Raw genomic sequence first — 60,948 nt, 5'->3', positions numbered from 1 at the left:
GTCCTGTGTCTTATAGAACAAAGGGGAGGAAACAACTCTGTAGCGCCTACCCCTTCAGAGCCAGAACGGATACAGAACAACAAAGGAGACATCCTATCTAATTGGCTTCTTTGTATGTACCCTTTTGGTATTTCACGAATCCCATTTTGTTTTTACTGGCATCTTATCTGCTCTGTTTATGTGCCCCATAGCTAGTGATTTTTTTTTTTTTAGCATTCTCACTAACTCTGTTTCTTTTCCTCAAAGCCCTTAAGTAACTGCCATGTCTTCTTTCCACTGTTATCCCCTACAGATGATTCGTTAGTTTATTTCCTCTTCTGATCAAAACGCCTTTGCCTGGGTGACTCCGAATTAGTCACATCTAATCTTGATGATTCCCTGAATGACAGTTCCACGCGGTTATCAGCAGGCAGTGCTCTGTTTGGTTTAAAACATTAAAATGTGAAGCTTGTTTTGACAGCAAGATTCTTCCCTGGGCAGTGCTAAGAAGTGTCTAAGTCTGACTGATGAATCGTGATGAGAATCACAGGACTTAACAATAGTAATAAAACCTTGTGATAAAGCACCTTGTTTTTCCACCATTTGAATATCATTGTGAGTCAAATCATCTCCCTCAAGAGCAGAGTGTAATATCGTGACCGTATCTCTTGAATGTGGTTCACACACTTGTGGGTCCTTATTTTCCAGCAGATACTTGAGTGCTTTCTTTCTTTCTTTCTTTCTTTTTTTTTTTTTTGTGGTACGCGGTCCTCTCACTGTTGTGGCCTCTGCCATTGCGGAGCACAGGCTCCGGATGCGCAGGCTCAGCGGCCATGGTTCACGGGCCCAGCTGCTCCGCGGCATGTGGGATCTTCCCGGACCGGGGCACGAACCCACGTCCCCTGCATCGGCAGGCGGACTCTCAGCCACTGCGCCACCAGGGAAGCCCTGAATGCTTTCTTGATGTGTAGCATTCCAATGTCATGAGTGGGTCCTTCTTTTTTAAATTGTATTTTTTTATTGAAGTATAGTTGATTTCTGGTGTTGTGTTAGTTTCAGGTATATAGCAAAATGATTCAGCTATACATATATACACGTATATATATATACACACAAAAAGAATATATATATGTGTGTTCTTTTGCAGATTCTTTTCCCTTATAGGTTATCACAAGATATTAACCTATAAGGTAATAGTTATAGTTCCCTGTGCTATGCAGTAGTTCCTTATTGGTTATCTATTCTGTACATAGTAGTGTGTATATGTTAACATGAGTGGGTTCTTCTGTTTTTTTAATCTATGAAACATTTTCTTTTCATGACTCAGAGAACACGTTTGGCTCATCCTCATAGCAATTTTAAAAGGTAAGATCTTCGGGCTTCCCTGGTGGCGCAGTGGTTGAGAGTCCGCCTACCGATGCAGGGGACGCGGGTTCGTCCCCCGGTCCGGGAAGATCTCACTATGCCGCGGAGCGGCTGGGCCCGTGAGCCATGGCCGCTGAGCCTGCGCGTCCTGCTCCGCAGCGGGAGAGGCTGCAGCAGTGAGGCCCGTGTATTGCAAAAAAAAAAAAAAAAAAAAAAAGGTAAGATCTTCAATAACGAAGGAAAACGTGGGAACCCACTGTTCATTCCAGAAACACATATGCAGCCCCGGTGTCTAATCCAGCGGCAAGTAGGGATGTGGATGAATCAGTTCCCGACTTCGCAGTCTGCGTCTTAGAGAAGGGGCGGGGAGAGAGAGAAGAGATGAACTAACATTTACTGAGCGACGTGCAAGACCCCGCACAGATGTCCTCTTTTAATCGTGACAACAGTACTGCAATATACCTGGTGTTACCTCTATTTTATATGGAGGAGACTGGGTCTCAGAGTGGTTGAGTAACATCCCCAGGGTCTCGGGGCCAGAGTGAGTAGAAGCAGTGATTTCAACTCAGGTCCGTCTTTCCAGCCCATGCTCTGTCTGTCCCCTGCATGGGCCACTCACAGGCAGAAGGAAAAAAAGCACGAGGGCAGTGAATGATTATGGGAGTTCGTGGTCATGTGTCTTTGTGGGCGAGGAAGTCATTACAAAAAGAGTACTCGGAAAACTAAAGGTGAAAATGATAATGTATCAAAATGGAGATCAAACATTCTCCTCGAGATGGTGAAATAGACTGAAAAAAGTGGAAAAACATTCGTGCTTGATTAGAACATCTCAGACTCTGCTGGATTTCTATTTCTCCACAGCTCACCTCTTCCAATGTGCTCCATCTAATGTCAACAGCTCTTCAGATGCGAGGACACAGAATTACATGGAAATTCCCCGTGCAGTACAGCTACGTTTTAGATTTTTACGGCGAAGATTCTTTCCCGCGGTCCTTTTTACAGGCATGACTTTTAGGAGAATACCAATCATGAAATAGAAGCTACATTTTAAAATGAAAATGCATCTGATGCCTCCTGTGGAATCTCATCCTAGGGTGAGGTGGCACTCTAAAACAGGCGTCAAAACACACAAAATACATAAAAATTCATCTACCCCCAGTTTGCTTGTCTTTCGCCTTCTGCTTCCATTATTAATCTGAGAAAACCGTGTGTGTGTGTCTGCCTGAGTTTGTGTGTTGAATTCTTCGCTATCTGAGAAAAAGTTATTATCCTTGAGAGTATTTTAAGTTTGATATTGTAGAACAGTGGTCCCCAACCTTTTTGGCACCAGGGACTGGTTTTGTGGAAGACAGTTTCTCCGCGGACCGGGGGGAGGTTTGTGTGGGGTGGGTAGTTCAGGCGGTAACGCGAGCGATAGGGAGCAATGGGGAGCGGCAGATGAAGCTTCGCTCACTCGCTGGCCGCTCGCCTCTTGCTGTGCAGCCCGGTTCCTAACAGGCTGTGGACCGGTACCGGTCTGTGGCCCAGGGGTTGGGGACCCCTATTGTAGAAGATGTACCAGTTATATGGAAAAAAAAAAGGCACTGGTTCCCGGAGGTTGGAGCTGGTGTCAGCTGGGCTTAGGCTCCTACGTGAAGTTTTGACCCCTTGGACACTTGAGCAGCTGATGATTCCGGGCTCCGCCATCTGAGAGGCGTTTCCATCGGGCAAACCCAAGATCCTGTTCTGACACAGGGGCTGGCCTGTTTTTATAAGTAGAGTTTTCCTGGGACACGGCCTCACTCATTTGTTGACATACTGTCCCTGGCCGCTCTTATGCTACAGTGGAGATCGTGACTCTGTGGTCCGGAAAGTAAAAAAATGTTTACTGCCTGACCTTCAAGAAAAAGTTTCCTGGCCCCAGTTGGGAGCATCCAGCCTTCATCTATATTTACCTGGACGCAATCCTAAAATACGTTGTATTGCACTAGAGCTTTGCAAAACCAATATTGCATTAATGACACTTTAGTCATATTTTGAAATAAGTCAAAGTCCTTTGAATATAGAAGACTAAGAATGGAGTAGTCATACTCTCTGGACTTTCTGTTGCCCCGAATTTGCATCCATTGGCTTCCAAATTGCATTTTCTTTCACAGAAACTCAATTGGTCTCAGTTTTTAAATCTGAAATCTTCAAAGAGGATGAGGTACGCACAAAAAGGTGATACCTGGCAACGTGGAATGGGATCAAAATTTAGTCTGTGGTTTTTAAATTAATACTCTGTGGACTCTTCATGTTTCTTTCCTTCTTGTTTCATTGTGTAGCCTTCAGGTGTGCGTCATTCACTGTAACTCATCATATTACATTTCAGTTTGCCAATTTCCTGACGTTAACACTCCCATCACCATTATTTGCAAGCTGTGACAAATAACAACCCTGTTGTGAAAATGGTTGAGAATTTCAATGAGCTCAAGTGTTGACTTCTTGGCACTAGAATACCAGCTGTTTCCTAGGGTAATGTAAAAGAAAAGGAGCACCACCAATTCCTTTAGATTTCTAGGTAACAGAAGCCCACAGAAAATCAACAGATTTGTTGTATATGAACAGAGGAAACTTTGGCAAAATCATTTTTAAATTCCCATTGTCTTTAAGTTTTCTTAAAGCCATTTCATGATACAGTTGCTCAAAAGACATTTTACAAAGCTGGATAAGTTTTTTTGTCTAGTGATATCAGTATTAATATGATAGGAACAGCATAGAGAGGTCTGGAGTCTGTTTTAAGATGAACATTCATATGCCAGCAGGAAAGAAGCCACCAACAATCTGGAGAATTTAATGAGAACAACCTCCCAGTTTTAATTACAGCATTACAAATGTGCAGATACAATAATTGCATTACCTTGATGTATATTTCCACAAGGACTCCATAAAATAAATTCAAAGGCCAGCAGATGGCTCTCACTAATAGTATCATTTCTCCCTGGGAACAATACAGGTGCTGCATATATTTTTGTAAAAAACAGGTGACTGACACCATCCCAAGCCACAATATAACATTAAAATATTTTCTTCATGTCTTGTTTAAAAGACTTTTCCTTATGGTTTTTCGTCAAAGGGTTAGAGAAAAGTAAGCCTATCAAGATACTAGATTAGCTTGTTTAATTTCAGTATCTCCAGCCTTCTCTAGATGGCAGTCAAGGCACGGGGTTTTTTAGGCCGCTCTTGTGGAAAGCGAGAGGAAGAACACAGCAGGGTTTTTTGTTTCTCACAGTCCTCAAATTAACGGTGATGAGCGTGTTAAAGTCAGGAAGTTGACATGACTGACATATGAGAGTACGAAGACAGCAAAAGATGCTCGTCTTACGGCTGCACATTGAAACAAGAAAGAAAGATGCTCAAGGGGAATAAGACCCCTGGACTCATTTGATCCAGTTATCACACATTTTTGTGTGTGCATAGCATCCTCTTTGAAGATCTCAGATTTAAAAACTGAGGCCAGCTGAGCTTCTGTGGGAGAGAATGAACATCTGGCAGCCCGTGAATGCAAATTTAGAGCAAGAGAAAAATCCAGAAAGCATGAGTATTCCATACCTCGTCTCCAACATCCAAAGAACTTGGACTTACTATAAAATTTGATTAAAGCCAAGTGTCGTTAATGCAACATTGGTTATGGAAAGCTCTAGTGAAAGACGACATAGTTTTTGCATTGAGTCCGGGTGAACTTAGATGAAGTCTGTACTTGGTGCTCGTTAATAGCGAAAGTAATCAGTGTTTTAGGACAAGAATCTTTAACTTGCGCATTTTAAATGACTGTTTGATTGTGTTCCCGAGGAAAATTGATCGTGTGACATGCATTCAACATGCAACAAATATTTTTTGACTGTTTATTCTGCATCAAACACTCTGCTTAGTGCCAGGTATTCAGATGGGCGTGAGCCCCTATCCCAATGGCCCCGTGAATCTGTCCACTCTACTAGGACAGATAAAGCCGGAGTGAAATGGGGACCCTTGTTTTTTGTCTCATGCTTCCAGTATAGGATGGAGAAGAGTTAAGAAGACACAGATTTTCCATCAAGGTCTTTCTCCAGGACTGGGATTTAATAAAATAATAATGAAAATATCAACAAAACCACATTCATTTATTGTATATCTAAATAGCCTACTTGTTTTAAATACTTTATCTATGTGCATTACCTGAACCCAGCAAGGTGGGTATTAGTACCTTTATTTATAGATAATGAAACTTAGAGAAGGAAGATGTCTTTCCCAGGGGCCACAGCAGAGCCCGATTCCAGCTGGAGTTCCTGTGTCTCCAAGGCTTAGGCTCTTCCCACCACACCCAGCTGCCCACATTCTGAGCTGCCCTGTGTGTGCATTTCTTCCATCTGAGTTGGACTCTTCCACACAGAGGTGCAGGGGACAGTGTACATGGCCTTTCCCAGGTCCATCTGTGTTGGGAAGAGTCTGGGGAGCTCGGTGCTGATCCTTCAGGGCTTACTGTCTGATGATATGCTGTCGGGAACGGTAAGGGAGATGTTTCAGCATCAAGAATATTTTTCTTATCCCTTAACAGGCGCTATGGTGACTCCTCTTCCTCTGGTCCTGATGCAGCATGAAACGTGGCACAAAGGAACGAGGAAACGTGGCCTTTTGCGCTCGGTGTCTGAAAGTGAGTGTGCAGCTATGGGGACGGTGGCTGAGGAGGTAGGGTAGGATTCCTGCCATCTCTGTGACCATCAAACAGGATTAGCTGCTCAGCAGCAGCCCTTTAGTAAGGCTCCGCATCACAGCCAGGGCTCCGTGTGAGCGAGGTGCTGGGAACAGACATTTTCCTGAGGGCGTGTGTGTTAGTTTCCCAGGGCTACTGTAACAAAGCACCACAAACTGGGGGGCTTCAAACCCCAGAAACTTATTGTCTCCGGGTGCTGGAGGCTGGAAGTCTGAAATCAAAGTGCTGGCAGGACCACGCTCCCCCGAAAGCTGCATGAGAGCCCTTCCTTGCCTCTTCCCAGCTCTGGAGGACCTTGCCAGAGTCCTGTCAGCAGTCCCCGGCACTGGCTTGCACCTGCCTAACTGCAGTCCCTGCCCCCGTCTTCACGTGGTTCTCTCCCCGTGTCTTTGTCTTTTCCGGAGGACCAGTTACATTGAGTTAGCGGCCACCCTAGTCCAGGATGACCTCAACGAAGTACACTTGTGATCACCCAGTTTCCAAACAAGGTCATATTCTGAGGTACTGGGGGCTTGGAACTTCAGCATGACCCTTTTTAGGGAAAGACAATTTCACCCCATAACAGCACAACGTAAGGCAAAGAGCAGATTCTAGTACTAACTCTGTCACTAATTAGCTATGTAACTAGCATCTGCATCTCCCTGGACCCTGGTTTCCTCATCTATAAAGGGTAGGAGTTGGAAAAGTTGACCTCTAAGGTCTTATTCTATTAGCCTGAGAGTAGGAGGTCCTTGGCCTCTGGTCCCTGGACATTTCTGTCAGGACAGGGTATGTGGCTCAACCAGGCTGGACACCATGCAGCTCGCTTCCTGCCCCCGACCCTGGTTTCCTTCCTTAGTCTGTTGTTAAGCTTTGAGAATCCTCAGAATCTGAGATTTTATTTATTTTACTTCTGTGCTGAGCTGTCTGCTGTGATGCAACAAAGAAAAAGGTATAAGGGAGGAACCAGAGATAGATAAACCAGATACCATAGAACTAAAGGGAAAAACAGAGAAAATGACCAGAGCTCCAGTAGGTTAACCGTGATAGGCTGCAAGTCTACTGCTGGCTGAAGGGGCCAAGCAAAATTATTGTCTTGGTACTAATCGCAGACTTGTCACGCGACCACACTTTTCCAGTGGATTATTTCATTATATTGAAACAGGTGTGTTTATGATCTATCATCCAAAAGGAGGTTCAGAGGTAACGAAGTCATAGATAAAGTTGCTGGTGGCCTTAATTGCATGTAGACCATTTCCTTTAGAAATGCCATCATTCTGTGCATCCCAGCTGCCCATCGTGACCATCCCGCCACTCCGCCCACCTGTGACGGTTACTGTGATGAGATGCTGGGCCTCTCTCCTCTCTCTAAATAACTGCAGTGTTATGCCTGTGAGCTCAAGAGTGGTAGCATGTGAGGTCTCACAAAACCATCAACACCGTCACTCAACATACAGATGGCCAATAGGCACATGACAAGATGCTCAACATGGCTAATTATTAGAGAAAATCAAATCAAAACTACAATGAGGTACCACCACAAATGAGTCAGAATGGCCATCATCAAAAAGTCTAGAAATAATAAGTGCTGGAGAGGGTGTGGAGAAAAAGGAACCCTCCTACACTGTTGGTGGGAATGTAAATTGGTACAACCACTATGCAGAACAGTATGGAGGTTCTTTAGAAAACTAAAAATAGAATTAACGTTATGATCCCACAATCCCACTCCTGGGCACATATCTGGAGAAAACTCTAATTCAAAAAATACATGCACCCCAGTATTCATAGCAGCACTATTTACAATAGCCAAGACATGGAAGCAACCTAAATGTCCATCAACAGATGAATGGATGAAGCAGATGTGGTCCATATATATATACAATGGAATACTACTCAGCCATAAAAAAGATAAGGCCATTTGCAGCAACATGGATGGACCTAGAGATGATCATACTAAGTGAAGCAAGTCAGAGAAAGATAAATATCGTAGGATATTACTCATATATAGAATCTGAAAAAAAATAATACAAAGGAACTTGTTTATAAAACAGAAGTAGACTCGCAGAAATAGAAAACAGACTTATGGTTATCAAAGGGGAAAGGGGGAGAGGAATAAATTAGGAGCATGGGATTAACAGATACAAACAACTATGCATAAAATAGGCGAGCAGCAAAGATAGCACAGGGAACTATATTCAATATCTTGTAATAACCTATAATGGAAAATAATCTGAAAAAAGTATATAACTGAATCACTTTGCTCTACACTTGAAACTAACACAATATTGTAAATCAACTCTACCTCAATAAAAAAATACGATTTTACAAACAAATTTTAAAGAACATTTTATAAAAGCAGCTATCCATCATCTTTGTAAAAAACAGCTTTACTGAGATCTATTTCATGTACCATAAACATCACCCATTTAAAGTGTGTAATCCAGTGGTTTTTAGTGCGCTCACAGTAGGGCATATTAGTATTCCCAGTATATATCACAGTATATTCACACTGGGCAACTATCACACAGTCTGATTTCAGAGCATTTTATTAACTCTCAAACTAGCAGTCACTCCTGATTTCTCCCCCTGTCCCCGCCTCCCACCCTTGACAACCACGGGTCTACTTTCTGTCTCTACAGATTTTCATATTCTGGACATTACATGAAAATGAAAGCATACAATATGTGGTCTGTCACTGGCTTCCTTCATTTATCAGAATGGTTTAAAGGCTTATCATGTTGTAGCATGTACCAGGTATTTAATATTATTTTGTTGCTGAATAATATTGCGTGGAGTGGATGCATCCTATTTTATTTATCCATTCACCCGTTGATGAACACGTGGGTAGTTTTCACTTTTTAGCTATTACGAACGGTGCTGTTGTGAACATTAGGAGTAATTTTTTTGTGTGGACGAATGTTTTAATTTCTCTTGGGTTTCTATGCAGGAGTGGAATTCTGCGTCTACGGAAGCTCTATGTTTAACAGGCGGAGAAACTGTCCAACTATTTTCCAAAGTGGCCGTGCCATTTTACAAATCTGCCCGCAATGTATGAAGGCTCCAGTATCTCCTAATCCTTGTGTATGCTTGTTATTTTTTGTCCTTTTGGTGTAGCCATTCTAGTGGGTGTGAGGTAGCATCTCACTGTGGTTTTCGTTGGCGTTTCCCTTATGATTAGTGAGGTTGAGCACTTTTTTTCACCTGCTTATTGACCATTTGGAAGAGGATCTATTCAGATCCTTTACCCATTTTTAAATTGGGTTGTTTGTCTTTTTGTTATTGACGTGTAAGTATTCTTTATATTTTCTGAACATAAATCCCTGATCAGATACCTGTTTTGCAAATATTTTCTGCCATTCTGTGGGCTGTCTTTTCACTTTCTCGATGGTACTGTTTGCAGCACAAAAGTTTTCGATTTTGATGAAGTCTGATTTATCTATTTTTCTCTTGTCACTTGTGCTTTGCCCGAGAAACCAAGAAACCATTGTCTAAGTCCAGGTCACAATGATTTGCTCCTATGTTTTCTTCCAAGAGTTTTATAGATCTGGCTCTTACATTGTTACCTAGGGTCCATTTTGAGTTAATTTTTGTGTCTGATGAGAGGTAGGAATCCATTTTCAATCCTTTACATGCGCATGCCCAGTTGTCTCACTACAATTTGTTGCAAAGGGTGCTCTTTCCCCATTGAACTGTTTCAGCACCCTTGTCAAAATTCAACTGACACGGTTGTTTTTTAATTTTTGTATATTACCTTGAAATTCTTTTTTTATATTTAAACTGTTTCAGTAATTATGCATATATATTTTGCATTATGTTTTTTAATTTAACACAACATAAACATTTTCCAGAATTCTCTAGAGGACTTCAATGTTTACACTCCTTCATGTTGAAGTATGGTATTTTACCAAACCATTTCAATATATTTGGACACTTCCATTGCCACAATAACTTGGAAAGAAAATAAATGGAATTTTTCCTGAGTTTGGAATAAAGATTTTGAATATCAGCACCTTTTGACTTAAACATACAGGGAATAATATTTTCTTTCACCAAGGGAATTGCAGAAATGGAGGAGTTTCTGAAGAACCTGGCAAAAGAAAGAATGACATGTAAAAACCTGCCAGATCCAGAGAGCATGAAGCAAACATTCAACAATACCAGTCAGGTAAGGACTCTTTCTCTTCCTCTCCTCAAAATAACTGGAAGGTGCCGATGCCAAAGTCAGTAGGCTAAGGTAAAAATTGGTGGGAAACCCATTTTGATTGCTACATAGAATTAGAAAATCCGGTTTAAAATAGAAGCATGATTGGAGTTTTAATTGGTAGGATGGTACTTAAGGTTGATCCCAAAGTCAGGAGAATTCCTAAGTTTTCATTCCAGGTAAATGAGAGGAGAGGAAATTATATGAATTCACTTTAACCAGGTTGAGACTTACACAGTTAACGTTTCCTTTTGTCTCAAGGGATGGGAAGGGAAAGCATCATATGAAATTATAGAGAAGTAATAGGATCTAAACTTAAACAGGTAAAATTATCAGGATTTTTGTCGTTTTATGTCGAGCAAGTTACCTGGACCAATCTTTAGCAAAAATAAAATGAGAACTAATCGATTAGGCAGTGAAGCATCTACAGGTTATTCAGGAAACAACTTCATCTGTAAGTCCTTTGGGAACAAAACCATTTTACCATGGCTATGAACTAATAAGGTAATGAGGTACCAAAGGGAAAGATGGGCAGAGAACAAGGCTGAGCAGAACATACAAGGAATTTGCATGGAGAGCTGGAAAGAAAGCAGGCAGGATGGAAAGTCAAGAAAATGAAGTAAGACCAAAGGTCATTTGCATTGAAAATGCCGAGTTCTGATTTTTTTTTTTTTTTTTTTTTTTTTTTGCGGTACGTGGGCCTCTCATTGTTGTGGCCTCTCCCGTCGCGGAGCACAGGCTCCGGACGCGCAGGCTCAGCGGCCATGGCTCACTGGCCCAGCCGCTCCGCAGGATGTGGGATCTTCCCGGACCGGAGCACGAACCCACATCCCTTGCATCGGCAGGCGGACTCTCAACCACTGCGCCACCAGGGAAGCCCCCTGAGTTCTGATTTTTTAAAATGTTTTTCTTTTGGCAAGTTTTTTTTTTTTTTTTTTAAACGATAAGGAGTTGTTAAGAGCTTCATTGGTAAGCAACACAAAGGGCAGAAACTGTATAGGAGCACAAAAGTTTTGTCTTAGAATTACGTTTCAGTGTATAATTTTATAGACTGTCCAGAAGTTCTGAGTGATGTGCGACCTTCTTAAGTCTCTTTAAACGTGTGTTATGTTTATCTCTTGCTCTAAAACAAGTTATCCGTGAATTCCATGATTTAGAACCACTATTTCATTTTTTTTAAATTTATTTATGGCTGTGTTGGGTCTTCCTTGCTGCGTGCAGGCTTTCTCTAGTTGTGGAGAGCAGGGGCTACTCTTCGTTGCCACGGCATGTGGGATCTTCCCAGACCAGGGCTCGAACCCACGTCCCCTGCATTGGCAGGCGGATTCTTAACCACCACGCCATCAGGAAAGTCCCAAGAACCACTATTTCATTTTGTCCTTGATTTCGTGGGTCAGGAATTCTGGAAGGGCCAGGCTGGGTGATTCATCTCTGATCAACATGGCAGCAGCTGGGGCTTTAGGGTACACTCAGAGATGGTTTCTCCATGCATGTCTGGGTCTTGGGGCTTCCTGGCCTCTCTCTCTCTACAGCATCTCATCCTCTCAGGACTTCTGCATGTGGCCTGAGCATCTCATGGACAGTGGTCTCAGGGCTCCAGAACCCCCGTGCTGAAGCTGCTTGTCTAGGCTGAGCTGGGAGCTAGAGGCCCATCGTCCTTAGTGTCCCAGTGGTGAAAGCAGCCCTCGTTCAGTTTAGATTCAAGGGGAGGGGAGCTAGGACCCACTTCCCCATGGATAGAGGATCAAAGGCTTTGCAGCTTTCTTTAATCCTCCACACCGTGGTTCTTAGCTGTTTTAGTTTCTGGGGTCTTCTGAGAATCCGATGAAGGTTATAGAAAATGTACTCTCACCTCATTTTATATGCAGTTTTGGTGGAATCACTTACCCTGAAGACTTGTCTACAGTAAAGCTGCTTGATGAATGGAGCTGGAGAAATAGTGTGACAGTCATTCCCTTGATGTCAGAGCCACTGGTCTGCTCACTGAATCCGCATCTCCTTAGCCTCCCCTACCCTTAACCTTCTCCTGTGTCCCCTAGAGGTCTGCCTTTGGAAGGATCTTGGTTGTAGTTCAGAGGTTATAATTTCACAAGGTTCATTTCTCTCAGGGTAGCAATAAACCTGTGAAGTATGACTGGGTCAGTATTTCTCCAAATGAGTTCTTCTGTCCATAATTTATACCCAGCAGCAGATTCTGTGTGACCGGAAAGACAGGAAGGAAATAATCTCCTGGGACAGTATTTTAATAGCCAGATGTCATTGCCACTAACGAACTTTTAGGCTGGACACAAGGATAACCTTGACAACTGACTTCCTACTCCTGCCTGAACTGTCCACCTGGAGTTTGTTTTTTATCAGCCATCGTCAATACAAAGGTTGTTTCTCAATTTCGTTCTGTAAACATACAACCGCTGCGTCCCACAGGAACTGAAAGTAGGTGTCCCCAGCTTGGAACTTTTTTCGGAAACAATAAAAAGGTCCTTCAGCTTTGTCTTTTTTTTTTTTTTTACATCTTTATTGGAGTATAATTGCTTTACAATGGTGTGTTAGTTTCTGCTTTATAACAAAGTGAATCAGTTATACATATACATATGTTCCCATATCTCTTCCCTCTTGCGTCTCCCGCCCTCCCACCCTCCCTATCCCACCCCCTAGGTGGTCACAAAGCACCATGCTGATCTCCCTGTGCTATGCGGCTGCTTCCCACTAGCTATCTATTTTACATTTGGTAGTGTATATATGTCCATGCCACGCTCTCACTTTGTCCCAGTTTACCCTTCCCCCTCCCCGTGTCCTCAAGTCCATTCTCTAGTAGATCTGTGTCTTTATTCCTGTCTTATTCCTGGCTGCCATCTTCTCTGTATCACACAACATCTTTCTTATTCTGCCTTTGTGAAAGTCAATACCCACAGAATCCTAGGTGGTAGAGTTGGACTTGATCTCAAGTCACTAGTGAAATCAATCTTCCTTTCTATAAAAGGAGGAAGCAGCAGACACAGAGATTAAGTGATTGCCCAGGGCACACTCTGCTTAGTGACAAAGCTGAGATCTGAACCCAGGTCTTTGCACTAAGTCGATCTTGAATATTAAGTCAGAATATTTGACATGAGTGTTCCAGGTGCTATAGACTGAATGCTTGTGTTTCCCTAATTTTCCTATGTTGAAACCTAACCCACAGTGTGCTGCTAATTAGGAGGTGGGGCCTTGGGAAGGTGATGTCACCCTTGTAATAGAGACCCCAGCCAGCTCTCGCCCCTCTGCCCAGAGAGAAGATGGCCGTCTACAAACCAGGAAGCGGGTTCTCGCCAGACACTGAATCTGCCTGTGCCTTGATCCTGGACTTCCAGCCTCCAGAACAGTGAGGAGTAAATGTCTGTTGTTTAAGCGCCCCCATCTGTGGTAGATTGTTATAGCAGCCCAAGCAGACTAAGGCGCTAGGTATTTTTTTTTTTATGGTTTTATTGAGATATATTTTATATACCATAAAATACACCCATTTAAAGGGTACGGTTATGTGCTTTTTAACATATTCAGAGTGCGATCATCACCACACTTTAGAACATTTTAGCACTACAGAACGAAAATCTGTCCCCATTAGCAGTTGCTACCCAATCCCCCCCAGCTGGCCCCAGCCGTCCCCCTAAGCAACAGCCAATCCATTTTCTGTCTTCATGAATGTGCCTGTCCTGGGTAAGTGGGATCACTATAATACGTGGTCCTTTGTGACTGACTTCTTTCACGTGGGATAATGGTTCAAGGTTGGTCCATGTTATAACAGGTGCCTGTACTTCATAATTTTTTATTGCAGAATAATATTCTATTGTCTGGCCATCCCACATTTGTTTATCTGTTCATTAGCTGATGGCATTTAGGGGTTCCCAGTTTTGGGGTATTTTGAATGATGTGACTGTGAACATTGTGGGCAAGTTTTGCATGCATGTGTATTTTTATTTCTCATGGGTATATACCTAGCAGTGGAATTGTTGGGTCGTTTGGTAACTCTATGTTTAATTTTTTGAGGAACTGCCAAACTGTTTGCCACTAGCTGGTTTTTATGTTTTTAATTTATTTTCTTCTGAGTTTTTAAAAATTGAAGTTTAGCTGACTTACAACGTTGTGTTAGTTTCAGGTGTACAGCAAAGTGATTCAGTTATACATACATATATATCTATTCTTTCAGATTTTTTTCCCTTACAGGTTATTAGAAAATACTGAGTTCAGTTCCCAGTGCCATACAGCAGGTCCTTGTTGGTTATCTGTTTTATATACAGTACTGTGTATATGTTGATCCTAAACTCCTAATATATCCCTCCCCCCAACTAGTTTTTTATAACAACATCAAAATGTTATGTTAACAACTACCATGATCCAGGGCAACTTTTAGTCAATTAAAAATACATGTATAACTACGTATGCACAAGTCTGTATATATTAATACACGGTTAAATTGTGGAAAGGAATCAAGACATTTCTCATAGCTAAAAATTAGACTGTGTAAGACAAAAACCTTTCTTTTCACATCACGAATAATTTGCACGGGCTACATTTAAACCAGCTAACAGAGAAGAGGCTTCCGATCCACAGTTAGACAGAGGTGGCCTAGTTAATGTTGTCAGAGGGGTCCTGCATGGGGCATTTCTAGACATGGACAATGGCAATACGGTTTTGATAAAGGTGTTAGGATATTAAAGAAAAGAAAAGAAGAGAATCAGCAAGAGAGAAGAAGGGCGCCAATGAAGGGCAGTGTTGGTTTTCATACTGAGGGTCTCTGAGCAGCAGCTCGGTAGGACTTGGCATCAGGAAGGCACCTCTGTGTTCCTTTTTATGGCTGAGTCAGTAGGCAGCATGGGTCTGGAGCAGCCCTTGTAGACCTAGGTGTGAGCAAACCAGATGAAGCTGTTCGATTTCCCATTTGCATTTCTAGCAAGGCATTTTGCCAGCCTTTTCCCCTAACCTTTCACCATGTGTAATGGCAGGAATACCAAGACCCCTGTCCTGTTCCAGGGTCCACACGATCCCTGGGACCTCGCTCTCTATCTTGGGCCCCGCCTTCACCTGTAGAATAGGAGTAATTACCCCCCTACCCACTTCCAGGATCAGGTTTCCGGAAGGACGATGAGAGAGTAGGTGGCCCAGTACTCTGAGCTGTCAAGCTCTAAGGGAAAGGCATTAACACAGGCCAGTAGAACCGTGTTCTCGTGGTAGATGGTCTAAGGGATACTTAACACGCTCAGAGTACTGATAGACAGTTTTGTTTGCACACCTACCTGTGATTGATGGCCAGTGCTATGGAAAGCACTTACAAACACATTTCCAAGCTAATAGGCACAAATAAAAAGATAAAATTGGGAAGAACTGACAAATTTCCTTAGTACATCAAACTCGAGAAAGATTTCCTTGGCATATATTAGAAAAGGCGTAGAGCACAGAAATTACAGAAAAAATGCACTCACAGTTTGCATGATTTCAGGCTGCAGACTGGTTAGTTCTTTTCTTTCATCTCCCCCACACACTTGAAGTTCACCACATGCCTAACTCTGCCTCTGGGGGCTCTCCTTGTAGTTTTGTTCACAAAAGCAGACCTGAAGGCATCTGAGGCAGCCCGACTGTGTGATTATTTTACTATATTTTATTTTTTATTGAAGTAGAATCGATTTACAATGTTGTGTTAGTTTCAGGTGTACAGCCAAGTGATTCAGTCATATACATATATATATATATATATATATATATATATATATATATATATATGCTTTTTTAGACTCTTTTCCCTTATAGGTTATTACAAAATATTGAGTAGAGTTCCCTGTACTATACAGTAGGTCCTTGTTGGTTATCTATTTTACATATAGTAGTGTGTATGTGTTAAACCCAAACTCCCAGTTTATCCCTCTTCCTCACCTTTCCGCTTTGGTAACCATAAGTTTGTTTTCTATGTCTGTGGGTCTATTTCTGTTTTGTAAATAAGGTCATTTGTATCATATTTTTAGATTCCACATATAAGTGCTATCATATGATATTTGTCTTTCTCTGGCTTACTTCACTTAGTAGGATAATCTCTAGGTCCATCCATGTTGCTGCACATGGCATTATTTCATTCTTTTTAATGGCTGAGTAGTATTCCATTGTATATATGGACCACATCTTCTTTATCCATTCCTCTCTTGATGGACATTTAGGTTGCTTCCACATCCTGGCTATTGTAAATAGTGCTGCAATGAACATTGGGGTGCATGTATCTTTTCAAAGTATGGTTTTCTCCGGATACCTGCCCAGGAGTGGGATTGCTGGATCATATGGTAGCTCTATTTTTAGTTTTTTGAGGAACCTCCCTGCTGTTCTCCATAGTGGCTGCACCAATTTACTTTCCCACCAACAGGGCAGGAGGGTTCCCTTTTCTCCACACCCTCTCCAGCATTTATTGTTTGTAGACTTTTGATGATGATTATTTTAAATAAGATATATGTAATTCATTTCCTCTGCTAACCTCTTGTGGCCCAATACCAAAACAGCTTTTACAAGTTTCATTTATAAAAAGGGAATTGGAGATAGCTACCATGAAACAGTGTCAAGGAGCAAAGTCAAAGCAGTGCTGTGCATACAGCCCCACAGTGCCATTTCTTTTCTGCTTCTACTCACTTATCAATATCATTACAGTTTCATTAGCATTTGGCATTAAAAGTCTTCTTAAACATTTACCCTAAAAACATCACATTAAAAACTTAGAAAGATGGCTATATACTTTTCCTTGATGGAAGACTGCAGACAGAACATAAGGCCAATTAATCGGAAATTTTAGTAAGGATAGAGTGACAGAAAAAAATAATTAGCATCTTATTGAGAACACTACATTCTACTCCTGCCTAATTTTATGAATAGCAGTCACTGTGCCAATTAATATCCAAGCATCCATATCTTATGATGACACAGAGCTTGGTTTTTGTTGTTTTTTCCCCACCACCCAAGAAAAAAAGACAAGGAGTTCGGCAAGGGGCTATTTCTGGAGAAAAATGACTTGCATTACGAACATCTTCAATCATTTGTCTCGATTCATATAACGTCCTCTTTCCTCCCTCCAAGTTCTCATTATTCAAAAATCATTTACCACTAAATTACAGAAAACCAGTTTCTCCTACAGCAGAAGTGAAGTGAAGCTGGGCATGAGTCTATAAACAGTTATGAGGCTCTCAAATCATACGAAAGATGCCACCTGAGACATATGACCTGTCCTGGTCTCCAGACGCCCGGTGCCCATTGATGGGGAGCCTAGAGGGGTCATATTTTCTCTTCTCTGGAACTGAAGGTCCCTGTCATCTCAACTAAGAGAGAGTTTTTCTTTGGAAGAGCAAAAACACATTAGTGTTTGGAGGACGTACTGATGATACACACAGGCATCTTTCCCCGTGATACACACTGGCATCTTTTCCCAAGAAGCAGTCTGAAGCTCTAATCATATTTTGGCAAACAGAGCCTCACTTCACTGGTGCTCTGGCCACAGGGACCGGCCGTTGTTATCCTCGTGGCGTGGCTGTATCAGGATGGCATGGTTGGGAGTGAGGCTTTGGGGCCAGCTGGGCCTCCGTACAGAGTTGCCTCCCTACGAGCAGGGTGACTTGGGCAGATCATTGGATTTCTTGAAGCCTCAGTCTCTTCATTTATGAACTATAAGGATAGGATAGAACTACTAGGGTTTTCTTTTTTTTTTTTTTGCGGTACGCGGGTCTCTCACCGTTGTGGCCTCTCCCGTTGCGGAGCACAGGCTCCGGACGCGCAGGCTCAGCGGCCATGGCTCACGGGCCCAGCCGCTCCGCGGCATGTGGGATCCTCCCGGACCCGCGCACGAACCCATGTCCCCTACATCGGCAGGCGGACTCTCAACCATTGCGCCACCAGGGAAGCCCTAGGGTTTTCTTTCAAAGATTTAAAAAGTATGGATACAATACCTAGCACACGTTACGTGGCAGACACTGCAGGGTTTCCTTACCCTTTCCTTGACAAAGGAACCCGGCAGCCATCTGAGTGCCGGTGTGGCCGGGCCAGGGGCCGAGGCCCGATGGTTTCAGTGCCATCGTGGCAACCTCACTGTCCATCACCCCGCTTGACTGATTTGGGAGCATGAAGTCCGGGTTGGCCAGTGGTACGTAATGGGCAGCCTTCTGGGGCTCCCGGGAGAGACCGTCCACCCTGAAAGGACAGAGTGGGGAGAGGAAATGTTCTCTCCGGTGTAGGAATTTGTTACGTGCTGACCGTCTGGGGCAGAGCTGAGGTGCACAACCAAGGCTGAGGATGCAAGCTCTGGAGGGGAGCCCTCCACCGCCCGTCATCGTGGACCAACCACGGCTGCCTCGTCCAGTCTCTCTGAATGAACAGCGAGTAGCCTGTGTTTGAGCCACTCTGGGTCAGATTTTCTATTACTGTAGTGCAAAGTATCCAACTCAAGGAGAAGACTGTTACTTATATGTATTAATCAGAAAATTTGAAAGGGGGTAAATTGATATTTAATAAACTGTTTTCATTGAAAAGTAATAGAAAATAATTCCCAGCTTAATTCCAACTAATTCTTAATTCTATCATTCTTTTTTTTAAATTGAGAAACCTTAAAAAATTTAAAATAATTTTTCTTTCAGGGCAGATCTAATAATAAAATTTAGCTGATGGTAATCAGTTATATTTTATTTAAAAACAAAGTAGGAAGCCATATAATCATACACTGGAAGGGAATTTAGTAATTACTTTTGGGTCTAGAGTTTAGATCATTTTCCTGCCTGTAATTTTAGAGGGCACATTAAAACCATCTCAAGGGATAGGATTGGGGTTTTAGAATTTAGAAAAAATTCTAAAAGTTTTTTAGAAGAAGAACTATAAAATAGCAAAATTTCTAGATAATTCTAGGTTAGGTTCATGTATACATTAAGTGGTAGGGTTAATAATTATGGACATAGGAGGAGAGATTCATCCTGGATCACCCATGGAAAGAACTGATGTTTTATTTTCACAATTCACAGGAAGGAAGGTATTTCTTGTTCCCCCTTTAATTACAGAAGTTAGGATTCACCACCAGAGAAGCCTAATTTCTGTGGTATTTTCATTTCTCTACTGGAGATCTGTCCCTTTCCTTTGTTCTGGGTATACCGGACAGACCACAAAGCTGAGAGCAATATAAAATTTCTGAACCTACTGATCCTAGAAATCCAAAATCTTTCTGGATTTTATTAGACCCTGTGGTGTCGACTGGGGATGTGAATCTTCTTTTACCTTTGTCCTGAACGCAGCAGACAGAGGCCTTCTGTCAAGTTCTGTAAAAAAAATTGGTGAGAAATGGAACACAGGTCAGGAAATTATATATATATATATATATATATATATATATACACACACACACACACACACACACACACGTGTATATATATAATTTATATATAATTATATGTAACTTAGTAATAAGATATATATATAATTCATATATAATTATATATGTTAGGTCATCAGACATTTATATATTTTATATATAATTATATATAGATTAGGTAATCAGATATATATATATATATATATATATATATATATATATATATACACACACATTCTTTTTTTAAGAACCAGCAACTCTAATGGTAGGATATATTGTACAACATGGGAAGCATAGCCAATATTTTATATGATAACTATAAATGGAGTATAACCTTTAAAATTGTGACTCACTATGTTGTACACTTGTAACTTACATAATATTGCCCAGCAACTATACTTCAGTTAAAAAGTCCTCTTCAGTGCCTTCTCGTCTCACTGAGACTCCCATCCCTCCAAGCACGCCCTGTCACCTGCCCTGGCAGCTCTCCTGCTACTACTTTCCCAAACTCACTCTACTCCAGCCATCCTGGTTCACTTGTTACACCTTCTCTCCAAAGCCTAGAACAGGGACCGGCACACAGGGGGTGCTCAATACATTTTGGATAAATAAATGGTAACCCAGATATGTTCTGGGCTCAGACTGTCTTCTGAAACCCAAAGAAAAATTGGCTTCAACCTTCCACTTTGTGTTTAGCTCCTAACATCTCGGCTGAGTTCTGGGACACTTACATTTCTTTTTAGTTTCCCCTGGCTCTGAATCGCTGTTTCCTCTGAATTCTCCACTTCCATTCCGCGTCTGCTTTCCCCATGTGCTGTCCTTTCTTGGCATTCTACTGCCCTGGGGGGCACCGTTCACATCCTTTGCTCCCCAGGGTCCTGTGTGTAGCTGTCTTTGTTACAGATTTGGAATAGTGGAGCAGGTGACAACACCTAAAATGAAATTACAGGGCAACCCCTAAATTTAGATTTTAGGTGTCTGCTTTCTTAAAAGTAATTCATTTCTGCACTGGGAACTTAGGGTGGTTTCATCTACTCGAGCTCCAGCCCCTCCCCCCCATTTCCCTGGTCCTGCTGTTTTCTCTTTGCCAAGGTGGCACATTCTATTTTCGGACATCGGATTTTCAGTGCCTTCTTTCAATTTTGAGTCAAAATCCATCTCATACAATTTTACCCATTTGTGGATAAAATTAGTTTTCCTAATCTGTGATTTCCATTTAGAACAAACAGCATCCCTTTTCCAGGGTCACTCTCGAGATCTAGGGCTTTATGAAAGTGCACAGATGTGGATGTACTTGACGAAACATAGTTTTCTTAAAGAGAAAAACATTCCTCCATGGGAAGTTGTATTTATTTTGGAAAAAGTGTATTGATTAGGCTTCAAATATAAGCTCTTGGCCACCTTACTAAGTTTCTGATACACACCACTTTTTAAAAACACTCCCATAATTGATCTCTTGATATAGTAAAAACTTCAAATAGTTTATAATAGTCCAAGATGTATTTTGTGAAATATAAAAATATTTTATATGATATTTGAATTTACACTTTACTGCTAAAACTTAGCAAAGGTGCAAATAAACTATATGAAATACCATATTTATGTCGGGAGAAACTTTTGTGAGGCTAAATGTGCAGTTTATTCAGAGCCTACGCAAGACTGGCCTCCCCTTGTAGGACCAGCTATTCACTGATGTGCCTTTTGTAGAGAAACGTAGGTAAGAGGATGCAGGCAGCTTCCCTCTCGTTCTGGGCGTTGAGGAGTGCTGATGATGAATGGCCCATAGTGGTAACCAGCTCTTGGCTACAGATGCCTCGGACCTTGGAGGAGTGAGACAGTCATGAATGGCGATTTCACAGCAGCTCACCCGGGGCTTCCTCTCCCGGGGATTAGGTGTACCAGGATGAGCCTGGTTACATAATATTGCAGACGGTGTTTTTAGCCTCCCTTGCGTGGCAGTCATATATATTTTTTTTAACTAAAAAAACTCCTAGAGTTAGGAAGTGTGCCAAAGAGAGAACATTATGAAACAAATGCTACCCAAAACATTTGAAACCAACCCGTTAGTCAACCAAAGAGAAATAGTTTCCTATTTTCTAAGCAAGTGACATTTCCTAATGTTCTCCCACTATGAATGGGCTGTAATGTTACCTTCTGTTGGACTCTAGCCTTATCGAGGTCTGTACTTCTGAGAAAACCAGTGAGTTACCCGTCCCTCCCCCCTCCAAAAGAAAAAAAAGAAAACCTGTGAGAGTGAAGTCCTCGGTCCTCCAAAGAAGTACCAAACCAAGAATCTCTCGTGGTCCAGGACCACGTTACAGATAGATTAAATACCTGGTATCGGAAGCATGCCTTTTCCTTATTAACTTTTGCCAGCTCTGCACTTGGATTTGTCCCCTTCAGATGTTAAGGCACTTGCACATTCAGATCTGTCAGTCTTAAAATGTGCCAGCATCTGACCACATCACGGCCACCCACCTGCTTTTGCTTCAAGGATGAGTTTCCCACAAGTCCCTGCTCCTCTGGCTTCCCAGAGTTCAGACCTGTGTTGTGTGGGATGTGGCGGTAACCCGAGAGCATCGCTGTACACAGACCGGTGAGATGGAGCTTTGGATGCTTGGCATTTAGATGGATTTTGGAAAGCAGGATGTAGTCCAGCGTAGCATGACGTGTGTGCATGCATGACGTGTGGGCATGCACGCAGTGCAGTGGAGTCCACATGTTAAGCTGCATCAGATTGTAGGGTCTTGGATGCCACTCAAAGGAGCGTGGCAAAACTTCTCCGTTAAGGTTCTCTGGCAGGGTAGTGAGACAGGACCATATCTTCACGTGGTTTAGGAAGACAGCTCTCGTGTCAGGCAGAAGACTTAAGGGACAGGGAGGAGATGGGAAGAGGCTCTGAGCGTTTCCATTAGTTGGACGCCACGATCACGGGAACTTAAACTAGGGAAAGGGCAGTGAGATGGAAGAGAAGATGAACTGAAGAGCTATTTCTGGTAGAACAGGCAGGGCTTGGCACGTGATGGAGCTAAGAGAGAAAACGTGAGGAGCTGGAGGAAGCCGGGTGTCCTAGTCTGTGGGACCAGGGGCGATGGCTCTGCTTGGTGAGGTGCGCGGTGCTGGAGGGCATGGGCTTTGTTAGCGGGGTGGTGGAGGCGGGATGCATTGAGCTGGAAGGACTAGCGAGTCACTTTCCTGTCAATTAATGCCGATTTAGCCTGTAGGATTTAGGGTGTGGCCAGGGATGAAAGGCAGAGGAGCCCGTCATCTCCTCACCAGGAAATGTTTTCTCCAACGCTTGCAAACGCTCTCTCCTCGGAAGGCGGGTCCACGTTTCGCTCATGGGCGTGGCCTCCCCCTCCCCGCCCCCGCATCGTGATTGGCGTGGGCATCGCGTCGAACACGTGTTGAGTGAAGTGTTCTGTCATTTGACCATCCCCCCCGCCCTTATTTCTTCATCTTGGTTCTCTACCAACTACTTCAAAGAAAAGAAACACAAACTTAAAATTTTTCATTAGTATCTTCCCTCCTTAATTTGGAAGATAAATTTGCATGCTGGAGGGAGGGGAGATTGGATCACGTTTCTAACACAAAGGTAATGAATTCCAGATCTCCAGTTTTCAGGGTTTCTAAAGCTAGCCTTTGTTTTTCTTCATACTATGATTAACCAGGTCTGCAGAGGCTCAGAGCTTATCACAGGTCCTTCAACTAAAAGTAGTTTTATTGTTTTGTTGAATGCCATAGCAACAGACCGAAAAAGAGAGAAGTGTTCAGTTACAAAATATAGGAAAAAGAGTGTTTTTCAACAAAACATGTAGCCCTTCTGATATAGAGAACATTGTTAAGATAGTAAACTTGAGGTTACAAACAGAAGCAGTTCTTTGTTGGTAGCATAGTTAAAGAAACGTTTTTGGATTTAAAATTTTCTTTTCGTAATTAAAATGATGTGTTGGAAAAGTGTGGCTCCACCATGGTATTTAGTCTAATCCTTCCGTAGCCCTCGTTGACCTTCTGAAGGTTTGCGGAGGCGATGAGAAGGGTGTAGGGAAGTTCTGAGAACTTCCCTTGCTTCTTGATTCCCTTTCGTTATCCGTATATTACCTTTTTGTGTGTTTAGAAATTCCCCAATGACTTTTCTTTTTCCGAGAAGGAATTTTTACCTCTAAAATTAGCTTTTAAGAGATTTGACTGAAAAAAAAAAAAAAAACTTTGGAAATGGTATCTGATATGATACTGAAAAATTATGATAGTAATTGACAGTAATCACCAACCACTTGTAAATTCCTTGAAGAATAGAGCTGAGTCTTTGTATGTGTGTGTGTGTATGTGTCTGCATGTGGTACAGTGTTTTTTGCCCAACAGGGGATTACGTAGGTAATACACACACCGAATGCGATGAGAAAATGTGTGGTCATTGAACAGTGATTATATACAGCATATTTTCAGAGACGGACTACATTAAGCTGGTGTCAGGATATCTTTTTATTCCTTAATATAGCTCTTGAACCAGTGACTTTCAAACCTGTTCAGAAGGACAGGACACCGTTGGTAAAGCCCGTATCCTACCTGTTCATTCTGAGACTAAAGTGGTGGACCCAAACTGGCAGACGAGATGCAGAGAACACCAGCTGATGGTTCCTTCTTGTCTCTAGCGGGTGAATCAAACATTCAGAAGACTCACACTGTCTTCTCTCTCTGCATCTGCTTTTCTATTCCAAGCCATCATCGCATGTGCAGTAGGGAACAGGGGCAGTCTCCCTTGTTGACCATAAGCCTCACTCAGTGCTTTTTTTTTGAATACTGGTGACGGCTGTCGCATTCTGGGGCTGTGACCCCCTTAGAATATGTCCCCATGTGACCAAGAAGAAGGGGTGCATCCCTGCTCTCTGGCTGCATATCCAGTGAGGCCCGGGGTCCTGCATTCCACACGCTTCAGTTGCCTGGGAGCTGTGTCCCCGTGTCTTTCTCATTCTTCAGCACCTCACCCCATGGCCACCTTGGAGAAAAGCAGGAAACCTTCCAGCCTGTGTCTAATCGTGCCCTCCCTCCCTCCAGCTGATGGTCAGTTTGTGATTTAAGAAGGAGGATTGATGTCCTGGTCCCAGCACGGATGCTGCTTTCACGCTGGTCACTTCTAGAGCTGTGTCTCCATGGGAACAGACCTCAGACTTCGACTGTTTTCTGAGGCCCCATCTGGGGAGTTTTTCTTTCTTCTCCAGGCCTTAGGGTCAGCACCAAGGTTACCTACTGGACCTCTTAAAAGGGAAATGTCCTCTTTTGAAAAGAGTGAACTCTGTTCCCCGTCTCGTTTCCCCCCTTCCCGTTATTCTGGGACTTGCTTCCCTGCCGCCTCCCTGGCCCCACTGTGTACTGGGCCCGCCTGCACCCTCTGCCTAGCTCAGGCATCACAAGGCCAGCGTGCCCTCCAGCGCGGACTGCTCGCTTGTTTCTGGTGGAAACAGATTCCTTTCAGGTGCCGAACCCCTGAGTTGTGCGTCAGTCACCTAGCTGAAGCGCACTCCCCGTGGGTCCCTAAGGAGGGAGAGCCTCGGGGTCATCCTGGTAAGCTTGTGAGCCCAGAGCTGGCAGGGTTCCTCCTGCACCACTAAGAGCCTCCACTCCTAAGAGCCGGTGTGGCGCTGTCCTGTCGCCCTGCAGATGGGAAAGGGCAGGGACAGATGAACCCAGGAGTGGTCCAGCAGGTGTTAGAGCATCTCCGCTGGGCCCCCGGCACCTGCCACGCAGGGACCAGCTCCCAGCAGAAGTCAGCCGACAGGGTGCAGAAGAGCCAGGGCCCGGAAGATGACTCAACCCAGAACTTCCTCTTTATTTTCCCTGCATTCCAAGCTAGTCCACCTCCTTTCCCAGTGCCCTAGTGGTGTCCTTGCAGCCCTTTCCACCTTGACTGCCGTTTAGAGTTTCTCTTCCTCCTTGCAGGTGGATGAGGTGGACAGGGAAAGACAAATAAAAGCCCCGCCCGCTCCCAGGAGTGGGTCATGCAGTCAGGAGGGCGTCTGTCCATGCTCCACATCTTGACAGCCTGGCCACCTTTTTCACTGCAGTCCCCTGACCTCAGCTGATGGGGCCTCAGGCCTCTCCCCAGGCTCTTGGTTCCTGGGGTGGAGGGTATGCATTTCAGCTGAGGTGCCCCTGGGCCTGGTGCCTGCCTGCTCCATTCTGGCCTCAGATGTGGTCCTGCTGGAAGCCAGGTGGGAACACTGGGTCTCCATGGGCAGGAGACCGGCTGGGACCAAAGCTTCGTTTTCGCTCCCGTAGCCTGACGTCTCTGCGGTAATTCACAGCACAGCTAACTTATTCTTGCCTCTGACCTTTCACTCAAACTGCTGCTCTTGCCGGGAGTCCCTTCCCTTAGGACTTTCAAATCCAACTCTTCGTTAAAGGCTTTTGTCGTCTTAACTCCAAAGAACTTACTTCTCTTCTGCAAGTTTAGAGATTTACTTCATACTTGTGTTCGTTGAGACACATGGTGTCCTTACACTAATTCCACCTGACCCTATTTTTCTTTTTTTTTCTCACACTGGTCCAAGTTATTTTGAGTTATTTGCAGGCTCCTAATTAATACACCTGTCCAACACTTCCCATCTGTTCTCCCTGTAATCTCAACGTCCCTGGGGGCCCAGCTACTTCTTAGCGATCTGGTTAAAATCAATCAAAGCATCCTTCCCAGTCAGTGACAGTCCAGGGCTCTCATTACAACTACTGCATGACTGGGGTCTCTTCCTCACTCTCCAGGCAAATGCTCCTTTGTTTCTTTTGCCCCTTCCTGAGTCTAGAGCAACAGTTCGCAAACTATGACCCTGACCCGCAGGCTGGCCTCGTGCTGGGAATGGTGTTACGCTTTTATGTGGTTGAAAAGTGTTAAAAGAAGAACAATATTTTGTGAAACATGAGAAGTATACGAAATTGAAACGTTGGTGTCCAAAGTAAAGTTTTATTAGAACAGTCGTGGGCCACACCCCTCATTCATATGCTGGGCGGCTTGATGCACAAGGGCAGGGTGGAGTAGCTTCCACCCGCAGAGCCTGAAAGGTTTGCTCTTTGGCCCTTTTGGAAGGACTTTCGCTGGTCTCTGGTCTAGAGGCAGAGACCAGCCTCTCAGTGTTCAGTTCCCTCCTGCCCAGGCTTGAATAATTGCAGCCATCACTGAAATGACTCGTGCAGAGGTCACACTGCAGTCCTGCTTTTCACACAGCCCGGTTTTTTCTCTTCCTCTCTCTACCTGACCCTCTCCCTGTCTGCAGAACCCAGCAGATTTCTCTCTCATCTACCACAGCTCAGCTTCACCCAAAACTCAGGGCAACCCCAATGAGGAGATGTGGCTCTAGCTGTTAAGAGAATTGCATTTCCCATTTTACTCTACATTTTTAAAATGACATTTAAGCAAAAAGCAGTGTTTCATTGGTGCTATATCAGCTGCTTTACTCTAATTTTTAAGGTTTATTAAAATATTTGCAAAACAGTGTATCCTATAACTAGAGCCCCAAATGAAGTCTGTATATTAAGGTTTCGGAGATCCACGGAGCACAGCATGGGGTGGGACATGGGGGCATCTATTTTTTTTTAATAAATTTATTTATTTTATTTATTTATTTTTGGCTGTGTTTGGTCTTCGTTGCTGGGCGCGGGCTTTCTCTAGTTGCGGCGAGCGGGGGCTACTCTCCGTTGCGGTGCACGGGCTTCTCATTGCAGTGGCTTCTCTTGTTGCGGAGCACGGGCTCTAGGGCATGTGGGCTCCATAGTTGTGGCACGCGGGCTCAGTAGTTGTGGCTCGCGGGCTCTAGAGCGCAGGCTCAGTAGTTGTGGCGCACAGGCTTAGTTGCTCCGCGGCATGTGGGATCTTCCCAGACCAGGGCTCGAACCCATGTCCCCTGCATCGGCAGGCGGATTCTTAACCACCGCGCCACCGGGGAAGCTCGGGACATCTATTTTTGTATCAGAATAAGACACAGGATCATTCTAAATTTTAAGTAGTTGTGCCAATGGCTTTTTAAGGATAAAAAGATGACAGTTCATTAAAATCCTGATGTATCTTCATAATAGCAGTGATAGAATTCATGAATATTCGTTGCCATTGTTGAAATAAAGACATCTTCACCGATACCCAAGAAAAGTGTACACAGACCTGGCCTGAAAGGTCATATAATGAATGTCCATTCATGTTTACTAAATGATTACCCTCTGTTTTTTGTGGGGTTTTTTGTTTTGTTTTTTGCGGTACGTGGGCCTCTCACTGCTGTGGCCTCTCCCGTTACGGAGCACAGGCTCCGGACGCGCAGGCTCAGCGGCCATGGCTCACGGGCGCAGCCGCTCCACGGCATGTGGGATCTTCCCGGACCGGGGCATGAACCTGTGTCCCCTGCACTGGCAGGCGGACTCTCAACCACTGCGCCACCAGGGAAGCCCCCCTCTGTTTTATAAACTGTAAAAATCATGATTCTCAGATCATTATATCAGAGGAACCAGAATGTTTCTGAAAAAACCAAAAAAACCAAAACAAAAAGATGAGGTGATTGAGGCCCCGAGAGGAAATTCATCACTTAAGGTCCCATGAGAGGTGAGTAGTGGTTGTTATTCACCTGAGACCAGGACTCAAGTTTCCTGACCCCCATTGTACCACACCACCTCCCCAAATTTCTTTTAACTTTTCTTCTAGTAATGAATAATAAAAGCAAGTAAACAAATACATAAACAATCTCTCAGTTGCACATATTTAACCTGGTGGAGCAAAATTATCCAAAATAATAATCTCGATACGGTGCTAGAGTGCTGTAAGTGTAGAAAGTTATTCAGGAGAGATTCACCACTGAAAGGAACGGCTTGCGATGGCAGTGGTGCTCCAGGGATGCAGAGAGACAGGCAAAGGGTCCCTTCCAAGCTTCTTTTGTTAAATATAAATAGCACAGGCCCAAAGGCAGTCAGCTGCACTGGACTGCAAAAACAATAATTATTTTATCTCCTAGACTATTCCACTTTTCCCATTGTCCCACCTCAACACTAATTTAAGACAACTTGATGGCGTTTAAGTAGGAGAAAAGAATTTGTATGTAAATGAGGGAAAGGACAAAAATTGGCTCTTAAAGTCCATTGGATTCAAGAAAGCTTCAAGTTTGGTTAGGAAACCGCGACTCTGCAAAAGTGTTTAAGAATATCTGGAGAATTTTTTTTTCTATTAAATTATTTTATTTTGAGACGTATAATGTGGTTTTTATTCTAGAGTAAAACGCTTTCTGCAGCAGGTTTGTAATAAAAAGCAACAAGGTAAAAAGTAGCCAAAACCTTTGCCTGCCTGAGCTATAATAGCATTACAACCATTTATATCGGAAATAGAAACATTTCTGCTAATCTGTTCTTTTTTTTTTTTTTTTTTTTTGCGGTACGCGGGCCTCTCACTGTTGTGGCCTCTCCCGTTGCGGAGCACGGGCTCCGGACGCGCAGGCTCAGCGGCCATAGCTCACGGGCCCAGCCGCTCCGCGGCATGTGGGATCTTCTCGGACCGGGGCACAAACCCGTGTCCCCTGCATCGGCAGGCGGACTCTCAACCACTGTACCACCAGGGAAGCCCTAATCTGTTCTTTTTTTTAAAAAAAAAAAAACCACCTGACTTTTTGACATGGTGTGTATGTATATGATGTGTGTGTATATAAGTCCATATATGATAATAAAAATATTATTATTATAAAAGAGAAAACTATGATCTAGTTCACATAAATAAACTATTTTAGAGCTTTAAAATCATGTAAACAAATTACATGGTTAAAATACTTCATGTTAATGGTTATTATTTGAAGGTAGTCACCGCTAATCTCTAAGAGGATGTGAGGTACCTTGCAGATGTAAATGCATTGTAGAGTCAGGTATTTACGAAAGAATACAACAGAGGCCGTGGGCTCCAGGTTGAAGAAATAAGAGCTATTTCCCCGCCATCATGTCAGGCTCTGGGAAGCCCACGGACCCCAGTCTCTTTTCGTAGGTGGGAACAAGAGAGCAGTGCAGCAGAAGGGACTGAACTGTATCTCGAACTGATCAGTTACAAACACTTGATACTGTACTTTCACATTTTGTTTTAGGTTTTTAAACATCTAAGAATGTCGCGTAAATTGATCAGTACTTCTCTGGCAAAGAGAGAGAGGGAGAGTGTGGTGTGAGTGCCAGGAAATGACCATTGCATACATTTTCCAGCATCGCATGGCAAGTTGAGAGACATTTCATAAGATTAAAAAGAAATAGAAGTTAACTCTGGCGACTGCTTTCCGTAGTGCTGCCCTTGCCAGTGGGCTTTGACCTCGATTTAAGGACAAATTGTCTAGGGAAAAAAAGACTTCTGAATTTGTGCACTGGGGCTTTGACGTTGATATCTCAGCGGGATGTAAGATGCATATGCTCTTTGAAATCATTTTTCTTTATTCAATACATTGTACCAATTTTGTATAAATTCTAGACTTTTTTGACTTCTTAGATCTTGTGTATATTCTCATGTTCCATTGAGTTCTTATGATTCCGGTGTTGCCCTATTCTCTAGAAGGTGACTGTGAATCTCAAGAGTAATGATTAGGTAAACTATATTTTTAACACAGTTGAAGAGCATGGCGCATTATTTTTTGTTGTGGAGGGTGTTACTGATATGTCTGCAATATCAGAAAGGGTGGTAGGAAAACGAAGAGGGGTTCTTAACTTGCGTGCATGCGTGTGTGTGTTTTATGGACACTGTAAGAGGCAGAACAGTGGCCCCCCACAGATACCCATGTCTTAATCCCTGGGACCTGAGAAAAATGTTACCTTATGTGGCAAAGGGGACTCTGCAGCTTCAGTTAACATTACCCTGGGTTATCTGGGTGAGCCCGGTAGGATCGCAAGTTTCCTTGTAAGTGAGAGACGGGGGCTGGATGGTGAGAGAAGATAGAATGATGGAAGCAGATACTGGAGTGATGTGGTCGCTGACGTGAGCCGAGAAACGTGGTCATCTCTAGAGCTGGAAACAGATTCTCCCCTGCAGGAAGGGGCGGCGCCCTGCTGACACCTTGATTTTAGCTTCATGATACCCATTTTTTGGGCTTCTGATCTCCCGATCTGTAAAATAATAAGCCTGTGTTGTTGTAAGCCTCTAAATTTGTGGTAATTTCAACAGCAGCAGTAGGGAACTAACACAGACACCTCTGAGCAATCTGGTGAAACCTATGAGTCTCTTAATGGGTTTTTGATAGAGTGATGTGCGTGCCTCTGTATTCATGTGTTAATTGACAGGACAAACCACTTAAAATAGAGACAAGTCAAAATTCAATGTCATCTTTTCCATGTTTATCAGTGCGAAAGCTCACTGCTTATGGACTGTGAACTATTCACGTTTCACAAGTTGTACTGTCCTACAGAGGATTAAGAATGGAAATTTGAACTGTCCAGATGTGTGAAACTTTTAAGTTTTCATCCTTTTCTGACTTTGGTCAACAAACTATTGTAGATGGGGAACACTGGAGAACAAAGTCATTTTCTGAGCATCAATTTGCATGTATGTGATTTCACTATTAACTGCATAACTATGGGATGGGGGGTGATCCAATAGCGGGCGAACAGGAGAATTAGATGCAGTCTGGAAGTGGGTTTAATAACTACCAAGATTTCAAATTAGGCACGGGCATAAATAATATTTGAGATACGTGTGACGACTGTAGCGTGATGTGAACATGCCTGTGCTATTTGTGACAAAATGACACGGACACCACTAACACTTCTTTTCTACATTGACAATTGAATGCGATACTCAATTCACCGAAAGGCATTTAAAATGATAAAGAGGCGTTTCTTTCCAGTCCAAGTTCGTGGACTCTCTTCCCAGGTTACGGACCACCAGAGCAGAAGCAGAACAGTGAGTGGTTTTATAGATTGTAGCTAGTCGTCTTCCTCGTTTTCACTCTGATTTTTAGGGGAAGGACTGTCTTGTGTATGGAGATAAATGACATTAAAATACACAAAACAAATGGAGCACAGATGGGTCGGTCAGTCCGCTGATGTCCTGCGGCCCTGAGGGTGGAACTTTGAGTGGATGTGGTTAAGGCGTCCGAGTTCTCTTCCTCTTTATTTGCCTTCTTTTCCTTCCTTAATCACAGTGCTTCTTTCCTTAGGGAGGCAGGTAATTCTTTGTTTATTCTTCGATAACGAGAAAATTATGTTCCATGTCGTAAGAAAGAAGTCAGCTGGCAGACAGAGTATGGAGGTGAGGCAGGAGGTTAGATCAGATCATTTGCGCGTTGATATCTGTTAATATGTCACGTGGAAGGTAAGGGGAAAATGATAGTCAGGTGCCTATATTGTCATTTCCTCAGGGGAAGTCATAGATCATAGAATCTATTTTAGCATGAATGTCCCGATGCCTCAAACCAATGCAACATCTGTTACTTAAAGAAATCTGCTGCAGTCAGGGATTGGGTCATGTGGTCCAGGAGACCTTCTACAACTTTAGTGGTTCAGCCTGCCGCGGAGAGTACACCGGGTGCTCTCCAAACACCCACATGGGTGCCCACTGATTTACAGAGCGCAGTGCCCAGGCTCCAAAATTCAGAGAAACAAAATGGACTCGTTTCCCACAACCCTTTGTAGATTTAACGTTGCTCATTTTTCATTAAAAAAACCCCCTCTTCTCCGTATAAAAATAGTGCTCTTATTTAACGCGCTGTCGTGAAGACAAATTGAGCCAGTCGACAGGGTAGTAAAGCAGACCACTGTTCAAACGTAGTCCGTAAAAAGTCCAGCTACGTTGGCATTTTGCAGGGTTTGCATGAAAGCAAGAGAAATGACAACTTGCTGAAGCGCACACCAGGCAAAACAGACATCCAAGTTCAAGAGGAAGTTGAATCTGGAAGCAAGGTCTGAGCTTTTTCAAGATGACAAGTAAAATTGCCCCTGGATTCTGCTGTGACTGCAGTGGAGTCGATCCTATTACTCAGCCACGTGGGCCCAAGGTGAGTCTGGTGGGGTTTTAGGAAGGCCCCAAGGTGCACTACGTCACAGTTAGATGCTGCTGGTTACAGTGGAAGTCGCTGGTCATAGCACAGACTTCGGATTAATTTTAAGCGTAAGAAACGCATCAGAAATAGCTAACTGAAACTTTTAGAAAACCAAGGTGAAGAATGTCTTATGTGATTTAAGACTGAAAGGCAGAAGGAATATTCACCATCCAGGGAATATTCCATTTCAAATAACTGATTTTGGGCCTGTAATCTTAGATTTAATAGATTTTCGTATTTCTCTCCTCCCTCACTCACCAGACACTCTCGTTTGTAGCTGTGTGTGTGCGCTTGTGTGTTGGAGCTCAAGGAAAGAAGACGTGGATTCATGAACATGAATTTCAGATTAACCGGGGCTCCTAGGTATACGGAGGACCTACCTCCATATTAGTCGGCTGGAGGGCTTTGCAGTTAGTTATCTGCCAGAGCTCTTGGTGGAGGCCACGGAGCCAGGCCAGAGCTCTGTATGCCTCAGGCTGAGTCCTCGAGGAATCATTCGGAACTCAAAGCCCAGACATTCCTTGACTTTCACACACACACACACACACACACACACACACACACACACACACACACACACACACACACACACACACACACACACACACACACACACACACACACACACACACACACACACACACACACACACACACACACTACTGATGGCTGTTCATAGCGGCTTCAGCCGTGACAGGGATTTGGGAATTCATAGTCACGGACACGTGCCCTGGCTGTGCAGATGCACAGCGTGAGCTGCCCTGCGGGTCTCAGACACGAGGCCAGCACCGAGCACAGGGTGGGGAGGGCAGAGGTCGGGAAGTGACGGATCTGTGATCAGCCTCCAGCAAAAAGAAGAGAAAGAGGCGGGAGATTTCTTGGTTAAAAAAGAAGAAAGCCGTGATTTCATTTTGATGTGGCTCTTTGACTAGGCAGTGTCAACACGAGTGCCTCGACCTGGTTATGTTAAAATGTTCAGCTTTGTCCCTTTTGCTGCTTTTTTGACTTTCCAGTCATTTTTTGGGTCTTTTGGCTGAGGAATTGAATCTTTAATGCTATCTTTTAAAATCTTGTTGAAGCACTTAATATTCGGCAGATAAATCGTGAACATGTACCATGGGTATGAACAGCGTGATGAATATGTTTCCTGCCCGTAAGGAGCCTGAGTTGAAGCTGGAGCTGTAACTAGACCATCTGATCCTACTTCACCCCCATGAGACTCTGGAGGCCTCATTTTTAAAGGAGAAGGGAACTAACATTTACTGAATTCTGATTCACTGTGTAATACTTAATCCTTGAATGAATCAGATTTTTCGACAGATGCAAGGGTTGAAGACTTCACTGCTTTCTAGATGCATGTCAGTCAAAATACTTAACTTCCCTGAATACCAGTCTCCCCTGTCTAATAGATTAGTGGAGTTAATAATGTCTACTGCATAGGGTGAACATGAAATAAAGTGATTTAAAATATTGAGCATTCTGTCAGAATTCAGTACATGTTTCCTCTCTTACATTCTCCCCATTTTACATCAACATTAAGGCCCTTGTCCATCCTTCCCACAAGGCTTTCAGGGACAGAGCTCCCATGACGCAGCTATCGTTGGCAACACTGCAAAGAATCGAGTGGGAATAAAAGTTCATCATCGGTGGCCAGGTCTTTCCTTCCCCCCATCAGTGCTCCGGGACACACAGCTCCTGCTGTATCAGGCGTGAGATGATTTAACTGTTAGTTCTGGGCTACTCTCCGCAGGGGTGTTTAATGGTGTGATGTGGGTGGGACATCACTCTGTGGGAACAGGGAGCTCCTTCTCATCTCCTTTCGGAAATAAAAGTTAAATTTCCTTCCTCTCCTCCCTTTAGACAGCCAAGAATGCTGATTTCACCAACAAAATAGCTAATAATCAGAGCTCAAAAGCAGACATGTCAAAGCTTCCAGACTTAGCAGGAAAAGAAGAACCTAGAATGTTCAGAGGGCACTTCTGCCTGCCTGGAACCAGCCCTGTAGACCCCGAGGGAGGAAGATTTCACGGCAGCCACACTCAGTGTTAGAATTTATTGCCTATCTTTGTGCTCAGTAAAATTTATTTCAAAAAGCATATTTAAACACTCTTCTAAAAGAATCCATGTCTGTGATTAAAAACTCATGCTGTAGACTTAAGCTTCCTTAACCCTGTTGCTATTCCTGACAACACACACTTCTGCTCACGGCTTTCAGATCTTTGCGATGACCTTTGTCTCTTTAAATAATAGGCATTTGGGGCTTCCCTGGTGGCGCAGTGGTTGAGAGTCCGCCTGCCGATGCAGGGGACACGGGTTCGTGCCCCGGTCTGGGAAGATCCCACATGCCGCGGAGCGGCTGGGCCCGTGAGCCATGGCCACTGAGCCTGCACATCTGGAGCCTGTGCTCTGCAACGGGAGAGGCCACAACAGTGAGAGGCCCGCGTACCGCCAAAAAAAAAAAGGCATTTGCTTTTATTTGTTGTTTCAACACCCCTAATGGCATCTTTAATACCCGTCTCATAAATGGGAGTGTTTCTGTTGTTATCCTGATTCTTGCCTCTTCTTTTCCTCTTCTGCCTTTTTCATCCGTGCTTTTGCTTTTCGATTGCTCAGGTCGACGGCAGGTGGAAAAGGGCAGTGGAGGAGGAGGCCTTCAGGTAAGGCGGTCACACAGGTTTCTAAACGCAGCATCCTTTCTCTCGCATTTCCGTCTTTGAGTGTCTTGTCTCACGGCTCTCACACTTTGCTGTGTGTGCACAGAATTACCTGCAGTGGTTCTTCAAGCTGCAGTTTCTAGCATTCAGACCCTAGAAAATTCTGGTGTGTGTCTTTGGGCTAAGCCTGGAAATCTGCATATTGACCAGACACCGCAGATGGTTCTGGAGCAGGTGGCCCGCCCAGTGCACTGCACAGAACAGCGAATCTTCTTCCCGTGGGTGATGAATAGTAACGCTCCTCTCGGCCCAATAGCAGGAGATGCCATTCCATCTGTGAGCCACAGGCCTCCTGAATCTAGTGGATCCCGAATCTGGTGGAATGGTCGGCTTCCAGGCTAGAGACTGCACACACGCACACAACTCTGGAGTTGCTAGAAATAACTGGAACCCCATAGATGGAATCTCGGAAATACATTTGTAATGATGAATAACTTCACCCCTCGTGCACAAGCTTATGCCTTGGGTTAACAGAAAGCACCAAGCTGTCGTGCACCTCGAAGGAGATCTTTCAGCGAGAACCAACTGCTTTAGGGAGCGGTTCACCGTGTCTTTGTAGGTATACCTGCTGCTGCTTCCCAGGAAGACTGCTGACCTGATAGGTTTACTGAACTCTAAAAAAGAAATTGAGGATATTTTCCCTCGAACAGAAGAGAGGAGGGAGCTAGCCCATGGTGTTCTAGATCCATATTTCTAATATACTGGGAGAGATGTCGCTGGGATTTTCCTTTAATTTTGATGTCATGGCAGAAAACTTAGATGCCCATCCATCTCTGTCTTTGGATGGGTGAGGGGCACATACTGTAGGAAACCTTGCTTCCTTTGCATTTAACTTCAGGGATAAATTACAGGACGTAACAGACACATCCCTGCTGCTTTTGAGTCAGGAGAGCAGAGCCCCTCTGAATGCTCTGAATTCAGGCATCTTGCCCAATTGCAAAGGTGTTGGGAGAGTGAAGGTCCAGGAGAGGGCGCTGCAGGATCAGGGAAAGAACACCAAACAGTCTATGAAGTACAGGTGTGAGCGGGAAACGAGCAGTGGTGTCCAGGACTCTACAGGCAAGAGACCGAAGAGCCGACCAGGTGGATCGGGTGCCAGTGGTGAGGCAAGCACGCATGAGCGACCAGAAGTGAGTCTCCCAGGGGAGAGAGCTGTTCTCGAGCCACCTTAAATCCTGTTCAAGAGGACTCTACAACAGGGAGTGAGCTCCGGGGTCTACAGGGACAGAAGGACCCCCGTGCGTTCCGGAGGAGAATTTACTGCTGCTGCCTCTGTGAGGGGGACCAGTTGTCCCCAGGCTGGAGTGACGCCCATGAATGCCGTGCGAGGACAGGAGCCAGCTGTGGCTACCCGCCCGTGGGAGATAAGGTCACCCCCCCCCCCCCGCGCCACCACCTGCCGGGAGAAACCAGCCCCGATGACACTTGTTCTGCTCTTGACGTTTCTTTCTGCCTCTGCTCCAAACCTGCCCAAATCAGAGTTAGAAAATCAGTGGGTGGAGAGGCAGGGAGGTGGGGAAATAGAACAGACGTTGAATATAGCCCCATGAGAGCCTCCTAAGCTTGTCTCACCCAGGAGAGGCAGCAGCTTTTAACTTTAAATAAAGTCAGGCTTTTAGAAAATCCCACCAGGCTGGATCTATTTATGACTATTCTTATGATTGAAAGTGAATGGAGGTCATCTTACTATCTAACGGTGCTTGAAGAGACTATGGACTTTCTCAGAGATTTCAGGCAGGGTTAGGTAAAGACCTAGGCTCACAGAGGGAGTTTAAAGGTCAGCACTGCATAAAATGAGGTTATTTCCCGATTTAGCCATCTGAGTCTTGAATGTTCAGCTTAGCGGTGTTACCTGCCTTGGTTAAAAGAAAAAATCAAGCCACACAAAGTAGGTAAAAACAGTTTATCCTTTTTTTTTTTTTTTGGTTATATGAATGTATGTTTCATTTTTTTTCAAAATAAACAACTTTTTATTGAAGTGTAGTTGATTTGCAATGTTATGTTAGTTTCTGGTGTACAGCAAAGTGATTCAGTTTTATATCTTTGTATATATGTACATACTCTTTTTCAGATTATTTTCCATTGTAGGTTATTACAAGATTTTGAATATAGTTCCCTGTGCTACACAGTAGGTCCTTGTTGTTTACCTATTTTATATATAGTAGTGTGTATCTGTTAATCCCAAACTCCTAATTTATCCCTCCCCACCTTTCCCCTTTGGTAACCCTAAGTTTGTTTTCTCTGTCTGTGAGTCTATTTCTGTTTTGTAAATAAGTTCATTTGTATCTTTTTTTTAGATTCCACATATAAGTGATATCACATGATATTTGTCTTTCTCTGTCTGGCTTACTTCACTTAGTACGATAATCTCTAGGTCCATCCTTGTTGCAAATGGCAATATTTCATTCTTTTTACGGCTGAGTAATATTCCATTGTATATATGTGCTACATCTTCTTTATCCATTCATCTGTCAATGGACACTTAGGTTGCTTCCATGTCTTGGCTATTGTAAATAGTGCTACTATGAAAATAGGGGTGCACGTATCTTTTCAAATTAGTGTTTTCGTCTTTTCTGGATATATGCCCAGGAATGGGATTGCTGGGTCGTATGGTAGTTGTATTTTTCTTTTTCTAAGGAACCTCCATACTGTTCTCCATAGTGGCTGCACCAATTTACATTCCCACCACCAGTGCAGGAGGGTTCCCTTTTCTCCACACCCTCTCCAGCATTTATTGTTTGTAGATATTTTGATGATGGCCATTCTGACCAGTGTGAGGTGATACCTCGTTGTTGTTTTGATCTGCATTTCTCTGATAATTAGTGATGTTGAGCATCTTTTCATGGGTTTATTGGCCATGTGTATATCTTCTTTGGAAGTTGACCTAAATGTCTGTTTAGGTCTTCTGTCCGTTTTTTGATGGGGTTGTTTGTTTCTTGATACTGAGCTGTAGAACCAGCTTATCTTGACTCTATTTACTTTAAAGACAAGGAGAAGAAACGACTTAGTATTTGGAAGATTCTGCCAAAGTAAGTGAATGCAGTTGTGTGTAGTTTAGAAGTATAAGACAAAATTGAGTTTTGTTGCAGAAGAAAAACTTGCCCAATGCCCTGGGGCTGCTGCTACACCTTCAGTCACATCTCTGCAGTTTTCAGAAAGTGACTTCAGCCTCCTTTGAGGCGTGGCTAGGGCAGTAGCTAAGCACATGACACGATACTTTTACTGCTTTGGGGGTTTCAAAGAGTCTACTGTTTTGCTGTCTTCTGCTTTCCCCAGCCTGTAAAATTCATGCAGTTGAGTTGCAATGTCTGTTTTCTACTCAAGAATGTAGAAAATGAAATCACAGGGTAATGCCGTCAATCTAAATTATTTAAATGCCAGTCTCCTTTTGCTTGAATTTATTATAAAGTTCTATATGCTGGTGAATCCTTTAATATGGAGTTGGAAAGGATATGGCTTATTCAAAATCAATAAAAATCTTAGACATAAAAGTATAAATGAAAAGCAACTGGACTATAATGTTAAAATAATCCTAATCTCTGCTTTATCCTTGGAAACCACAATCTTCCAAATACTCTCTAGGAAAAGATTGATTCTTACTTCTGTCACTATAATCATCTTTATTAAGCATTGTGTTTTGGAATACAAAGCAATGCTGAGAATGAAGCGTTTTGTTGAAGTAACATTGCATAGTTTTCATGAGCGTTGGTTTCTGTCCTTGTACTGTGTAATGTCTCCAGGAGTGGATCAGAAGTGACCACCCGAAGAAAATCCTGTCTTCCTAGTGGTCCACTGCGTGTCACATGTGGGGGTGGGGTGAGTGCTTTCAGGGTTAAGATACTGGCTGAGCTTCCTATGGTGTCTATGGCCTGCAGTTTACCTTTAGCCCAAATCAAGGAGTTTACTAGGCTCTCGTCCCAGACTATAAACCCAAAGTGCCCTATTCCAACCTTTTAAAAAATGCCCCATTTGAAAGAAGCATCATTAGAAAAGACCATCCCAGGGCAATAATTGGCACTGACTTCTCAGCAGGCTTGAAGCTGTGTCCTTGAGTCGGACTCTGTGGCTGAAAAGCAATGTATTTGGCCGTCAGTTTGTCCTTTCCAGATGTGCTGCGCTGTTGTGGGCCGTTCTCAGGTTTTGTGGAGGTTGCAACAAGCAAGAGGCTTATGAAATTTGCCTCTTCATTGACTCCGACACCACCTATTCCATTATTTAATGTGCCCTATATAAATCCCCATATGAGACAGTCTTTTAGAATTTAGTTCCAGGAAAACAAACAAACAATAAAACTTGTCTCCCCTGAGGTACTCACAGCTAAACTTCTTTCTGATCCTGGGAAGTTATCTGCTTCCATTTTATTTTTATGGTTCTGAAATACGACTGCAATTTATTAACCTTCGAAACCTATATTTTGTATATTGTTTCAAATTATTTTTGAAAAGGGGTACAAGTTAACAAATTGAACAAATTAATAATCCTCTGTGATTTGCCTATTTTTTTTTGTAGTCTTAGAAAATTACCTTTTAGGAATGTTCTAAAATGTTCTTTTAAAAGTGTAACATCAAACAATTCTTATTTTAACATAGTGGTAACATTACCTATGGAATGATGCTATTGTGGTGCTCACAAGAGATAACATGTGTAAAACACTTAAAACAGAACCTGAAACCACCTCCCCAGCTGAAAACAATGGTTGAATATAACTTTAATTCATTTATGCTCTATAACATAACAATGCACCTTGCCCAAAGAGCCTCTTTATTTTCTTTATTTATTGCAATGTTGCTATTATTATGTATATTATTATATCAACAGTCAAGCCTTCCAGATGCTATAAGTATACATCTTCCCAGTAAAAATAAAGTGAGTGGTTGATTTACTGATTTTTAAAGACATATCCCCCGACTCATTCATTTTTTAGACTGTTTTTCAAAGAAGCAATAAACAGCATCTAGTCTTTCTGATATGGTATTTTCTTTATTTCATAATCAATTGCTTTTCTGTTAGCTTTTTGAAAGCAATTCTTACTTTGGTCTCTAAATTCTTTTGTTGCTATAATATTCCACCTTTCTCTTAAAAGATCTCCAAAGGGCATAGAAGCCCTCTATCTCAACTAGGTAATGGAACACACATAACCATCCTCAGATTATTGCTGAAATAGTTTCTAAGACAACTATTTTCTGGAAAGTTAATTTAAGTAACCATATGTTTGTGAAATATTAGAATAAAAACTTCCATAGTTAAACTTGTCTTTTATAATAATAGTAATTCTTATTTTTCAAATCTGTTGATTAAAAAAACACTTCCTGGAAAAATTTACCTCTTAGAAAGATGTGCCTTTCATTATTAAGAAGAATTTAAAACCACGTGGTTTAATGTTGGCCTCAGAGAATCACCTGGACTGGTTTATCAGTGAGTTCTTCACCTCGTACTTCCATAAGTTAACACTGTTTCAGTCTACTGCTCCTTCATGGTTTCTTTGAGTTCTTAGAAGCTTAATGACTGTATGTATCAACCAGTCGAAACAAACAGTATTTATTATAATGGCCACTAGACTCATGTAGTATCTAAGCTATCACCGGGTACCATTATTCGTTGTAGCAATGATGAAAAATAGAGAAACAATGAACAGTTTTCCTGCCTGCCTGCCTTTCAATCTTTCTTCCCTCCTTTCTCACAAAATGAAAGCCTCTGGGTTAGTTTTGTTTTTTTTCTGTTTTTTTTTTTAACTTACATACAGACCAAGTGAATGGGGTCTTCCAATCTCCATTTCCAGCTAGGTTACTGGTTACTTTTTTTTTTTTTTTAATTTCTCCTGGAATAGTGTGTGTCTATGTTTGTATAATCAATGAAGCATTTACTTCTGCCAATAATTCATTTAGCTCTATTGATTTTCTCTTATCCCTTTATCATGGCCAAGTTCAAGTTTAAATTCTAGATTCCTAAAATAATTAATAATCCAGAAAGAACTTGTTTCACTGTTGTTTGCTTTTTAAACCCAAACTGTAGCAAATGGGTATAAAACATCTTGCAATTTGGGTAAGGATCAGAAGCATTGACAGAGCCGGGACTTGGTTACAAAGTTCAAGTTGGTGACAGGAGTGGTTAAGGACCCACCATCCTGGGCTCTGCTTTGGGCAAGTCCTGGTAAAGGGAAATGTGAATTCAGAGTATGGATATATTCATTAAACCAGTATTGACTGGGCCCTAATAAATGCTAGGCATTTTTTTTCTACTGGGGATAAATAAGTGAATAAATTCTTGTCCCCTGTGAATGAAAAATATTGCCGGCCATATCAGTAAACAAAAGATGTTGCAGCCGTCAAGCCATCACATTGCAGCCGCCCTGACAGTGAGCGCTGAGGGAACTCAGGATGGAAACAGGATGCCGGCCATCAAGCCCTCAGCCACTGCAGCCCCCCAGTGATGCACTCCCGAGGAGACTCAGGATGGAAAAGTATAGGACGCTGGCCCCAGAGAGCTGAGGTGCAGATCAAAGGAATGATTCTAGTGAGCCCAGGCTCTTGCATCTTCCCATACATAGAAAAGCGCTAAATTCCTTAACTTGAGATGTCTGGCTTTCTTTAACTAACAGTAATCTTTTGATGTCCGACCACCTGGTCTTTGTTGCAAAACCTCCTATATATCCTCACTCCTCCCTTACCTCTTCAGATCAGTCCCTCAGAGCTGTCTGAGAGGCTGTGTCCTGGGCTTAAGTCCTCAGTTTTGTCCACCAAATAACACATAACTCTCAACTTCTAGGTTGTGCATTTTTTCAGTTGACACCCCATAGATGTGACAAAGGAGTTCTAGATTTGGTATCATGATTGAAGCCATGTTTCAATATGTATTTGATTTTTCTAACATATAAGATATCAAATTGCCAAGGAATTCCTTTTCTAAGGGCTTGGATAAGCACTATTTTTTAAGAGAAAATAAAAAATACATATTTTATTTATTTTACCGATTTCAATTAGAATGGTAGAAAAGTAAAGTTTGAAAAATTATTTATTTAGGTTCTATGATAAATGGTTATTTTTTTTAAAGAGCTGAGATGTGTCTTCACATGTAAAATATATAATTTAAAAAGAAGTTTTATTATTCATTTCATTCAGTATATAGAGGTAAAAATAAGCAAGGGGAACTGTTGATAGTTTAAAAATGTTATTAGCTTTTCCAGCACTTTTTTGAAAGGTTATGAGAACTGAGGACGGGGGAGTCTTACAGCGTCCCCAATATTTGTAAAAACAAAACAAGCCAAACAACAACAAAAAAACCAACCTGTGAAATTACGTTCCTAAGCGAGGACTTAGATACGGGAGGGCTCTGTTTCCCCAGAGAGAAGGTGCCACATCCTCTAAAGCAGCTATGCTCCCATGAGTCACATTGCTCCTGGTGCCGTCTTTGTCATGATTTCCCCCCAAGTGGTACAGCTTAACAAAGAAGATTCAACCTCCATCCCTGAGGTGCCTTATTGACAGGTCTCTGAAAGATCAACACAGGAAGCAAACGCAGCACAGTAAGTGCCCTACAGCAAATGAGTTCCGTTCTGAGTGTACGTTCGTAAGTGCAATTTGTTCGTAAGTCCTACAGAGTTAGCCTAGGTGCCCCACTGACACAGTCGGCTGTATAGTATGTACTGTCATAGGTTTATAATACTCTTCACACAAAGAATACATACAAAACAAACAAACACAAAAAATAAACGTTTTTAACGTCACACTACCTTGAAAAGTACAGTAGTCCAGTACAACAGCTGGCATCCAGGGGCTGGCATCGAGGGAACAGGCAAGAAGAGTTACTGACTGGAGGGGGGAGAGGAGGTGGGAGATGGTAGAGCTGAAGGATCGTCAGCAATAGGGGACGGAGGGCGAGCTGCAGTTTCACTCCCACCTGAACACACGTTCACATCTTTGAAAGTTTGCAACTTGAAGGTTCTTACGTAGGGGATTTACTGTATCCTTGATTTTTAACTTAGCTACTTAATGAAGGAAGGAAAGTATTTGCCGAGAGGTGAACAGCAATGACTTGTTGAAAAAATGTGATGCTGTGGCCGCTGTAGGAGCTGCTGAAATCACCTGACAAAAGCGAAAAAGGCAAGAATCCGGTAGAAGCTGGGGAATTTCCAGGAGTAGTGAGGTTTCTAGTTTAGGTCAGTGGCCGAGGGAGCTCCCTCCGGGGTGGCAGAGTCCTGGGAGTAGCCTGAAGCCTGGAGGGCTGCCCTGGGAGCCGGGGATCCAGTTGGTGTCCAGAATGTGTCTGCCGGCCGTGTCATCCTAACTCACTCCTGTTAAAAATGCTCATCTCGGTGTGCCTGGGGATGTTTTTCCTTAAGGGAACATACTCTTGATTTTAAAATGGGATTCATTTTTACACTAGAATTCAATTTATTCAAATTTAAAGTCAACTTTGCTTGAAAATCTTAAATCGGTGTCATTATTAAGCAAAGCCATGTGAAATGCGTGTGGTCTGCGTGTATGTTCTAGGGCGGGGTGAGGGCTGCAAGTGACTTCACAGATGTTTGAGCTGATCGAGGACCTTTGTGTAGTTTGCTTTGTTTCTTTTTCTCCGACTTTTGATACTTAAACATTCTCATTAGTTTAAAGGGAGGGTGACGCCATCTCGGCGACTGAAGCAGGGCCCACGAATCTAAGCAAATGTTCAGTATTTTACAGCCAGGAACATAGATTCTGTATCTTGGCCTTTCTGTGAAGCTTTTCTTTTCAGAATGTATTACCTTGCAAAGTACCTAGGGAACAGAGCCAGCCTGTGACCTTTTGCTAACATGTCATTCTGAGAAATAGGAAAAAGGCGTTGCATAGATCAGGAATTTTATTACTCAAACCATGAGGGGTCACTTGCAAGTTCCACCTTTCTTGGGAAGACAGCTAGCCATGCAATTTCTGGAACAGAGGCTGTTCTCTTTGGAGAACGCTGAGGCCAATGTCATCCCAAAGAAGTGAAGTGGGAAGTAATTGATCGCAGAGGGTGAATGAAAGGTGGAGAAGGGGGTGAGGAGACCTTTGGCATGTTGCTGTTGGGAACATCCGTGGAGGTGGTTGTTATTAGTTACCCCAGTTTGCTGAACATGAGCGGACTCCATTGATGCTACGTGACAGTTCCCCTGGTGCATTAAGAGCTATGATTGGGGAGGAATAGAGTTTGATGGGGATAGGGTGCAATTACATATGCACCGGGCTGTGATGCCCAGTGGTTTGTACCCACAGCTGGTACGGTGGGAGCCACCTTCAAAACATGCAGAACCCAGTGGTGCCTCACCACGAGCCCCGCTGTCACCGGCAGCAAACCACAGCCCTTGGCCACTTTCATTATGGCAAAGCCCGTAGCTGTGTCCCTGCTCCTGCCCTCACCCCCCCCACCCCAATGGTGAGAGAAATCCCATGAATACAAAGTCAGATGATGCCATTTCTCTGCTCAAATCCTGCACTGGCTCCCAGAAGACTCAGAATAAAAGCCAGTCCCACTGGGACCTACGCAGCCCACAGGCTCTGGCCCTGGTGGCCCTGGACCTCACTGCCACTGCGTCTCCCGTTCACCTGCTCTGGCCACGCCAGCAGATCCTCCCTTCTGCCTTTATCTCTTGTTGGATCCACCTCCATGGGTTTGAACGTTCCTTTCCCAGGGAGGCCTCTCCTAACTGCCGACATAAAGGAGCGGCTCTCTTCGCCCGACACGGCTTCTCCCCGTCTGACGCCCACGTGTTTACTTGTTCACGTGTGTCTGTCCATTCCCTCCATTGTACCATGGGCCCCTCAGAGCTCTGTTCCTCAGCACGTGGAACATCGCACAGAGTAGCTCAGTAAATATTTGAGTGAATAAATGAATATGAAAACCAGCAAAATAATTTCATTTTGAACAAATGCTCGTTAGGGAATCATAGTATTTTGAAGCAACTTGCTCAGTACTTGGAGGGCAGAACGCTCCAGGAAGGCAAATTTTGCACAGACTCAGAGAGTGGCCAGGACTCAGCACCATCCTTTTTTCTTTTTGCGGTACGCGGGCCTCTCACTGTTGCGGCCTCTCCCGTTGCGGAGCACAGGCTCCGGACGCGCAGGCTCAGCGGCCATGGCTCCCGGGCCCAGCCACTCCGTGGCATGTGGGATCTTCCCGGACCGGGGCACGAACCCGTGTCCCCTGCATGGGCAGGCGGACTCCCAACACTGCGCCACCAGGGAAGCCGTCAGCACCATCCTATTAACAGAGGATTGGCATGTTTCCTACAGCAGGCGTGGGAGGAGCAGATGAGTTCCGGGCGATGATAGGATACCTTCTGCTTTGTGAGGAAAACTGACCACTTAGTGAATAATAGAAAAATACTTTCCTCATATAACAGGATACTATCACATTTTTTCCTCCAGTTTTATTAAGATATAATTGACATACAGTACTGTGTAAGTTTAAGGTATACAGAAAAATGACTTCTATACAATAGTGATATGATTATCACAATAAGTTTAGTTACCATCCCTTATCTCGTATATAGTAAAAGAAAATGGAAAAAAAATTTTTATCTTGTGATGAGAACTTTTTGAATCTACTCTCTTAATGGTTTTCAAATATATAATACAACAGTGTTCGCTGCAGTCATCCTGTTGTATGTTACGTCCTCAGTACTTACTTATTTTTTAATCTTTATTTTCTATGACTTTGGTGTGTTTTTTTTTATTCCACATATAAGGGACATCATACAGTATTTGTCTTTCTCTGTCTGACTTAATTCACGTAGCATGATGCCCTCAAGGTCCATGCATGCTGTCACATACGGCAGGATTTTCTTTTTCTTATGGCGAGTAATATCGTACATGTCTATCTCTGTATCTTTATCATCTATATCTATAGATCTCTCACAGCATCTTTATCCATTCATCCATCTATGTTTGTTTCCATGCCTTGGCTATTGTAATAATGCTGCTATGCACAGAGGGGTGCAGATATCTCTTTGACATGGTGTTTTTGTTTCATTTGGATATAGTTCCAGAAGTAGAATTGCTGTCTCATACGATAGTTCTATTTTTAACTTTTTTGTGTGTGTGCGGTACACGGGCCTCTCACTGTCGTGGCCTCTCCCGTTGCGGAGAACAGGCTCCGGACGCGCAGGCTCAGCGGCCATGGCTCACGGGCCCAGCCGCTCCGTGGCATGTGGGATCTTCCCGGACTGGGGCACGAACCCGTGTCCCCTGCATCGGCAGGCTGACTCTCAACCACTGCGCCACCAGGGAAGCCCTATTTTTAACTTTTTGAGGAACCTCCATACTGTTTCCCATGGTGGCTGCATCAATTTACAATAGTATCAACAGTGCATAAGGGTTTCCTTTTCTCCACACCCTCACCAGCATTTGTTGTCTCTTGTGTTTGTGATGACAGCCATTCTAACAAGTGTGACGTGATACCCCATTATGGTTTTCATTTGCGTTTCCCTGATGACTAGTGATGTTGAGCATTTTTTCATGTATCTGTTGGCCATTCATATATCTTCTTTGAAAAAATGTCAATTCAGGTCCTTTGCCCATTTTAAAATTGGATTATTATTTTGCTATTGAGTTGTTTGAGTTCTTCATATGTTTTGGATTTTAACCCCTTATCAGATGTATGGTTCGCAAATATTTTTTCCCATTCTGTAGGTTTGGTTTTTTTTTCATTTTGTTGATCATTTCTTTTGCTGTGCAAAACGTTTTAGTTTGATATAGCCCCACTTGTTTGTTATTGCTTTTGTTGCTTGTGCTTTGGATGTCATATCCAAAAAAATCATTACCTAGACCCATGTCAAAGAGCTTTTTTCCTATGCTTTTGCTAAGAGTTTTGTCGTTTCCAGTCTTACATTTAAGTCTTTAATCCATTTTGAGTTAATTTTTGTGATTATGTAAGATACCGGTCTAGTCTCAATCTTTTACATGTGAATACCCAATTTTCCCAGCACCATTTATTGAAGAGACTGTCTTTTCTCCATTGAGTATTCTTAGCTCTCTTGACATATATTAGATGACCATATGTGCATGGGTTAATTTCTGGGCTCTCTATTCTGTTCCATTGGTCTATGTTTCTATTGTTATGCCAGTACCATATGGTCTGTATTATGTTGAGGTATGTTCCTTCAATACCCAATTTCTTACATTTTTATTGTGAACACATAATGAATTTTGTCAAATGGTTTCCCTGTATCTATTGAGCTGATCATACTTCTATTGATTTGCAGATGTTGAACCATCCTTGCATCCCAGGGATAAATACAAGTTGATCATGGTTAATGATCCTTTAATGTGCTGCTGAATTCAGTTTGCTAGTATTTTATTGAAAAATTTTACATTAATATTCATCAGGGATGTTGACCTTATAATTTTCTTTCCTTGTGATGTCCTTTTCTGGCATTGGTATCAGGTTAATGCTGGCCTCATAAATAAGTTTTGTAGTGGTCCCTCCTCTTCAATTTTTTGGAAGAGTTTGAGAAGGATTGGTGTTAATTCTTCTTCAAATGTTTTGTAAAATTCACCAGTGAAGCCAATTGGTCTTAGACTTTTTCTGCTGTTGTTGTTGGGAAATTTTTGATTACTGATTTAATCTTTTCTTTTAGGTTGTACAGTTTCTTGGTGTATAGTTGTTCATAGTATCTTCCTACGATCCTTTGTATTTCTGTGGTATCAACTGTAATGTCTTGTCTTTCATTTATAATTTTGTCGAAATGGGTCCTCTTTCTTTTTTTTTCCTTGGTTAGTCTAGCCAAAACTTTTATATTTTGTTTATCTTTTCAAAGAAGCAACTCTTATTCATCTTTTTTATTGTTTTCCTGTTGTCTATTTATTTCTGCTCTAATCTTTATTATTTCTCTCCTGCTAACTTTTGGCTTAATTTGTTCTTTTTCTAGTTCCTTGAGGTGCAGAGTCAGGTTGCTTATTTGAGATCATTCTTGTTTCTTAATGTAAGTGTTTATTGCTATGACCATCCATCTTAGAACTGTTTTTGCTGTGTTCCATCAATCTTGATATGTTGTGTTTCCATTTTCATCTATCTCAAGAAACTTTTTAAGTTTTTTCTTTAATTTTGCCTTTGATCCATTGGTTGTTCAAGAGAATGTTATTTAATTTCCATCGGTTTTCCTCTTGTTATTAGTTTCTAGTTTCATTCCATTGTGGTCAGGGAAGATGTTTGGTATGCTTTCAATCTTCTTGAATTGCTAAGACTTGTTTTGTGACCTAACCTGTGGTCTATTGTAGAAAATGTAGCATGTGTGCTTGAGAAGAATTTGTTTTCTGCTGTTGCCAGGTAGACTATTCTGTATATGTCTGTTTGGTACATTTGGTCTATGGTGTTGATTAGATCTACTGTTTCTTTCTTTATTTTCTCTGGATGATATATGTATTGTTGAGAGTGGGATATTAAAGTCCCTATCTATTATTGTATTGTACTGTGTTGCTGTTTATTTCTCCTTTGGCTCTGTTAGTTTTTGTTTACTTTTAGATACTCTGATGTTGGATGCCTAAATATTTACAATTGTTATATTTTCTTGGTGTATTGATCCCTTTATCACTGTGTAAAGACCTTCTTTGTCTAATTTTGCCATTTTTAGTTTATAAAGTCTAATTTGTGTGATATAAGTATAGATACCTATAATTTTTTTGGGGGGGTTACCATTTGCTAGAAATACCTTTTTCCATACCTTTACTCTGTCTACTTGTGTCTTTAAGGCTAAAGTTGGTCTCTTGTAGGAAGTATATTGTTGGATCTTTTTTTTAAAATCCATTCAGCCCTCAAGAGAAAAACAAATACCGTACGCTAACACATATATATGGAATCTTAAAAAAAAAAATGTGGTTATGAAGAACCTAGGGGCAGGACAGGAATAAAGATGCAGACATAGAGAAAGGACTTGAGGACACAGGGAGGGTAAGGGTAAGCTGGGACAAAGTGAAAGAGTGGCATGGACATATATACACTACCAAATGTAAAATAGCTAGCTAGTGGGAAGCAGCCGCATAGCACAGGGAGATCAGCTTGGGGCTTTGTGTCCACCTAGAGGGGTGGGAGGGAGACGCAAGAGGCAGGAGATATGGGGATATATGTATATGCATAGCTGATTCACTTTGTAATAAGGCAGAAACTAACACACTACTGTAAAGCAATTATACTCCAATAAAGATGTTAAAACAAAAAATCCATTTAGCCCTCTATGTCTTTTGATTGCAAATTTCAATCTATTTGCATTTACAGTAATGATAGATAAGGACTTACTATTGTCATTTAGTTTGTTGTTTTCTGACTGTTTTGTAGATCTATTGTTCCTTGCTTCTTATCCTGATATCTTTTTTTTCTGTTTTGATGTCTTTTGGTATTAGTGTGTTTTGGTTTCTTTATCATGTTCTTTTGTGTAATTATGACAGGTTTCCCCCTTGTAGTTACCATAAGGCTTACATAAATATCTTAAAATTATAACACCCTATTTTAAATTGATTAACAACAACTTTTGTAGCACTGTTAAACTTTACACTTTTATTTCTCCTCCACCTAACATTTTAGGTTATGGATGTCACAGTTTTCATATTATCCAATAACAGGTTGTTATTATTTTTTTTAAGATTTTCTTTTTCTTGCTGTGGACCATTTTTAAAGTCTTTATTGAATTTGTTACAATATTGCTTCTGTTTTATGTTTTGGTGTTTTGCCTACAAGGCATATGGGATCTTAAGTCCCCGACTAGGGATTGAACCTGCACCCCCTGCATTGGAAAGTGAAGTCTTAACCACTGGACCTCCAGGGAAGTCCCAGATTATTATAATTATGGTTATTTTTACTACTTTTGTTTTTTAACTTTTAAGCTGGAGTTGTAAGTGAATTATGCACGAGCATTATCATATCACAGAATTGAACTTTAACTATATATTTATCATTACCAGTAAGTTTTACACTGCCTTTTAATGTGTTTATGATGTTAATTAACATCCTTTATTTCCATCTTTGTCTTTGATATTTGACAATTTAATTATAATGTAACTTAGTGTAGCCCTTTTTGAGTTCAACATATTGAGGGTCTTTTGGGTCTCGTGGAAATGGATGTCAGTTTCTCTCCCCATGTTTGGGAAGTTTTCAGCCATTATTTATTTAAATATACTTTCTCTCCCTTTTTCTTTCTCTTCTCCTTTTGGAATTCCCATAATGCAGAAATTGTTTCTTTTGATTATATCGCATAAGTCCCATAGGCTTTCTTCACTCTTTTACGATATTTTTTCTTTTGCTCCTCTGACTGGATAATTTCAGATGTTCTGTGTTCTACGATCCAGTTTGCTTTTGAAGCTCTCTGTTAAATTCTTCAGTTCTGTTATTGTAGTTTTTAGCTCTAGGATTTCTGTTTCTTTTTTTGTTTGTTTTTTGATGGTTTCTATTGCTTTTTTGAACTTCTTATTTGTTTAGGCATTTCCTTACTGATTTATTTTAGGTTTCTGTCTGTGTATTCCTGCAGTTCACTAAACTTCTTTAAGAGGATAATTCTGGATTCTTTGTCTGACAGCTGATACATCCATTTCTGTAGGGTCAGTTGTTGAAGATGTGTTAGTTTCCTCTGGTGGTGTCATGTTTACCTGATTTTTCATGATCCTTGATTCCTTATATTGGTATCTGTGCATTTGAGTAGGTGGTTTCCTCTTCTGTAGTTTCCAGGTTTGCTTTGGCAGAGACAGTTCTTCACCAGTCAGCTCAGTTGGGTGTTTTAGGTGTGTCCACTCTTAATGTCCTTGGGCAGGTGGGGCCTGCTGTCAGGGTCTATTCTGGGGCAAGGCCATTGCCTGAGCTCCGAGGTCAGGGGTGGTGTGGTTCCCACTGGCTGGGAACAGGTGACTGGGACTGCTAGCTTGGTTCCCTACTCGAGAGATGCTGTAGGATGGGCTCTGCTTGCCTGAGTTCTCTGGTCAGGCTTCCTAGACAGTCAGGACTGGGTACTATACTCAGATGTAGATGGGGCCTTGAATTAGCTTCCCCGCCCTGGTGGGGTGCAGAATGGGCTCCAAAGCCCACACAGCTCATTGTTTGGGGACCTGAATCAGGCAAGACTGTGCACCAAATTCCCTGGCCAGATGGGGTCACTGGTTTTGCTCTGTGGACTGGACAGACATAGGCTGTGCTCTCTGTTCAGGTGTCATTGTAAGTGGGGCTGTAGGAAGGGCTCTCCAGCCTCCCTGTGCTCTGGTTGGGCTCCCAGTTTGGGCTAAAGGCTGGATTCAGCAGTGGGGGGCGGGGGTGTGTGTGGGGGCTGCGAATTAGTCTCCCTCACTGGTTAGAGCAGGAGAAATGGCTCTAGTTCCAGCAAGGCTCTCTGTGGTCTTGACTCAAGCCAACTCATGCTCCAGGTTCTGTGGCCAAATTGGCCCGCTGCCTTTGCTCTGCCTGCTGGACTCTATGCCCAGGAGTTGCCGGGGTGCCCAGCTTTCCTGTTGTCCTGGCCAGGCTTTCTGCTCAGGTGTGGTGTGGCTGGGAGCTGCGCTCCAGGTATCCGGGGCTAAGTTATCTCCCCTGACCAGGCCCGGCAGGAACGCCGGCGCCAAGCAGCCTCCCAGGTGTCCCCAGTCAGGCTTTCTGGTCAGGTGGGGCTGGAGCTTCACTCAGCAGTGGGTGTGGCTATAAATTAGCTCCCTGGCATGGGTGGGGCAGGGCGAGAGCTGTAGGCCTTGGGAGGCCTTTCGTTCGGGGTCTTAAGCTGACCTGCAGGCCAAGTTCCCGGCCTTCGCTGCGTGCATGGTCAGCTCCGCCTGCCGCCCTCTCTGCTTGAGTGTCACTAAGGTAAGCAGCGTGCAGGCGCTCTGGCCAGGCTTTCGGGTCTTTTCCAGGTGGGGCCAGGAGCTGCGCTCAGCAGTGGGCAGGCCTGAGGCGGCGCTCCCCTGCCTGGTGTGGAGCCGGGGTGAGCAGACGGGGCTCCGAGGCCAGCAGGGCTCTTATTGGGGACCCTGGGTCTGGCTGGCCTGTGACCCGCTGAGTTCCCTGGTCCGACTGCGTCACTGTCCCGGCTCTGCCAAGGGGCAGAGCTGCCGGCTGGCCTGCTAGCCGGCTGCGCGGGTGGGAGCTCTGTCCGCCGAGCCCTGTGTGCTGCAAGCCCCTCCTCTCCTCCATCAGATTCCCCCGCATTCCTCCTGAGGGACACCCAGGAAGCGACCCACAGCCCCGGGGGGCGGGCTGTCCACCTGGGCTCTCTTCCGCGGTGCTGCCGGCCTGGGGGAGGGCAAGTCGTCAGCGTGTAGCCACTCCTCGGGCCCTTTACTGGCCTCCGTCTCGGTCTCCATGGTGCAGGGGTGTCGCCTCACCCCCTTTTGTTGGATTCGCTCAGTGCCGTCCTGGGCACGAACAGTTGTTAGTTGCTCTCCTGAGCGGGTGCGAGGCTGGGAACAACCTATGTCGCCATCTTGGGGACTTTACTCAAGGGATAGTATTTTGGAAAAAAGGCCAAATGTCTGCTTTGCTTGTGTTTCTGCCCGCCTTTGCTTCTGTGTTTTCAGCCAGTTATCAGTCCTTGTCTCCCAGGAGTCATGATGCTACGGAAAAGCCGAGAAAGGCTTTGGGGTTTTCAAAGTGTTGGCTTTTATGTTGCAAAAACCTAGGGCCCAGAGGAAAGGCTGGTGTAAGAGTCTTCCTGTCCACACCCCCTCTCCCTTTCCTGGGGTGGGGACAGGAAGGACCCCTGCCCTCCAGAGCGTCACGGAGTACTGCATAGACCGCGGTCCACGTCTGGCCTCACGGAGGTCCTGCAGGCTCCCCTGTGGGGAAGGAAGCAGTGCACACTTAATTTACAAACTCAGATGGACCTAGGAAGGGCCCTCGCGGCAGGATTGAGTTCCCTCCAAGAAAGAGGCCGGGAGAGAATAAGGGCTTCCTGGTTTGCATGGAAAGAGGATGAACGAGCTCGGGCTGTTTCCAGCTCCCTCAGGGGTATTGTTTTCACCTGGAACTCAGGAGCAGCTCCTGGCCTGGGCTTCTGATTAACTCTCCACCACAGAGCCGAAGCTTGCAGCAGAAACGAAGTTCAGTTATAAAGAAAAGAAGGGCGCGTCGCGTAGATGGGCTGAATCTGTAACCCAGTGCATTTAGATAAACCAACTCTCTGTCACCCGAGTGACCCCAAGTCCTCCAACCTTCTCAGGTCCCCTTTCCTTTGATATATTGGCAGGATGGCTCTTACCTTCACCCCTTGTGGCGTGGAAACTCTAGCCATCCTGAATGCCTCTGGGAGTGATGTTTTCTGGACACTGCCTGCCCTGATTGCTTCCACCGACAGCTCTGTTTCTCTTTCTGTTCACTGCTCTCCCTCTTCTGTAGCCGGGACACCAATTTCCTTCTTTCTTTATTCCTCTGATGCGTCACTCACCAAGGTTGATGAGAATAGCGTATTTTTAAAGGAGGTTTGAGGTAATGGAGGGAAGTAACGGCAGAAATTAACCGTAAGCAGCTACTGGAAATGAAACCGTGAATATTAAGAGTCCTAAGAGTGACTGTCTCTTTACGTATCTTCTTAGACACGTTTTTCTGTTGCGTCCAGAGATCTCGGAGTCAAAAGTCCTAGTGAATTTTCTCTGGAATGGTGTTTTGAAGCTCTCTGCGCTTTTCTAAAGTGTACTTGAAAATGATCAAAACTATGTTTTGGGCGCTTGATGCCGGGCAAGAGACCTGCAGGGTTAAGAAGGGGGGTCACGCGCGGATGCTCTGAAACATGGTTGCAAAGGGAGCTGTTTCCTCATCCAGGGCCTTGCCTTCCTCTGCAGCTCCTCTCTGCCTTGTCTGCTCTGTGCCTCCGTGAATGACTCAGCTCGCAGCTCGGGCAGAAGCGTCAGTCCTCCACCCTGGCCCTTTTCCACGTCGGTTGCTAGGTGCACACCACGCTCCCATCGTTCTTCGTGAAATACTCTGCATCAGACACAGACCATATCCTTAAAGGTCATGAGTTGCCCCACACGATAAGCTTGTCCCTCCTAACCTTTGGTACCACTGAAACTTACTAAGAGTCCTCTTCGGAGCGCTCCACAACAGCAGCTCCTATTCCTAACAAGAGCCTTGAAACGGTCTGTTGAACTTGACCCAGAGGTGATAGCACAAGATGTACGGGCCTCACTCCTCCATCATTAACGGCATTGAAATTCAAAGAGAGCTGCTCCGGAGGCATCAAGACCTGGTCCTTGGAGTTGTCTAATCAGTGTAACTGTTCAGCCTCGAATGAATTAACATGAAGCAGCGTCACCTCTCTGGATCCCAGGAAATCACATCCCGTGGAAGAGTGATTCAGCTGCTAAAACGATGAGAGCGAGAGATGCCAGGAGTGGTTGAGAAACTCTTCCAGCCTGGTGGAGATCACACTAAAAGCAAGTGCTGATGCATCACTCTCTGAGAAACGAGTTGGAGCTTGTAGGCAGAGCCGCGCAGTGCTCCTAAGTGAGGCTAGAATGCATCAGAATGAAAACCCCCGTGATGCTTTGCTCAGAAAGGAAGACCATCCTCCCCTGGGCGTGTGCCATCATGTCACAGTCGTACTCTGAGCAATTGCATACACTCTGAGCATTTGTCACCCCAGCCTGCAATTACTGGCTTTTTAGTTAGTAGATGCCACTTGGCCTTCATGGAGGCTGGTGCAAAGTCATACTCATCTTTGCATCCTGAATGGCGCACACGTTGCCTTGTTTATGGTGAATTTATGGTAGATGCCTGAGGGATACTGTTCCTAACTTAGCTCCTGGTCAGAGAACTGGAGCTTAGTGATTGACTTGTGTCAGCAGCTCAGGACTGCAGGACACAGATAGGTTGAGTAATGGGAAGAGTGCAGACCAGCCTGGTTAGAGCGATTGTAGCTACCACTGCTGTTAACTCAGTTACGCTTGTACACGTGCCCTTTGAACACCTTCCAAACCTCCTGGTCATCTTTAAAAATAAGCATCTCTGTCCCGCCTCGGGATCCTGGTGCAGCCTCCTCCTTGCACCCAGAACTCTCTTTCTTGCTCTGCCTGTGGCTGGTGTCTTCTCATCTTTTAATGTTGTTTTCATCAGAATGGTCTCCTCTGACCACATAACCTGTGTTTCCTGCCCCCACCAACCAGTTCCATGGCATTTACAATATCCTATTAGTTCATTTATTTGTTGACTTGTTTTCTTAGTCTGCCTTTACTGAAAGTCTTCCCTTGACTGTTTGCAGAGTTGCTCACTCATTGAGTGGGCTTCTGCTTCTCTCCAAATTGCGGAATATTAGTACGATTGTAGAATATTAGTACCATTCTTAGGATTTTTTTCAACCAACTTTCTTTGTTTAGTAACCTTTTTGGAGAATAGGGCTCTGTTACTAGTCTTGTACCACATATAGTGAACAATCATAGCATTTGCTGTGGACATATTCAATTGATGTGGCACTGTCCCAAACATCCCAGGTGTAACACAACATACAATTGATGCCTATATTTTTAAAATTCAAAGAAATTCTAAATTTCTGGTTTCTTTCTAGGTGTCTGTTGCCCAATATTTATAGCACCAAGCTACTCTCCTTCCCTTGTTTGTTTGCTGATGTTGAATTTGAGTTTTTATCTCTTATTACTCCTTTTAAAACTTGTCTTAGGGGCTTCCCTGGTGGCGCAGTGGTTGAGAGTCCGCCTGCCGATGCAGGGGACATGGGTTCGTGCCCCGGTCCGGGAAGATTCCACGTGCCGCGGAGTGGCTGGGCCCGTGAGCCATGGCCGCTGAGCCTGCGTGTCTGGAACCTGTGCTCCGCAACGGGAGAGGCCGCAGCAGTGAGAGGCCCGCGTACCGCAAAAAAACAAAAAACAAACTTGTCTTAACCCAAGAGACTGGGCTAGGACTATATGCTGTGCTTTATATTATAAAGCAAAAAAAGCTATTTAAAATAGGGAATCACGTAAAACAGGGAATCATGTGTACTCATTCAAGGAAAGTTAAATTTTTACTATCTTGCTGTTATATACCAGTAACATGTCATTCATATTCTAACTAAAAAATGTAATAGTGCTCTAGATACCAGTTGCAGATCCGTTCTCTGCATTTTTAAATTTTTTTAAAGATTTTTTTTTTGATGGGAACCATTTTTAAAGTGTTTATTGAATTAGTTACCATATTACTTCTGTTTTACATTTTGGTGTTTTGGCCACAAGTCATGTGGGAGCTTAGCTCCCCAACCAGGGATTGAACCCACACCCCCTGCACTGGAAGGTGAAGTCCCAACCACTGGACTGCCAGGGAAGTCCCTTCTCTGTATTTATTATCTAACCAGTCTTAAAATGGAAAATAAATTCATGTGTTTAGTTATCCTGTATTTTATGTAATAAATAATGAGATATACCTACATATATTTGAAATAATGAGATATACCTACATATACATATATACATGTATTAATAAAAACTCTCCTTGGAAAAATGACCTAGTCTTGCAACTCTTTTTTTTTTTTTTTTTTTTTGCTGTACGCGGGCCTCTCACTGTTGTGGCCTCTCCCATTGCGGAGCACAGGCTCCGGACACGCAGGCTCTGCAGGCGGACTCTCAACCACTGCGCCACCAGGGGAGCCCTAGTCTTGCAACTCTTATTGCAAATTTGTATAGTTTTACTAGTTTTACCCTTTCCCTTATGAGAAATTACAGTTATCTGTAAGATATTTCAGCCAATCTCTGTGTTTTATCCTTTCCTAAAGAACCCACAGACATACACATACACACGCATACATACGTAGACATACGGGTTTTTTTTTGTTTTAGATTACAGAGTAATATAGCAAAATGTTTGACACTGGATACTGTAAACTCTAATACAAGGAATGCAAGTTGATATACTTAACAAATCTCTAAGTAGGCATTTAAAACCAGATAGTCAATACCTCATCAGGATTACTTAAATGATTGCTCAATTGAAGTATTTTGTATTCTTCCTTCTAGTGATATAATTATTTTGTATTAGATTTTATTTTGTTTTTAAGAGGTTTTTTTTGGATATGGACCATTTTTAAAGTCTTTATTGAATATTTCTTCTGTTTTATGGCCGTGAGGCATGTGGGATCTCAGCTCCCCTGCCAGGGATCGAACCCGCATGCCCTGCATTTGAAGGTGAAGTCTTAACCACTGGACCACCAGGGAAGTCCCATATAATAGATTTTAAAGAAAACATTCATTATCTCCATGTTTCTGTGCCGAAAAGTTAAAGAATGTATTTCACTAAAAATAGAATGTTGTAAATCCAAGAAATATAAATATTTTCAATGAAATTAAACACATCCAGTAATTTTTCAGAAAATAATTTGATCAGATTGGATTTTTTTTCAGGAGCGTGTATCAATACTATTCATTCCTGTTGGATACGGTACCTTTCACATATAAGCAGGAGGGCAACTACACTCAGATTTTTGAAAACATGTTATATCACATAAGATCTGCTTTAAAAAACAGACATTTTTCTGTGCAGAAAAAGGAAGACTTCTAGCATTTAAAATTTGATTACTTTTAATAAGTGTGGCAATTACTGAAATTTATTAAAATACTTACCATAATCAAACATGCTACTATTATTAATAATGCATATTCTTTTGTTAAATATAGCTCTTGTATTAATATTCCAGGGAATAGCAAACTGCTGTTTCCTTATTTGCTTACCTAATTGTGTAAAAACAAATGTACTAGTCTTCTGTCTTCTAGATGGGGGAAAAAAATCTTAGATTCTGGGTTTAAATCAATGAGAGAACTGACATGCTGTAGTCTTAGATTCCAGAATTTTTTCCTAGAACTTAGTTCCTATTACGAACCGTTCTGCAATGATATCTGAATACCATTAAATTATACACCTGCTAAAACTTATCAGTGCCAAGGTGTTGATTTTTATTGGTCTGGTTTATATTAGTTTAGGTGATAATTTGCTCTCTTGTTTTTACATTTAATGACCACTGGTGAGTCCAAAATTACATTCCTAATTTGAGAATGTTCTGGAAAGGAGCCTCTAATACTACATAATTTTCTCCTTTTTCAGGATCTGTCCATCCTTCTTGACCTTCTGCCCACTTGTGCTTGCACCTGCTAACTGCTGGAGAAACGTACACAGACATGCTGTCCGTGTTTAATTCACATTCCTGATCCCTAGTTCAAGTGGACCCTTAGTGCAATCATGCTGTTTTCCCCTAGGACTTGAATTCTTCTGCTCTCTCCGAGCTCACTGTTTCATACATTGCCTATTTTCAAAACTCCTAGCATCTCTTCTTCATTCTCATTCCCATCTGCAGCTTTTATTTTTACAATAGGAAAGGCCTCCTGCCGCTTCCCCTGACCACAGCTGCTGCCGCCCCCCATCCCGCTTCCCTGCATCCAGGCACTTCCACTTGCCTTCTCTTCTGAAACTCTGCGTGGACTGTCCATGTTCCTTCTACCCCTTGGCTGGTGCAAAGATCCCATCATCTCTAGCTGCCTTCATGACCTTGACCTAGCCATCCTTCCCTCTCTTCTCTTGATCAGTTTCCCCGTTTGCTAGAGAACTCTTATAAGTACACGCGCAGACCCATTCATCTCGCGTGATGCCTTTTAAAAACAAAAAGAAACAAAACCCTTCCCGTCTCCGTCTCCAGTTACAGCCCTACATTTATCCTTTCCTTTACAACTAAACCTCTTAGGAGAGGTTCCATACCACCTGTCCCCTATTTCTTCCTCTCGCATGCTCTCTCTCTCTCTCTCTCTCTCTCTCCCTCTCCCTCTCCCTCTCCCTCTCCCTCTCTCCCTCTCTCCCTCTCTCCCTCTCTCCCTCTCTCCCTCTCTCCCTCTCTCCCTCTCTCCCTCTCTCCCTCTCCCCCTCCCCCTCCCCTCCCCTCCCCCTCCCCTCCCCCTCCCCCTCCCCTCCCCCTCCCCCTCCCCCTCCCTCCCTCCCCCTCCCTCTCTCTCCCCCTCTCTCTCCCCCTCTCTCTCCCCCTCTCTCTCCCCCTCTCTCTCCCCCTCTCTCTCCCCCTCTCCCCCTCTCCCCCTCTCCCCCTCTCCCCCTCTCCCCCTCTCCCCCTCTCCCCCTCTCCCCCTCTCCCCCTCTCCCCCTCTCCCCCTCTCCCCCTCTCTCCCTCTCTCCCTCTCTCCCTCTCTCCCTCTCTCCCTCTCTCCCTCTCTCTCCTTCACTCGAATAACCCAAGGTGACCACTGACCTCCTCTGTAGTATCAGATCCAGTGGGTGTTTCGAAACCATGACTCTTCCTCAGTTCCGGCTTGTTCTCTATGGCTCTGGGGCACCACAGAAGAGCATCTCCGGGTCCAGAAGTGCCCTTGGACCCTCTCCCATCACTGTCCTTTCCCTCTGCTTCACATGAGCCATTACCCACATTTCTATAGTAATCACTTTGTAGCTCTTCTTTATAGCTTTTCTAGCTCACGATGGAGTCCTAAAATTTATCCTGAAGTGGTACCTGTTTTTTGAACTTTCTGAGTTGGGTCACGTAGAAGGATTTTTGATGTCTTGTTCAGCATTGCCTTTGCTGTGTGCCGTTGTCGTGAGCGGCCATGGCTCTCACTGCCGTTGCTTTACGCTTATCCACTGTACGAATACATCTCGTGTGGGTTTGTATAGGACTCGGTTTCTGCACCGCTCCATACTCGGGTCCCACCTGGCTCTAGCTGAGTTGGGGTGGGTGGGTGGGAGGAGCTTACGGCTCATCTTGGTGGATTCTGACTGATGCAAGGTGAAGAAGAAGAGGCAGCTGAGCATGAATTCTTTGCTCTTCCAACCACCAGTACACATATATGTATGGGATGCAGTGCTTAGATGGCCTCCCTGAGGACATCCTGGGAAATCGAGGCGTTAGTCATCTTTGCCGCCAGCCGGAGGCCGGCTCTGTAACACTCCTCTGCGTGTCCTCCTCTTTTCCTGTGTCGTCCCCTTTCACACACGATCTTGTTTCTCTGCAGTACACTCCTCAGTGATGTGGTAGCATGTCTGCTTTTGCCTTGGGCTCTATTTTCTCGAGAACCTAGAAACTGGCTCCCAGGACCAGCTACATAATTGATGGGACCAGTGCAAGATGAAAATACGGAAACCTTTGTTCAAAATTAAGAAGGACTTCCAGACGACGACAGCAGAGCATTGAACCAAGTGCAGGACTCTTCTAACCCCTGGGTCCCGAGTGACGGCTCAGGTCGTGTGTCTGGGAAGCTGACCCTGGTTCCTCCCATTCCCAGTCCTCCCCCGACCCCTCTCCCCCACTCCCTGTCCTCCAATTCTCCAAGCACTGTCCTCAGGTCCTCCACTATTGCCTGTTTCTTGTGCAAACTTCCATCTTTTTCCTTTCCCATCATTGGCCCCTACTAGGATTACCAGATTAAGCAAATAAAAATCCAGGATTCTCAGTTAACTTTGAATTTCAGATAAAACACAAAAGATTTTTAGTCTAAGTATGTCCCATGAAATACTTGGGACACACTTATCCTAAAAAACGATTCGTTGTTTGAGTTTCAGATTTAACTGTTACCCTGTATCGTATCTGGCAGCCCTCCCCCCTTCAGCGCTTGAGATGACAAGGTCTCTGAATCCAGGGCATCTGCGTGCTACGCCTGTGTCTTAAGGGGAAGAGCAGTGCTAGGATCTTTATAAGTATTGATTGATGGGAACATCTGCCGGAAAGCACCTCCAACAATCAGATATTT

The 60,948-nt window shown here is 43.5% G+C and overlaps 1 long non-coding RNA gene across 1 annotated transcript; it reads left to right on the top strand.

The window, feature by feature from the left end:
* The first annotated feature begins 5,903 nt into the window (after nt 1-5,903).
* On the top strand, nt 5,904-12,214 carry LOC132523065 (uncharacterized). Its single transcript, XR_009541419.1, has 3 exons — nt 5,904-5,992; nt 10,086-10,196; nt 12,101-12,214. It is a non-coding gene; the product is annotated as an uncharacterized LOC132523065 (long non-coding RNA).
* The last annotated feature ends 48,734 nt before the right edge of the window (nt 12,215-60,948 follow it).

The sequence above is a fragment of the Lagenorhynchus albirostris genome, chromosome 7 (genome assembly GCF_949774975.1).
Source record: "Lagenorhynchus albirostris chromosome 7, mLagAlb1.1, whole genome shotgun sequence".
Lineage (NCBI taxonomy): Eukaryota > Metazoa > Chordata > Mammalia > Artiodactyla > Delphinidae > Lagenorhynchus > Lagenorhynchus albirostris.
Note: the sequence above shows the minus strand (reverse complement) of the source record. Positions and strands in the feature narration are given on the sequence as shown.